Genomic DNA, 72,089 nt, shown 5'->3' with positions numbered 1-72,089 from the left:
AAAATTTCTTTGTTAGTTCCAGCGTCATAGGGTCTGGGACCATTTGGGCAGTATCACCTATTTTAGGCACTTGAGTCTATGACAAAGTCAATTTAGAACCGTTTGACTTGATTTTTGGGACACGATCAGATACGCATAGTGTCTAGCTATGTGCAACAATTCAAGTCAATCGGTTTGGAATAGACTGAGTTATAAAGCCTGTATCCGCAATAATCGGGACACAGAATTATGGCTGCAACTCTGCAATATATACATTAAAATTGCTCAAATTTTGCCTGATAATATCTCAAGATGTGTTTATTTCACCTGCAAAATTTCAATTGAATCGGTGAAGTACCTTTTGTTGTAGCAATGAAACAGTAGAACGCGAGCAATTGAATTTTGTACAGCCCCTGGTTGAGCTTGTCAGCGCTGTAACTTTTGAATTTGACAAAAGAATTGGCTGAAATTTTGAACACAAACCTCTCAATATACATCCCTTGCATAGGCAAAATTTCAAAAAAATCGATGCACTATCAACAATTTTGTAGCCGAAACATATATTGGGGCTAACCGTGATTTTAGCCTCTCAGACAACAATTAGTGAGCACCCCTCATTGTTTCGATTGTATTGTTGAAAGTACTACACCAACAATCACCAAATTTTGCAGGAATAATATAAACATAATCAACTACCTTCTGTGAAAATTTCATGAAAATTGGCAGAGAGATTCAAAAGTTATGAATGGGCAAACATCGCACACGAAAAACATGAAACATTTTCACTAACACTATCCCCTATCAACACCAGTGTCTTTCAATCGAATCGATAAAAGTTGATGAAATTTTGCAAGAAAGTGTCTCTATAAGTATCATAACTGCTCACGAAATTTCATAATTATCCTTACAGAACTTTGAATTGTAGCGGAAAAGAATCATCTAGTATGCGAATGAAAATTGGTGATGATTGTACAAAATCTTAAAAACCACGTCTGTTTGTTTGTCATCTACAGTTAAAAGTAATGCATCGATTTTAATGAAATTTTGCACAAATAATAAACATACATATAAGAGTTCTCAGTTGATTTTTGATCAATTTTTATTGATTCAGTACAGAGTTACTGCCATACTTCTGTGTCCCGTTTATTGCGGATACAGGCTTTAGCAGCAAGTGCCCAGAATAGGTGCTCCTGCCTAAATAGTCCTAGACCCTATTTGTTAATATAGTGTGAAATACTATCTATCCAGAAGCACTGAGTAACTCGCCTCATATATAATTTATTTAGTCCAAATAGTACAAATTTGTTTCAATGAAGAGGTCGTTGGAATTTGAATATACTTTCCGCATCATATTTAAATTTTTAAGAACATGGAACTGCTTGATATCCACCAGGTCAAGCACTCTGGAACGGTTACTTAGGTACACACCAAATCATTAAAAAGTATTCTCATGCATACGCGATATATGGATATTTAATTTTGGGCACGACTCGAAATTCGATCAAAACTAAATACTTCCTTGAGCTCCTTGAATTAAGTGGACGAACTGTATTTTGCCTGAATTGTGATCCTAATCCACCGCATTCAAAATCGCAGTTTATTGGTATTTGAACATGATTATGAAAGTAACATTTGATGTCAAATGTTACAATAAACTTTGTTCATTTTCATAAGCGACAAAAAAGTTTTTAAAAACTGCAATTAGAAAATTAAATTTATTTGGAAAAGTTTTTCCTTAAAACACTCATGCTGACCTCAATGCATTAATCTAGCTTTCTTCCTGTGGATCCTTTGTAATCAGATCCTAAAATTTCTCGTATAGCTTTCCAGAATCATACTTAGTTAAACCAGATGTTTGATATACAATTTTCATCTTCTTCAGCCAGAGACTGAAAAATACATTAACACTAGAAAAGGGACGTCACATCTAGTGACCTAGTGGAAAACTTGTAAAGAAACGTTTTCACCTACTGGAGCGGAAATCCATCTAATATTCCGAGGCGTTCGAAGTATCCGAAAGACTAACGCTACACGGCGTTCACGCATAGAAGTTTTTTAAATGGATATGAATATGGGCGTGCTTTAAAGGATTAGATTAAAAAAAACCTAAAAGATTTTCACTATTCAAGTCAGAGCTAAGCCTTCGCGGATATGTATCAATGAAACGGAATGTCGTAATTGGTAGAAATTTTGACTAGTTATTTATCAAAGTTGCTTCCCAGATCTGTGAAAATTTCAGTGGTGTACAAAACTGCATTCCAAAGATATTGTATTTCAAATGTGTTTATGATGATTTCTAAAGCTCTTGTCGAACCTTCAAAAATGAATAAAATTCAAACTCATCTCAAAAAGTTTCTAGGGGTGCTCCAACAGATTTGAAAATGACATTTTTCCACATTTTCCATGCGCTTTTATGCCCTACTAATGGGGTCTCTGATCACGGCAAAAGTTTTTTTTTGTCGGACAGTGTAATTATATACAGAACACTCTTAAAAACATCACAACTTACCCTTAAAACTACAATGATGAACGATAGCGAAACAACTAAGCTTCAAAACGACAGCTGGCGCGGCCCGACAGAAAGTTCCACAGCGGCTCGTTTCTTCACCATGGCACGACACAGATCGCACATTATTTTCATCAAGCTCGAGAGCCACATAATGCCTGATGCTTTTCACTGAAATCACAAATTTTTACTTTCGAGGCGAAAAATGTTAAAACTATTTAAACACAGCTCAATTGACTGGGCGTTCGAAATGGTTAAAAAGTGTTTGACAGCTGGTAATTTTGCAAAACAACAAAATTAGCTACACACAGCTATTGGACATTTTTTTTTAATATCGTACAAATTGGGCCGAAGGGTCTCAGATTTTCATGAAACTTTTTCCACAGGCAGGGCTCATGCATATATGAATAAAAAAATTGAGGAAAATTCAGGATCACCTATTTTCCCGGAAAACTCAGGTGGAAATTTTTTGTTTTCCCCTGACACTACTTACTTTGAAAAATCATAACTCAAGAACGAAGCATCGTAGAAACAAAGTTTTTTTAAATGAAAGCAAATTTTCTCAGAAATCCAAAAAAAATATGAACTGGAAAAAGTTCCACACAAAATTTTCCACAGTTGAGAAAATTCGTAAAGAAAAGCCGGAAAAACTATGCCCGAACTCGTGGAAAATTAACGAAACAATATTTTTAAGAAGGTTTTTTCATAAGCTTTAATCGCTGAAATTTTTGGAATGCATTTTTTTTTTCGTTTTTGAGTTATGGCCAATTTTATTAAAAAATGTCCAAATGTGCCATAAAAGCCTTTTCTTTGAAAAATCATAACTCAAGAACGAAGCATCGTAGAAACAAAGTTTCTTAATGAAAATGAAAGCAAGTTTTCTCAGGAATCCAAAAAAAATATGAAAAAAAACGATCAATTCTGACTATACAGGGGATGGCCAAAATGTTTGGGATAGGCAACTTTTTTTCTCCCACAAAAAATTCAACATGCTGTAACTTTTCATAGAGTGCATAAAAAAATCTCTAATTTTGACTGTTTGTCAACCTGTTATATGTGCATCATTGGTACAAATTTGGGCTCGATTGAATAATTTTTCGCGAAGAAAGAACTGTTTGGGTAAAACACTATTATTTAGACTACTAATTTTTGAACTGTCATATCTCGGAAACCAGTGAACCGAATTGAATGAATTTTTTAACGTTTATCAACAATATATTGATACTTAATATGACGGTATAAAATGTAATATTTTCTTACGGCGAATTAAGTTATACCGGGTTGAAATGTTTACCCAAATAGAGGAAAATAAGTCAAATTTACAATACTACACAAAAATTACTAAATGTGTTCTTTCTTCAATCTAAATAGGCACTAATATGTCTGATTAGAGATAACTTGAGAACAGAAATGGAAAATCTTTGGACATCAACACTAAAATTTATTGACATTAATGTAAAAAAATGACATTCTTTCGAGAAAAATCCAAAAAGTGTCAATCCATGATAACTTTTTTCAACGATTAAAAAGTACCTATGTTTTAATGGCTTGTGAAGCATATACATATTGTTAGTGAACGTTCAAAATTTCATTAAATTCGGTTCACTGGTTTCCGAGATATGACAGCTCAAAAATGAGTTGTCAAAAAAATAGTGTTTTACCCGAACGGTTCTAACTTTGCGAAACATTAATGAATCGAGCCCAAATTTGTACCAATGATGCACATATAATAGGTTGACAAACAGTCAAAGTTTGAGATTTTTTGATGTGCTCTATGAAAAGTTATAGCATGTTGAACTTTTTTGTGAGAGAAAAAAAAGTTGCCTATCCCAAACATTTTGGCCATCCCCTGTACATGTCAATGGTTGCTCCTCCGTAATTGATCTGAACTGGTACCAATTGCACTGAGATCCAACTGAATAAGGGGCTGGGACATTTCACTTATTCTCAAAGTGCAATTCTAGCAGCTCATGCATATTTGATCAATAACGGCGCCGGCCAAGTCCTTATAGTCAGCTGGGAAGGGAAAGGAATGTTAGAGTGTACTGGTTGTTGCTACTAGAGACCGAGAGCACTCTGCGTCCCCACAACCCGCACGGACTGGGGTATTTGTTGTTAGACGGAAAGGATGGGAGATCTGGGAGTCACCGTTGGGTCAGTGATGCGATCCATGGATAGGGGTTATTTATAGTGTTCGTGATAGATTGTGTGGTGAATGAGGTGAATAAGGTCAAGCGGCACAGCACGCTTTGGTTGCATAGCTTATAGGCGTTATATATACACTGTGCTGTGAGTGGAAGTTGGAAGGGAGGGAAACGACTTTTTTCCAATTCGTTTCTGGTTCTAGCGATGGCTATGAACATATGAATATACATGAGTTGTATATGTAGAGAAGAGAGAGCGAGAGAAAGTGGATAGAAAGATACAAAGTAGGATGAAAAGGACGAGCCAGGGATTGAACCCATGACCTTCTGCATACGAATCAGAAGCGGTAGCCACTAGACCACCAAGCCCGTCGTTATCAGGAATCAAAAAAAATATGAAGTGGAAAAGTTTTCCACAAAATTTTCCACCGTTCAGAAAATTCATTAAGAAAAGCCGGAAAAACTATGTCCGAACTCGTGGAAAATTTAAAAAAAAATATTTTTGGGAATGTAATTTTATAAGCTTTGATCGCTGAAATTTTTGTAATGTACTTTTTTCTCGTTACTGAGTTATTGTCAATTATGTGAAAATGACTATGTAAGCCCATATTATATGATAATTTTTTACAAAATCTGCCATAACTCAGGAACGAAAAATAAGTGCATTCCAAAAATTTCAGCGGTCAAAGCTTATGAAATTACCTTCTCAAAAATATTTTTTTTTAAATTTTCCACGAGTTCGGACATAGTTTTCCGGTTTTTCTTTGTGAACTTTCTCAACGGTGAAAAATTTTGTGGAAAACTTTTTCCATTTCATATTTTTTTGGATTCCTGAAAAAATTTGCTTTCATTTTCATTAAAAAAAATTTTTGTTTCTACGGTGCTTCGTTCTTGAGTTATGATTTTTCAAAGATAAGGCTTTTATGGCACATTTGGACATTTTTCAACAAAATTGGCCATAACTACAGTATGCAGCAGGAAAAAATGCGAAAGTGTTTTTCAACTTCAAACCTCATTTTCGTCCATTTGACATTAACCAATCTATGTTTCAACGTTCCATGATCTAGGCTAGTTTTCTGAAAAGTTAATTAAAAAATTTCTCATTTTGGTCACTAACCTTTACAGGGCGGCGCCTGAAGATGAAGACAACCAGAATTTTCAAACCTCAAAAAATCGCACAGGTCGCTAAATTTCGCATCTGATAAAACAATTTTTTTGATTTTCTCTACAATATCATCAAATATATGTACTTATCAGTGAAGAGAATTGTCAGACAAAAGAGGCACAAAACAAGCAACAAAGAAGGTGCGACGATTACTCTTTATCCCTACTGGTGACAGATAATGACATGATCTCGAATTTTTTTGTTGCAGACAAAACGGAAGCTGAATTTGTTGCGTACTTTTCAACTCGTGAATAATAAATTATTACTAAATCAAAGTCGAAACTGTTTGATGATGGAGCTTCTCCAGTGTTGCAGTGTTTAATGACTCGAAGTTACCGTTCGAAAATCGCAATGCAAGGCTTAAAAATCTCTAAACTCGTGGTGTACGATGTTAATCCCATTATTTTCAAGTTGGGACAAACTTATGTCGCATGGGTTGTTTTGTCGCAACAAATACAGGTTGCGACATTGTCATTATTGTTGCGCGATGGTTGAATTTTGATTCACTGGTACTTATTTCATCTGGTATGTGAAACTACATGGATCTGGATCAGTGTGGTCTGGTTGTTCATCGGATTTGAGCTCATTTTGTTACTGTTACAGTCATTTTGTTTAATGACCATTGGGCGCGCAGTTTATTGATATCCGCTTATTAGGCCTACATTATCACATGTTAAACATCAAATATGTTCATTTTTATTTTTCAGTGCTAGAATATAGACATTGACTGATACACTGTCATGAAAAAATACACATACACTCCCGTTCAAAAGTTTGGGGTCACCCCCTCAAAAACATGTCATTTTTTAGGCCCATATCTCCGCCAATTTGCGTCCGATTTCAAAACCCTAGGTTTCATTCAAAAGATAATAAGTCAAAGAAACTTTGAACATGATTTAAAATAAACTTTTTCAAAAAAATTTGTATGTAAACTAAACCCAAAGTTGCCAAATTTTCTAAAAAATGAATATAAACTTACGGCAGTGTCGCTGGAAGTTGGGTCGACCATATTTTAAGATGAGAGCGGTAATATGACCCATTTTCTATTAGCTTTCAACTGCTTTTTACAGAGCTTAGCTAAAAAATCTGGAAAAAAAAAGTTATTAAGTAAATTAATCCTTGATGTCATGGACCAAAAGTTTGGGGTCACCCCTCATTATGATGTATCGGCCAAAAGTTTGGGGTCACCTTCGTAAAACATGGAAAAGTGATTTGGTAATATCTTCGTCATCTATAGTTCAATTTTAATTATTTTTGGCTCATTTCCAATGTTCGAGCGTGGAGCTCAAGTTGCCGGCCACCGGAGGTTTTACTTTCCGCTATGAGCAATAGCGGCGCACCAAATCACGGGATAGTGGAATTCACCACCAAGATCGCTCTCCGATCCTTCTAGCACACACTGTATGCGCTAATCACGCTTTCAGTCACACTTCACGACACCTGATTCCCCACCTTCACTGTTTATTCACGCACGCACGCACGTGCGATCGACAATTGGTTATTTATTGCCACCGTTGGCCACCACCGCAGAGACGGATTCGGATAGAGATAACGATTCGATCTTCTATGATGTGCACTTGAACTTGGGTTTATTGCGCGGGGAATAGATGAACAAAGAACAAAGAATACGATGGATAGATACGCAAGCGAGCGATAAGAGAAATTGAACAGAAATTGAAATTAACAGAGGGCCATTGTTGAGCAACACAATCACAACGACGATCTTCTTGCCATGCGTTCTCGAGTTGAACGGCTAGGTAATAGTAGTTAGATGAATACTACTATCCCTAGACTGGCAAAAAATCGTGGTTGTGATATGTTAAATGTTGCTCGGCGGTATTTTCGGTTCTATCGATCGGTGGTACTTGTTCAGAGATTCATGACGAGCGAACGTTACTTATTGAATTTTTTTCGCGTTTTCATCTCGCATGCTCCTATTGTACCCTAATGATCTTTATTGCGAACCGAAGTTTTATTAGTTTTTGCCAATTGGATTCTATATTTACTAGGTTTAATCACCGCATGACTTTATCATAATTAACTTTAATTGGCTTTTTTCGGTGATATGAATACTACTCAAATGTAAGGTTGACGAAAGTGTTGCCAGATATTTTAATTTTATTGTAAAAATTTACATAAGAACTTTTGTATCAAATCAAATTATCAAGCAAGAATCATAAATTTCTTTTTTTACAATTTTATTACTATTGGCAACACTGTATCTTGATAGTTTTCGTTTGGTGTGCAACTTTTTATTCTTCGAACAAACCTTTAACCGTTATGTGTCTGACAAACTTTTTGGTTTTTTTTTACTCCGTGTATTTTAAATGAGTGCTGGGTACCCGGGTACCCTGTTGGCCACATAAGGGTTAATAAGGACAGCGGTAAATTCAAATGTTCACTGTAATTTATTCATGGTTCAGAGTTACGCTAATTGATTCCGACTGTTCTTGGTATATTTTTAGGATTTTTTAGCTTTTCAGTCCGATTGTGAGATCAAAAACAACCTTATGTTCTCATACTCCGACGCTTATATCTTTCTCAAGATCCGATACGGACCGAAACGTCGGAGTAAGAGAACATGGGTTTGTTTTTGATCTCACAATCGGGCAGAAAAGCCAAAAAATCCTTAAAATAAGTTCAGAATCACGAAAAACCATTCTGGATGACATGTTATGCCATAGCGTACAAGTTGCTATTCATTTTTTTTTTCTGTTTATCTAGTGTATTGAACTTGTACGGGGAAAGAAAAATTCCCAAAAGTGATGAAAAGAATGAGTAAGTGACATAGTATTGATAGTTGAGTAATTTGAACTGGCGGTTGGGTAAAAAGAACTTCTACTCTAAGTACTCTGTCTGTATGCGAGTTAATGGAGTTAACTGAACTCACTTTTGGGAAGTTTCCTTTCCCCTTACAAGTTCAAAACAATGGATAAACAGAAAAAAAATTGAATAGCAGCTTGTACGTTAAGGCATAACTTGTCATCCAGAAAGGTTTTTCGTAATTCTGAACTTTTTTTTAGTTTTTTTTGCATTTCTGTCCGATTGTGAGATCAAAAACAACCTTATGTTCTCTTACTCCAACGTTTCGATCCGTATCGGATCTTTCTCAAGCGTCGGAGTATGAGAACATAAGGTTGTTTTTGATCTCACAATCGGACTGAAAAGCTAAAAAATCCTAAAAATACACCATGAACAGCCTTTCCTCCATCAATTTTCCTCAAAAAAGCGGAAGGTCACAAATGTGTATATGTTATAGTTTCAAAGCTATAAATTAAGAAAAGGAAGGGAAAACTTGGATTTTTCTTGTATTGGCAAAGACGAGGGGCACTGCCACGGGCCGAGGGGTGATCCGATCGGCACCAAAATTTGGATTTTTTCTTCCTCCATTTAAACAAACATTCCAACAAAATTTGGTCAAAATCCGTGATGGTCGATAACACTTTTCCACTTTTTCTCGATCACTTCATATGGAATGACCCTTAGTTTGAAGTTATTGGTAAATATTGGAAAAATGCTGACGTATGCTAGCTAAATTTAAACATTTAAATATACCTAACGATTAGCAAACTTGGGGATTACCGATATGTCGTTGAAAATAACTTAACGGGGTTCTTGATGATATCTGGCTTTGCAACAAAAAAACAAATAGATGACAGTTTTTCATTGACAATCCTAAATTGGAGTGTATTTTAAATCCCTTTTTACTTTTTTATCTTTCTCGGGTGAGAATGTCCCTGAAACCGATTTCCGCAACGCTTCGTAGTTTTGAGCCTAGCCAGCCGGATTGGAATTGTAATCGTCCACAAGAGCCCCCGGAAGAAGTGTCAATGAATTTCATGACTAATTCACCTACTACTAGTTACTAATACTACTGGTAGGGCCAGCCAATTCCGAAAGTTCGAGCCACGGCGAACGATTTTATGAGTTTGCATAAGAGGGCGTGAGATGCTGGTGGTGGGGAGGGGAAACAGGCTAATGGATTAGCTGGACATCATTCTCTTAGCGCACAGGAGGCAGTGGAGAGACACTGACTGGAATTAAGGGAGCCAATTTGGGCATTTATGGGGATATTTGACAAATCGATTCCTGCCTTTGTGTCGCCATCGATCGACATCGGGATGCTGGTGCTGGTGTTATTCGGCCCAACCAACCGTGGGTCATCTGGTTGCTATGGCGGGCGTGAGATAGATGTGAGTACCTATCTACAGAAGCTGTTGCCCAAATGCTAAGGATTTCGTTGGCGCTCTTTAGTGATTATAATTCTTGGTGGCTGTCGTTGCCGCGCGCATTCGATGTTGAGTTGTGGGCCACTGTTTGTCGTTCTTCGAGCAACTGGCGGACGAAAGCAATTAATGTTACTGCTGATAGGGACAGGGGTGAATTCAGTTCATAGGTCCATCGATTCATATATCTTGGAAATCGTATTCAGGAAAGTCTTGATATATTGTTCATCAATATCTTTAGCAATGAAATGATGATGGATAGTATGCAAAACTGCGTAAACGGATATACTGTCCCGTTCATTAGAACCGGGGACTACTGCAAGGTGACGAACTGTTGTGTCTGCTTTCAAACATCCACTGGAACGTGTAATGTGGTGATGAGTAGGTATGATAATTCGGTAATTTTCTCTGCTCGGAGGGTTTCAAATGAGCTGTACGTGTACAGTATATCCGTTCAGTCAGTTTTATATCAACTTGAATCATCAAACAAAGAAGGTCGAACTGGGTATGATTATGATATACAGGGTGTTAGGTTCATGAGTGCAAACTTTTTAAAGGGTGATAGAGGACCATAAATGGTGAAAAAAATTGTTCTACGCATATGGTCAAATCTCAACCGTTACGTAGTTATTGAACTCCCCATGTTTTTGACTCTTATTGCCTTAACAGGCTATAACTTTAAAATGGTCAAACTTATCGCAGTTTTTTTACCCTTATTCGAATGATTATTGAATTTTCTATCAAATGGCATCTTTGAACCGATTGGTTTAGTTAAATAACTATGTTTTCTAAAGCAAAACAGCTAAAAATAGCGTGTTTTAATTTGTTTTTGTCAATTATCTTTGAAACATGCGTAATAAACTAAAATTCTCTCTTTGGCAAAGTTGTGGTCCCTGTTTAACTCTACAATTCCTTCTTTGACTCCAAACTTCTAACTCTTATCGTTTTCTTGTAATTTGGATTTAAATGTGCGGCACAGTGCGCAAAAAAGTGCTTACCATGACGATTGCAAATTTATGATCTGAAATGCAACGTTTAAATCGAAATTGCAAGAAAACGGAAAGAGATAAAAGTTTGATGTTAAAGAACGAATTGTTGAGTGGAACAGGGGCCATAATTTTTCCAAAGAGAGAATTTTAATTTATTACGCATGTTTCAAAGATAATTGACAAAAACAAATTAAAACACGCTATTTTTAGCTGTTTTGCTCTAGAAAATTAGCTATTCAACTAAACCAATCGGTTCAAAGATGCCATTTGATAGAAAATTCAATAAAAAAACTGCGATAAGTTTGACCATTTTAAAGTTATAGCCTGTTAAGGCAATAAGAGTCAAAAACATAGGGAGTTCAATAACTACGTAACGGTTGAGATTTGACCATATGCGTAGAACAATTGTTTTCGCCATTTATGGTCCTCTATCACCCTTTAAAAAGTTTGCACTCAGGAACCTAACACCCTGTATACAAGGTGGTAAAGAAATTGTCCTTGCTACACAGATAAAAATAATGAGGTTTACACGTCATGTAAACTTTCATTTTAGTCATGTAAACTTTCAGTTATGATGGTTTACATGATATATCATGTAAATTTGTGTTATATGTCATGTAAAAACTCTGAGTCATGCTGAATTACATGACATATAATGGAAGTTTACATGATTTTTCATGAGATTTACATGACATGTCATGTAAACTTCTGTGAAATCCCACGCTCCAATCATGTGCATTAAATGTCACAGAAATTTACACTATCTTTTCGATCTGTGTAGTCATCTTAAAATCTCTCAGTGTTATCTTTGTGAGATGTTACCCCAAATAAGTAGGAAGTTAAAACCTCACGGGTACAACCCAGCCCATCACAAAAAAAAAGTCCAATCGTGTCCCTTACGACCGACCATTTCCGAACAGTGTCCTTTTTGTCGAACACAAACGAACAGAACACGCGCACTCAGCGAAGAAATTAATTAAATATTGATTTTTGCTTCTTTTCCCTGTGTTAGAATCAATCAGTCCCTCTCCCACACCACCGCCCCATCACCCTCTCGGACTTCTGTCAGAATTGGACATCCATTGTTCCGCTAGCAAGCATCACTTCCCTTGTTATGGTGGTGGTCATCGCCGCGCACGCCGTCCCGAGTGAATTGATGGTGTAAATTAAGGGCTGACAGCATTTTTTGGTCTCATTTGGTGGCATTCCATTCATTCATCCAAAGTTCCTGCTCGGATTCGGAATAAAAATTACTGTGCTGATGTTGCCACCACGTTCCATCATCTATACCGCCGACAACGATGTGACTAATTCGTTTTCTTCCTGCTTCCGGGTCCGGTACGGGAAACATTCCTAACACCCCCTTTCTGAAAATCCTAAACCGGTGGAGTAACAATGAGTGGAGAGGCAAGAAAAGCCACGAAGATGAGTTATTTTATTAAGCCCGTAATTGGATTTCCCTTTCACTCCCGCATCCGGTCTTCAGTCAGTCGTTGGTGTTGAAATTAGCACACGTTCGGGCCGGTTTCCTGACTTATCAAGCTATCGGCCATAGTGATTCTTAATATAAGTAAAATATGACAGGCTGCTCACAGCTCACCATACAAAAATTCAGCTCATTGCTACAAATCTAGTACTTCGCCGATCTGTCCTATTAACCTATTGGTTAAGGCTATAGATCGCCAATCCGGAGACGGCGGGTTCGATTCCCGTCCCGGTCGAGAAAATTTTCTCGACTCCCTGGGCATAGTGTATCATTGTAGTTGCCTCACAATTTACTAATTCATGCAATAAAGCAAATAAAGCCCTCCAATCAATAACTGTGGAAGTGATAAATGAATACTAAGTTGAAGCGAAGCAGGCCAAGTCCCAGTGGGGACGTAGAGCCATACAGAAGATGAAGAGTGACAGGTTGAATAACGGTTTTTGTAAGTATGTGTTGGAAGCATATTTGGCGGTATTATAAATTGTCGCTGGATGAAAACAGTTTATGCTTTCCATTAATCGAGCTGCAAAACTGTCAGTTGAACAGGAGAGCGTCCAACATAGCTCTGGCCCTCACAAGTTCCTACCTCTTGCTTCCACGGGTCAAGCGATAACAAAGACCGCCAGCTAAGAGTTGTGTGCTTAGCTGGTAGTGCAGCCTGGGCAATGTTGTCCTTCTGACTTCAGCTAGATTGAGGAGGTACGTCTCGAGCGTCTATTCATCAAGGAGGTGCGGCTCAAATCAAGGCTCAAACAGCGACTGTTCTGGCATCCAGCGGCTGAGTAAGAAATGCTCATCCACCGGAAGCCTATACCTATGGTGGCAGCCCCACCATGGTGGATAGGGAACCTTAGACCAACAATCTACTGTTTCCGAAACCCAAAAACCGTTACAGAAACCGACAATGAAAGAATACGAACTGATTCAACGGCAACGACTTTCAGCGCAAAACAAAGGACAAGAATTGGAACTTGGAATGCCCTAGCCCAGCAGGGTAAACTGGCACAACTAGCCAATGAGGCATGCCGTATGAAGCTTGAGCGAAGTCCGTTGGCCGAATTTTGGAGAACACAGATTGGAGTCGGGTCAAATTCTGCTATACTCTGGCCTGCGAGGTGAACACGCTTCTCACCATCGTGGAGATGGTTTCCTGCTCAGCGCTGACGCCCACGCTGCGCTCATGAAGTATAGGATATATGTAGCCAGATTCGGAACACGGGTTCGAAACCTTACCATGATCCAAGGTTACGCGCCAGCCGATGCTGCCAAACTGCAAGACAAAGTGAACTTTTACAGTCAATTCAATGCTGTCGTGGACAAGACTCCGAAAGGTGATATCAAGATCCTCATGGGCAACTTCAACGCGGTTGATAACTCGGACTATGAGCACGTCATGGGACGTCATGGTCTCGGAGAAATGAGCGAAAACGGAGAGCTGTTTGCAGAGTTTTGTGGCAATAATGACATGGTCGTTGGGGGATCGCTCTTTCCTCATCAACCAGTGCAGTGACATGGGCATCCCGTGATGGCGTCACAGAAAATCAAATCAACCACATCTGCATCAGCCGAAAATTGAGACGGAGCCTTCTTGATGTGCGGAACAAACGTAGCGCCGACATTGCGTCCGAACATCGTCTCCTAATCGAGAAGATCCGACTGCGCAGGAGGACAGGAGGAGAAAATCGGGCGCTGGTTCAACACACGCCGACTGGAAGACGCTGCGGTGAAAAGGTCCTCCTTCGTCGGGGAGCTAGAGAACCGTACTGCGGATATTCCAGCAGGTGGAAGCGTAGAAGATCAATGGAGCGCCATCAACAACACCTTCATCGCCACCGGCGAGAATAATTTGGGTGAGCTACGTACCCGGAGAAAGCAGTGGATCACAGATGATTACTGGAGGAAGATAGAGGAGCGAAGGAACGCCAAAGCCGCCATAGAGCGAGCGAAAACATGAGGAGCCAAAGCTGTAGCCCGTCAGCGCTATTCGGCTCTCGAGGAAGAAGTGAAACGCTCATGTAGACGGGACAAAAGAGTTTGCCACGTCGCCATAGTGGGACCAAGATGAATGCTACGATGCCCAGACAGTTACTGATGGACCCGGCTGACTAGTTGAAACGCTGGTTCGAGCACTTTGGAAACCATTTTCAAGTGTCAGCCACGCCATCATCACCCTCGCATGATCCGCCAAGGGTTCGACGCATTATCCGTGTCAACACCGAAGCTCCATCAGTGCAGGAAATAGAAACAGCCATCCGAGGCATGAAATCGAACAGGGCCCCAGGGGTCGATCGCATATCAGCTGAGATGCTCAAAGCAGACCCCGTAGTATCCGCACAACTACTGCAACAATTATTTTGCAACATATGGGAAACCGAGACATTTCAGGCCGACAGGATGCAAGGTGTCTAAGTAAAGGTACTCAATAAGGGTGACCTGACTGTGTGCGATAATTGGCAGGGCATCAGGTTAATGTGCATCATTCTCAAAGTCCTCTGCAAAGTTATCCTTTGCCGGATACAGGAGAACCAAGAGAACTCTCCGAAGGCAGCAAGCAGAAATCCGTGCCGGACGATCCTGTGTGGACCATATTGTTACGCTGCGTATCATCTGGAGCAAATTAGTGAATTCCCAGAGTCACTCTACCTGGTGTTCATTGACTACGAAAAAGCTTTCGACCGTCTTAATCACAAAAACATGTGGGAAGCCCTTAGGCGCAAGGAGGTCCCTGAGAAAATCGTCGGCCTCATTGAAGCACAGTACAGGGCATTTTCGTGCAGAGTACTGCACAACGGTGTTTTGTCCGATCCCATCCGGGTCGGTACTGGAGTGAGGCAAGGATGTATACTATCACCGCTACTGTTCCTCATCGTAATCGACGAGATCCTGGTAGGTGCGATTGAGCGTGAACCAAATCGTGGATTGCTGTAGCAGCGCATTACCATGGAGCACCTAAATGACTTCGAATTGGCTGATGACGTTGCTCTCCTAGCTTCATGGAGCTCTGATAGGCAGAGCAAGCTCGATGATCTTCCTCAACGGCAGGTCTTACCATCACCGTCAACAAGACCAAATCGTTGGATGTAAACACGGACAACCCTTCCAGCTTTACGATAGCTGGGCAAGCAGTGGAGAATGTTGAAAGCTTCCAATATCTTGATAGCCAAATGGCGGCACCAAGATCGACATAGGTGCATGGGTTAAGAAGGCGAGAGCAGCTATTTCGAGTTTCAGAAATGTATGGAAGTACAACCAGATTAGTCGACGTATCAAAATACGAATTTTCAACTCAAACATGAAATCGGTGCTGCTGTACGCCATTGAAACTTAGTGTGTATCAGTGGAGAACACTCAACGGCTACAGGTCTTCATCAATAGATGCCAGCGGAATATAATTCGTGCATGGTGGCCTCACAATAGGATCTCCAACGTGGAGCTCCATCGTCGATGTCATCAAAAGTCGATAGCGGCAGAAATTCGGGAGCGAAAGTGGAGGTGGGTCAGCCACACTCTACGCAGGGGCCTAAACGAAATTTGCAAGCAAGCGATAGATTGGAACCCAGCAGGACATCGCAGCAGAGGCTGACCCTGAGAAATTCAGTGTTGTGGATGGCCCCAAGGGGGAGCCTTACCGTCACTCTTGTGGAATCTCGAAGCAGATACACTACCTAACGACTACCTAACATTGTTAGTCGGCATGTGGATCAGCACTGATGCAAAGCGCCCTTCAGGTAGTTGAAGGGTGGAGAATCTGGAAAGATAGCCTCATACTGAATAAGAGGGAGCTCTGCTATTGGCTTGGTGATGGTGTAAAGCTTTGTAGCCATCAAGGTAAGATAGGTTGGTAGGAGTTAATAAAAAGCTTCACATACTTTTGTAGACCAATATTGTTTTCTGACAAACTGGTTTGCAAATATTACTACCGCTGTTATTGAAAAAAAAAATACAAAAATTACTAGTATATTCATATATAAATTGTATCCTTTATTACCGCCTACATTTCTAAAACACCTCACATTATTTCCAAAAATAAATATGGTATATAAATTGTGTTTGCTCTCAAATTAAACCTATCTTATCAAACCCATAATCATTTTCCTCATCAATCACCGAAGTGCATCACCGTCACTGGCGCTGTCCTCACACGGAAAAACAAATAAGAACTCTCCCTAAGCTTTGAATCTGTCGTCCTCGGGAAAGTGTACGCCAATCTGCTTTCTTATCTCGTCTTGGATGTGCGCTATCAGTAGACTCTCGCTATGTGGCACCGATTCCGATTGCAACCGGCCGGCGCCGATGCAGCGGCGTACTTCCTCCACTTCGTAGCGCAGTCCACAACTGTTCTGGAAGATGAAGGTGCGTGGCGCTTTCGGGAGTGGATACTGCTTGACCGAACCGTCGATGTCCGTCAGGGAAACCGGACACCAGAAGTCGTGCAACTGTATTGAGAAAAGAGAAGATTTATGAACATGAAGTTAATTATGGTCTTCTCCTTTTACTTCTATGTGGTTGTTCGTTTCCACGGGAACTTGGCCTGCCTCTGTTCACCTTAGTGTTCTTTGAGCACTTCCACAGTTATTAATTGAAGGGCTTAATTTACCTGCCATTGCATGAATTTGTATATTGTCAGGTAAGTACAATGTGTATCATTGTCCCTGAAGTAGACACTAATCCCGTGTCGAAACGTTGGGCAGTTAATAAACATCGTTTCACTGTTAAAAGACTGCGTGATCGTTTCTAAGAGAAAGTTGAAACCATACAGTCGAGCCCCCAATAGCACTGTCCAGGTAGTTGAGGAAATTTTGCCTACCTCTACGAGAGTCAAACCTGCAGACTCCGAATTGGCGATCCATAGTCTGAACCTAGTCTATCTGGAGACCCATGCTAAACGCTTCCTGACTTAATTTGTTATCGAATTACTTATGCATAAATTACCTTTCAAATCAGGTAATTATTTGTTGTAAAACCACAATATTTTCCTTGAAATAAAAAATAATAATCTTTTGATTTCTATTTCCGTCTATTCAATGTCTATTTCGGTCACAATATCAATTCAATTTCCGTCATGCGTTCTAAGTGAATGCGTGAGACTTCGGTACATGAGGCAACGATCTTCTTTCCTAACGTCCTCTGATCATAGGAATCAACTTAGGGGTGGGGGGTATGCATGCCATACAATACATACACCAATTCGACCCCAAATATTAAGCAGTCATAATAAGATAAAGTATGAAGTGGTGTATGTATAGTCTTAAATGTATGTATTATGTTAATTTATTTGTCACTTTGTGAGTTCGCTCGCACGCTTATGCGAATAAGTTCTGTTCGTCACATTTAAACATTAGTTTATCGTTTATTTTGGACTGCAAACAATTTACAAATATATAGATAACTTGGCAGAGCGTATGAAGAGTTTTCTGTAGGAAGAAGTGTTTATTATTCCAGAGATATTTGTGTAGAGCAACCTAGAAATTTATTGGTAAAAAGATTCCTTTGGGGATTCTTTCAAGAGTTTGCTCTGAGGATTCCTTCAAGAGTTTGATCTGAGAATTTCTCCCGTAGTTTTTTTTAAGGGTTTTGTTCAGGAGCTCCCTCACGGGTTTTCTCCAGGATTTTTTTATGAGATTACTCCAAATGCTCCCTCTAGGGTTTCCTCCAGGAGTTCCATCTATCAGGAATTTTCATTTCTTCAAGTGTTCCTTGTAAGGATTCCTTCAGGAGCTCCCTCTGTGGATTTCCCGAAGACTTCTTTCAGGGGATTGCTCCTGAAGTTCCCTCTGGGGATTTCTCCAAGAATTCCCTCTGTAGATTTCTCCATGAGTTCTCTAGGGGGATTACTCCAGGAGTCCCTCTGGTGATTCCTTCAGGCGTTTGATCTGGAGAATGCTTCAGAAATTCCCTCTAGAGAATCATCCAGGAATTCCTTTTGGAGATTTATCCAGGAATTCCCTCTAGGAGTTCCTCCAAGGTTTTTCCTTAGCATTCCTTTAGCAGATTTGTCTAGGGATTGCTTCAGGAGTTCCCTCTGGAGATTTCTCCAGAAGTTCCCTGTGTGAATTCCACCAGGAGTTCTATCTAGGGATTACCACAGGTATTCCCTTTGGGCAATCCATTCAGTTCAACAGAGGGATTCCTCCATGTGGTTGCTTCTGGGAATACCTCAGAGTTCCCTCCGGGGCTTCCTCCACAAGTTTCCTCAAGAGATTTCTTCAAGAGTTCGCTCTGGGGATTCCTCCAGGAGTTTGTTCTGGGGATTCCTCCAGGAGTTCAATCGTGGGATTCCTCCAGGAGTGTCCTCTGGGGATTCCTTCAAAAGCTCCCTCTGGGATTCTTTCAGGAGTTCTCCCTGGAGATTTTTCCAGGAATTTCCTCGGAGAATTCCTGCCGGAGTACCTTTGGGAGATTCCTTCAGGAGTTCCCTCGGAGGATTACTCCAGAAGTTTCCTCTGGAGATTTCTCCTGCAGCTGTCTCTGGAAATTCTTCCAAGAATTCACTCTAGGGATTTCTACAGGAATTTTCTTACAGGATTACTTCGGAAGTTTCTTTCGGGGGATTCCTCTGGAGCTCGCTCTCGGGATTCCTCCAGAAATTCCTCTTGGGGATTGCGCTAGGAGTTTTTTTTTTCTGGGGATTACGCTATTAGTTCCATCTGGGAATTTCTCTGTGGATTTCCAAGAAGTTTGTTCAGACGGTTTCTCCAAGAGTTTTATCTAATTCATCTTCCAGAAGATATCTATTATAGTTCCAGATTTTTTTTTCAGAAATTTCTTATGACATTTCAATAGGATGGTCGCTTTTGAATTCTATCTGGTGTTTCTTCTGGAGATATTTTCAGGAGTATCATTTGAGAAATTCTCCAGGTGTTTTTTTTCTTGAGATTTCTTCAACAGTTCTCTGTAAGGACAGTTCCCTTCAGGAGTTCTCTCTGGGGATTCTTCCAGGAGTTCTCTCGTGAGATTCATATAGCGGTCCCCTCAGGAGCTTCCTTTAAAGGTTTGCTCTGGAGTTTTTAACAAGAGTTAGATATGGAAATTCTCCAGAAGTTCCCTTTGCCGATTTCTCCCACAGTTCCCTCTTAGGATTTCTCCAAGAATTCCGTCTAGGAATTCTCTCAACGTTCCTTCTAAGGATTCCTCCGGGAGGTCCCTTCGATGATTCTCCCAGATGTTCCCTCTGGAGATTCTTTCAAGAGTTCACTCTGGGGATTCCTCCTGGAGATTCATCTGGGGATTCCCCCCGGAATTCACTCTTGAGATTTCTCCAAGAGTTTTCTCGTGGAATTCCAACAGGTATTTCTTCTGGAAATTTCTCCAAGAATTCCGTCTTGGGTTTTCTCCTAGAGTTCCTTCGAGGGATTCTCCCTCGTTTGATTTCTCCAGGAGTTCCCACTGGGGCTTTCTCTAGGATTTTCTCTGGGAATCCCTTTGAGGAAGAACCGATTCTGGGGGTTTCTTGGGTTTTCTACTAGAGTTCCTTCGAGGGATTTTTCCTCGTTTGATTTCTCCAGGGGTTCCCACTGGGGATTCCTCTAGGAGTTTTTCTCTGGGAATCCCTATGAGGAAGAACCGATTCTGCCAGCATTTATTTTTGTGAAATCCTCTGGGAAATCCCCAACGGAGATTTCACAGAAGTTTGTTCAGAGGGTTTCTCCAGTTGTTCTATCTAATGAATTTCTTCAGAATTATCTGTTAAGGATTTCCCACAATGGTCACCTGCGGATTCCTTCTGAAGTTTCTTTTAGAGTTTTTTTTTTTTCAGGAGCGCCACTTGGAGATTCCTACAGATGCTTTTTTGAGATTTGTATAACAGGTCTCGATCCTCCCCTCGGTGGATTCTTTCAGGAGTTCTCTCGTGGAATTTTTTCAGAAGTTCTCTCTGGGCATTCCCCTAGAAGTTTTTCACTGGGAATTCGATCAGCAGTTCTATCTGAGAATTTCTCCAGAAATTCCCGAAGGAATCCTCCGCGAGAACTCCTGGAAAAATTGCACTGAGAACTCCTGTAGAAATCCCCAGAGGGTACTCCTGGATGAATCTCCAGAGCTAACACTTGAAGATATCTTCTGAGAGAACTTCTGGAAGAATCCCTGGATGGAACTTCCAGATGAATACCCAGAGGCAACTCCCGGTTGAATCCCCAGAAGGAACCATTGAGCAATTCCTAGATGAAACTCCAGGAGGAATCTCTAGAGGGAACTCCTGAAGGAACGCCCAAAGGGAACATCTGGGGTAATCCCCAAAGGGAACTCCTGCAGGAATCCCTAGAGGGAATACCTGGAAGAATCCCCAGAGGAAATTTCGAGAGAAATCCCAGAGTGATCACCTTGAGGAATCTCCAGAGGTAACTGCTGGAGGAATCCCCAGAATGAACTCCTGGAGGAATCCCCATGGCGAACTCTTGAAGAAATCTCTTGAGGAAACTTGTGGAGGAAGCCCCGGAGGGAACTCCTGTAGAAATCCTCAGAAAGAATTCTTCGAGGAATTTACAAGAAGGAACTTCTGAAGAAATTCCCAGAGGGAACTTTTGGAGCAATCCCAAGAAGGGACTCCTGGAGGAAATCCCTGAGTGAACTCTTGAAGGAATCCTCCGAGGGAACTGTTGGTGAGATTGCAAGAGAAAGTTGCTGGACAAATTCTCATACCAACTTTTGGAGTATTCTCAAGAAGGAAGTCCTTTTTTGGTTTTGGAACTTCGCTAATCGGATGAAGAAATGCCAAACTGTTGAAATGACCATTCCCACAGTTTGGGAGGCGTGACAGTGGGAGTGCGTAATGAGGCGTATTGAGCGATAAAGCTTGCTGTAACCAAAGCTTTTTTAAAAATTGGTTAAATGAACTGCAAATTGAGCCTAACCTTCCAGCTAGGCTAAGCTGTGCATTAACCAGCTCAGAAATTTGGGCCCAGTACCCAACACATGGCGAAAATTAATAAACGGCATTCGGAGGAATAGCAAATCAAGCTCTTGCCGTGGTGCTCAACTCTTTTCAGTTATCAGTTTAAGCCAGTGGTGCTCATCCTGCGGCCCGCGGGCCACATGCGGCCCTCGAAGCCTTGAGATGCGGCCCGCGGAGTACTTTACGACGTACAGAAATTTTTGAACGATTTTTTTGAAATAACTTGTTCAGTTTCTTAAGAAATCGAACAAAAAAGTATAGCTGATCAATTTTTACAGTGTTGAACACAAATAAAATGTTAAAAATACAAAAAGAACAATCCGTTCCGGTAAGATTCGAACTCACGACTCCGAAATATACTGGCGTCATATAGCTAAGCCACAAAACCAGTCACGAAAAAAATAGTTCTGGTGCCACGGTGCCACTGTAGCTGAAATATCTCAAACAACTTTAGAAGAAATTCCTGGAGCAACAAAATATATTCTGAAAACTACAAACAAGATTTCAGGTTCAATTGCAGCAACGCCTAAGGAAAATCTGAAAATTAATCTTGAAGCAACTTCAAAAGATATTTTTTAAGAAACTGTCAGAAATAATTGTAAAGAATCTCAAGCAGAAAAAATCCGGAGCATCTTTAGGATAAATATCGATAGCAGCATAGGAGCAATCCTGGAGGCACTTTAAGAAATATTTATGAAACATTCTGGTTTATGTTGAAGTTCATAGAAAACTTCAAGATATTTTTAAAAGATGTTAATAAAAATCTTTAGCAGCAACTCTAGAAGAGAATTATGGAAGTACTTCACTAAAATCTTCGTGAAACTCCAGGAAAATGTCTAGAGAAGCTTCAGGAAAAATCCGGAAGCTATTCTAGAACAAATAGTTGGAAAATATTTATGAAAAATTCGTGAAGTAACTTCAGAGCAATTCCAAAAGTAAATCCAAAAAAAGGTCTTGGAGGCGTTCCAAGGGAATTCTAGAAAAACTAAAAAAAAAACTCCAGAAAATTTTCTGAATATGCAATTCCAAGATAAGCTGTCAAAGAAATTGCTTGAAAATCTTCTGGACCAACTCCAGAATAAAGTTCAAAGGAAGATCCAGCTTTTTTGGAGCGATTCAGAAGAAATTCATATAAAGGTTGCATGAGAAATTTCTGAAGTGGCTTCAAGGCAATCTAGGGGCGACTCCTAAATTGTTTGTTTAAATTTCAATTTAAAACTCAAACATTTTTCTAAAGCAAATCTATGAATCTAAATTGTGTTTTGTTTTCCTTAAAATACAAAAACAAACTTAAAGTTTTGCTAAATGTATTGTAGAACCACAGTTAAGTTCTGAACGGTTTAGATTTTCAATAAATGTGTTGTAAAATGGTTCTTTTTATTGTTTTTGTTCATCGATATTCTATGCGGCCCGCCGGTCGATCCCGAATTGTAAATTTGGCCCGCGGTATCCTTCAGCCTGAGCACCATTGGTTTTAGCTGTTAACACTAGTTGACAGCATTTTTGAACTCGGTAAGCTGATGATCATTTTTGGTGTAGAATCATGACCTGAGTTCGAAAACGCGAAGGAAAAAAATTACAGTAGAGCGTAAGTTTTTTCGACTTTCCATACAAGGTTGACGATAAGAAATCGATTTTTGTTCTATTTTTAAGCAAAGTCGCTCTCTTCACACATCTCATTCTTCGTAATCAACGCTTCGATTGAGCTGATTTTTTTTGCTGTAACTCGTCTACGTATGACATGTCAAATAAATGTTGAGGAAGATTTTTTTAATTGAGTTATTCTTATTTAAAAAAATACATTTCTTTCTATATTTTTGGAAATTTTGCTAAATTTTAAGGAGATCGTCCCCAAAATTCGCCAATATCTTGAATTTCATCAATCTGACGCAAAACCTGCATTCAGATGGTCGAATGGTATTGTATTCAGCTTTTTATTTATGGAAAAAGATTTAAAATTGGTTGAACAAAACGCAAGATATTTGAATTTAAGTAAATTCCATATTTTAAAAAGATTGTTGAGCTAAAATTCAAAAACTGTTCTACTTAAAAAATTTTGAAACACGGTTCCGAAATCAGCGCTAAATTATGCTTCAAAAATGTTGGTCGTTGACAGAAGTTCACGACTGTCGTTTTATTTTGTAAACTAGTGTTTCTTGAACGCCAAAACGTAAAATAGGTAATGAAGTTTTAAGTTTTGTTAAAATGCGCCAATAATAAGTATCGAAATTATCTTGTGAAGTTTTCAGTTTTAGCTGACTGCCAAGGAAAAAATCTAAGAGGTTCCAAATTTACTCTAGGGTGTGCCAGACACCCTTGGAACCCCCCTAGCTCTACGCCAAGGCCAATCGATTTGTGGTGTTCGAGGGAAAGATTCATGAATGAATATTCCACAAGGAGCGTTAATCGATTTGAATTAAGGGGGGAAGATGGGCGACCTTTGTGATTTTTTTCTGTAACTGTACATTTCCCATAATAAATCATACGCAAACTTTGATTCGCTTGCGCTGAAATTTTGAACAGTTCATATGGGACCTAAATGAAACCCAAAAAGTCGACTGAAGCAAGGATTTTTTTCTTCATTCAAGCGTGTCCCATGCTAGTGTACAACGAGCGAGCTTTTTGCAACGTTTTGTACAAAATACAACAGCGCGACTACTAGAGGGTTAATTGATTACTTACTTATTCAATACTTACCGTAATGCTTCCCTTCGTTCCCTTTATAACCGCATCATTGTCCAACTTCCGCAAGGCACTAGTTTTTATCTTCCCAATTCCACCGTTCGGAAAGTGCAACTCTGCCTCAACCTCCATATCGACGCCTTCCTCGTTCAGTTGACCTTTGGCGACGATCTTGTTCGGAGCATCGCGGAAGGCCCACAAGCACACCTGAATAGTATAAACTCCCAAATCGAGCACCGTTCCACCACCAAGCTGTTTCATTCGCAGCCGGTCCACATCGGAAAGGTAGAACCCGAACGACACGTTGACCTCTTTGATCTCTCCCAGCTCGCCACCGTCAACCTGTTTTCTCAGATGAACGTACGAAGGGAAGAACCTCGACCAAATTGCTTCCATTAGAAACCGTTTCTTCTTTTCGGCGTGGGCCAGCAGTTGCTTCGATTGGCCTTCATTAATGCATAGGGGCTTCTCGCATAGAACGTGTTTTCCGTGGTTCAGCATCATCATTCCGATGTCGTAATGCGTCGTATTCACGGCACCGATGTAGATCACATCTTCAATCAAATCAAACGCAATATCAGTCTCTAAATTTATTCACCCTACCGTTACGAGTTATACAACGATCGTACTCACCGATTTCCGGATCTTTCGCCATCTCCATGTAGCCCTCGTAGAACTTGGGAATGTCGTGCACTTTGGCAAACTTTTTCGCATCCTGCAGGTTCCTCGCGCCAACGGCCACCACCTTGTGGTCTTCCTTGGGCCAAGTGGACACCGCAGTGGTGAAATCGTGCGAAATTTTACCGGCACTTACAATTCCCCATCGGAGCGGTGCCATCTCTCTCAAGTGCAACGACTGACTAAGCTAATCTAAACAAACAAACGATGCACTGCGTCGCGTCCGGGTTTGGCCGTGAAATGCTAGTGCTTAGATGATGATGATGATGATGGCGATCGCGCTTTGGGATGCGAGAGAGAGAAATTTCGTTTAAGGTTTACTGCGCTTGCGCGGAGTTGTTAAAAAACCGGTTGTCGTTGTAAACGCTAAACGGTTACTGAGAAAGCGATGTGGGTTGCAGCACGAATGAATATTAGAGCACTTGCCGGTTGTTGATGCACCTCAGAGATCTAGACCGGCGAGTATTTATTGGTTTAGAAGTTTTTGATAAGGAAGCTTGATTAGTCAATATGGTGATGATAACTGGGCCACTAACCGGAATATACAGGAGTTTAAACAAATTGTCATTGTATGATGTAGGTTCATACTTGAGTATGGCGTGTCGTCGAACAGATAAGGAACACGCGACTTGAACGCAAGTTGTATGCAACGATGTGCTTATAATAGCAGTTGTAAGACGACTTGGAAACTGAAGGCGTTTACAGCTCCATTTTGTAAAACGACATGCTTTGCATGAATCGTTTAAGATTTATTTAGATTTTAATTTACCAATTTACCCTTTGATTGCTTAAAAATGTCTATGCTTAATGGTTTGCCATCAAAAAAGCCCAAAATCGCCCGGATTCGGATTCTGCGGCCCAAAAACTGTCAGAGACACAAAGGTTGGTTCTTAAGACAGACCAATATTATCTTGTACCGACTTTTCGAACCCTCTAAGCAGAATACCCTCTTCATATGAGTGTGATTAGTTTTGTACAGGCGTACCTCGATAGTATGTACCGTGATTTCGGGTGAAATTGATCACTTTTCACAGTTTTTGGCTTCTAATTTTTAAATAGTTATCGATATGGTCAAACTTAATGCTTTAAAACAAGTACGGCCACGGATTTCATCAGTCAACGAGGTTGAAATTTTTACTGCAAATCATTTTATTGCAATAAATATCATTTAAAATAAAAAATCAGAAATTTTAGCTTCGGGGTGAAATTGATCAGTCAGTGAAATATCTTTGTAAGTGCTGAAAATAAATTTTCCAGCTGAATTACCTACCCCAGAATGCGAAATGCTCTTTAAAACTTGTACAAGTTTAGTAAATTCTTAATTATTTAAGTTTAAAGTTTAATAAATCTAAAGAAAACGCCTAAAAGTATGCAATTTTCATACTAAACAAGTTTTACTTTAGCAAAAGTATAATTTTATGTATAAATATCAATATTTATAGAACTTTTGATGACGAAATAGGGTTTTGCGAACACGTGGCAGCTATAAACATTCATTCGAATATTTATTCCATGTACGATACAGCTACGGTAACAAAAGTTTGAAAGGGTCTTTAAAATTTGCCGAACACGCAATTTCGGAAAATATTAAATTTAATACAGAAATATGTGACTAATTAGCTGTAAAACATGTAAGCTCATCATTCAATAACCCATGAGCTAGGTGATGGTCATTTTCTACTAAGTGTTTTAAGTTTAAAGCTTTATTTTTGACAAATAAAAATTGCCCTCACGTCGATCAATTTCACCCCACTGATCAATTTCACCCGAAATCACGGTACCCTCGTTAGTGCGTACCCTCGATAGTACGTACATTTTGCCTCGATAGTACGTACATACACCAAAATTTTGTTAATTTTTAATCTACAAAAATGAGCTCGAATTATTAGTAGACGTATAGCAGAGACTCCGGTACTATGAATTTGTATTATGCAGACTCCTATAAGGTACACCGGCGCAAGTTGAAACGGGTGGGGCAAGATGAAACAGCGGGTTAACATGATGTTTTCTAATGATGATAAACAGTTAGATCGCCATAACACATAGTTTTTGATTCAAACAATCTTTTAGAGAAGGAAAAAATTCCAAATTGTATTAAAATCTATTTCAAAACTTCGTGTTTCATCTTGCCCCACCCGTTTCAACTTGCCCCGGTGTACCTTAACACGGATTTTCAGTCATGGTTTCCCAAATTGTGGGTCACGAGCACGACCCCCCAGGGGGTCGCCGGCCTTCATCCAGGGGGTCGCGAGGGTCATTTGAATAATTTACTGTAACAAACAACAAATGAGGGAATTTCTATGGTGGGTCGCCGAAAGCACGTCATCTGGCAAAAGGGGGTCACGCATCTAAAAAGTTTGGGAACCTATAAGCAGTTTTTAAATGTAGCGAAATGAAAGACATGAACGAATATATTTGATGTAATGATTGCAGTATTCTTCGCTTTACAGAGATATTTTCTGTCAGTCATAATATCTGGCATCATCATTCTGGAGTTACATCCCAACTGGGGAGGACTGCTTCTCAGCTTAGTGGTCTATAAGCACTTGCACAGTTATTAACTAAACGCTTTCTTTACCAATAGAACGTTGTAATAAAATAAAAAGGCGCATGATGATTCTATTTCTAAATTTCTCGGTGAAGATTGCTCTCCAATACATGAATCAAACCCATCAAGTTACTTATCCAAACCATTGATTTCAGTTCACTCACTTGTTTTTTTTTTGTTTTCCAACAATTAACGTTTTTATTTGCGATACATATAAAATATTTGACAGTTTTCCATGAGTTCGGAAATTTAAAAAAACTTTGAGTGCCATAGGGCACTGCAAGCCGCGGTTGCTAAGGAAAATGTTCTTAGTTTTTGACGTTTCGTGGCTTTGTTGTTTACGATTCGAACCTAAAAAAATCGTCAGCTCTCACATTAAAAAAAAAACAATGCCAGCTTATCATGAGTGGTTGGATTTAATTCAAAATGGGGGTATGCGTGCGTGTGCTGTTTTATAACTTGATGGTGGCTTGGTGGCTCACCTCATGGAGTTCCTTCTGGGATTCCACAAGAATTCCATCCGGGACTCCCCTCGTGGTTTGTCCACAAATTTGTTCCAGAGCGTTCTTCTGGGATTCCGTAAGCTCTTGATGAAATTCTTCCGGAAGTTTATTTAGGATTCCTCCAGAGGCTCTCTCTGGGGTTTTCCCAGCAGTTTTTTTTCTGAGATTCCTTAAGTGGTTCCACCAGTGGTCAGAAGCTTCTGCCAGAATTGTTACAGGAAGTTCCCCGCGATTCTTCCAGAGATTCCTGGATTTCTGTAGGTATTCCAGGTATTCTTCTGTGGTTTCACCACAAACTTATTCTAGAATTCCTCTAGGAGGAAGCTTAAGCTAAGTTGCTTTTTACTGTGTTTATTCAAGAAAATCTTACAGAAACTACATGAGGAATTTCAAAAACAAAATACTCCAAATAATTCAAAATTAATTCCATTACAAACATCTGAAAGAATTCCAGAAGCGTTTGCAAGAATTCCTGACGGAGCTCTTGATAGAAGCTAAAAAAGAGTCCCTAGATGATTCCTAGAAAAAGTTCTCGAAGAAATTCCGGAATCAGTTTCTGAAAGAATTCTCGGAAGAAGTTCCTGAAAAGTAATTCCTGACAGTCATCCAGAAGAAATTCCCGGAAGAATCCCGAAAGGAATTTCCGAAAGAATCCTGGAAAAATCCCAGAAAGTTTACCTGGTGAAATTATTGTAGGAATCGCAGAAGGAATACTTAAATCAGAAGTAGCTCCCGAAAAAAAAAATCGGAAGAAGGAGGGTTCTCGGAGAAGCTTTTAGAGGAATACTGAATGAAGTTCTTGTCAGGGATCTTGTAGGATTTCTGGAAGAGTTTTAGAAGGAATTCCTGAAGAATTCCCAGAAGATACTCCGGGAAGAATCTCGTATGAAATTCCAGGTATAAATCCTTACGGATTGTTGCATGGAGTTTTTGAAGGAATCTCGGTAAGAGTTTCTGATACAATTTTCGAAAGAACTCCTAGAGAAATTGTGGGTGAAGTTGCTAGAATTTACAGGAATACCATCTGGAAGCCCAAAAAAATAAATTCAGAGACATCTCAAAAGAAACTATTCGGAGAATCTCGGATGAAATTCCTGGAGGATTCCGTGGACTTCTTGAGAAATTTTGAAAGAAATCTCTTGAAGTCCGAACGTAAAGAAAAAGGTCACAAAACATCAAAAACTTCTTCAAAACATCAAAAAAATTCTTTAGCAACCGCGGCTTGCATTGTCCTATAGGCTGTACCAATTCAATTATTTCTGGTTGAACCCGAATTGTGGGACTCGGGGAAAGACATTTCGCTTTCTCGCCTGTTTTAGGGATTTCTTCAAGCTTCAAGTTTCTTTCAGTACCGAAATTCCTCTAAGTATTGGTTCCGAGATTTCTCCAGAAATTCTTTCTGGGATTCTTTAGGGATTGTTTCAGGAGTTTCTTCTGCTATTCCTAATGAGATTCCAGGGTCTCTTTCAGAGATTCCTTCCGAAACTTTACCGAGAATTTCGTCTTTAATACTTTCGGACTTCCAGGATTTCTTCAGGAATTTCTTCCTGAATACCTCCAGGAATTTCGTTCCGGGATTTCTCCATGAATTCATTCCAAGATTCCTCCAGAAATTCATTCCGAGATTCCTACAGGAATTCTTTCTAAGATTTATCAAATATTTTTTCCTTGAATTCCTCCAAGAATTCTGGGATTCCTCCAAGAGCTCCGGGATACCTCTAGGAATCCCTTCTCGTGAAAAATTTAAACTCTTGGTGGTGTCCTAGAAGGAGCAATGTTCAGAAGATTTTGAAAATATGACGGAAATAAATATTGCAGGAGAAAATAATTCTTGAATGTTTCTATAACAAGATATAACTGATCTAGATCGATTTAATTATATCTAGATCAGTTTGGATGGTTCTAAAAGATAATTCAAATTAAATCAATATAAATTCCCAGAGACGAGATGCCTCTACGAAGCATTCCCAGAGCACAAGGAGATTTTTTTCAGTAGAAATAGGATCCTAAACAAGCAAAACTACGTAATTAATAAACGGACCCTTAGGCCACATGTAATTTTTTGGCAATCCTGACGTTCTAGAAATAACATTCTTTGATTTGAAAATATAATTGGGAAGAAAAAATTGTGATTCAATAGTACGTACGTTTCGATAGTACGTACACTAAACGAAGCGGGGGTGTACGTACTATCGAGGTATGCCTGTACCTTTAAATGCCGCCCTTGTTGCTTATCCTTTGACAGATACGCGTATTTCGACTTATCCACTCAGTGGATAACTGACACTGAGGAAGATTACAAGTGGTAGTCGAAATACGCGTATTTGTCAAAGGATAAGCGATTAGGGCGGAATTAAAAGGTACAAAACTGATTACACTCATTCGAACAGACCAATAGTTAATTTTTGTTTCAGGGAGTTTTAGAGAACCAAGAAATCTCAGGGGCGTTTCAAGGCCTGGATTCTCAAGAGCGATTCAAGCGATCTCAGAGGAGTTCCAGATGATCTCAAGGGTGTTTTAGAGGGTTTAATAAGGGTATCAGGAGATCTCATGATTGTTTCAGAGGGTTACATGGGGTTTCAGGAGGTTCCACGAGATCTCGGGATCATCTTAGTGAGTTTCAGGGGGTTTTCAGAGGCCTCCAAGTGGTCTGACGAGGTTTCAGGGGCGTTTTTGCAGGTCTCAACGTCCTCAGGGACACTTTAAGCGGTCTCAAGGGATTCTAGGGGGCCTCAGAAACGCTTCAAAGGATCTCAGGGATGTTTATGGGAGTCTCATGGGCGTTTATTGTGGTTTCAGAGGGGTACCAACACATCTCAGGTGCGCTACAGAGGGTCCCAGAGATTTTTAAGGTTTCAAATAAGAACTCAGGGTTGATAATTAACCTGGGCTTGTTAGGGGAATATCTGTACACTCAAACCTCCATTTAGGTAGGATCCATTTAGGTAAAATCTATTTAGGTCCCTCCATTTAGGTAACGTTACCTAAATAGAATTTGGTTGTGTTCAGAACAGTTGGAGTACTTCCCAAGCAACACACATGTTATAATGTAGTTACGACAGCGCAAGTTTTGGTTGTATAGAAGTTTATTTTACGTAATTCTAACATTGTGTTGAAATAACGTAAAATAAACTTCTATACAACCAAAACTTGCGCTGTCGTAACTTTTATATAACATGTGTGTTACTTGGGTTAAGATTGATGACGTCATACCCGACATTAACCTATCATTCACCTGTTTTTATTTTGGCCACCAAACCCAACATAGACCCAACAGTTGTTCGATGTTGGTCCAACAGTGGCCCAACATACGATAAAAATTGACCCGACTTTGACCCGACATTCAACAATTTTTCAGTCTGGCGGAATTTTGCAGGTTTTTTTGTGTTCCGTGCCCAGCTAGTCATTTGCATGACAATTTTCACCTGAGACCCTTCAAAACCCCCGAAAACGCCCCTGAAACCCCTCCCTCCGGAAACTCCCTTGAAAGTTCTCTGAAACTCCGCATGACCATCTTTAAATCTCCTGATGATGATTAACCTGGGCTTGAATTCCACTAAGAATTTGCATCCTTTGACAGATACGTATTTCGACCTCAACTGTAAGGTCGTCTTCAGTGTCTTGTACTTGACTCGACTCTCTCGACTTTTTTAAATCTCCTATTCGAGTCACTCTCCCTAGTTAAACTTCTTTGCAACCTTGTACTCCATTTAGGTAATAAACTGAATCCATTTGGGTAATGAATCCATTTAGGTAAAAATTCTATTTAGGCAGTCCCGAGTCATTACCTAAATGGAGGTTTTAGTGTAAATAAAAAGAAAATCGCGTTAAGTACTGTTCCTTTGAATTCCACTAAGAATTTGCATCCTTTGACAGATACGAATTTCGACCTCAACTGTAAGGTCGTCTTCAGTCAAGTACAAGACACTGAAGACGACCTTACAGTTGAGGTCGAAATACGTATCTATCAAAGGATGCAAATTCTTAGTGAAATTCAAAGGAACAGTACTTAACGCGATTTTCTTTTTATTTAAATCAGGGTTGTTGAAGGGAGTATCAGGTGATTTTAGGGGGTTCCTGGGAGTCTCAGAGGTGCTTCAAGGGATTCCAAGTGACCTGAGGGACGCTTCAATGGGTCTCAGGGGGTTCCTTGTAAGTTCCAGTGCATCTCAGAGGCGTTTCAGGGGATACTAGAAGATGTCAAGGATGTTTCAAGGCGCCCCAGGGGATTGGGGTACCATGTAGTCTCAGGGCCTTATGGAGATGTCTCTGGGTCGTCTCATAGAGTTTAAGAGGGTTCTAGGAAGCTCCAGGGGTTCTACTTCTTCAGGGGATCTCCTGCTTCAGGAGTTCTCAGGGAGCCTTATGGGGTCTCAGGAAGTTTCTAGATGAACTCAGGAACACTTCAAAGAGGAGGTTTATTGAAAGTTTCAGAGGTTGTTGAGGTTGCAGGGGGCCTCTCTGGCATTTCAGGAAGTTTCATGGAGCTTTGCGGGAAATATCAGGGGCGTATCAAGGAGTTCCGCAGGAGTTTCGAGAGGTTCAAGGGGTGCTTAAGGGGTTCTAAGGGGCATTTCATGAGGTCTCAGAGGGGTTCCAGGAGATCTTTCGAAGGCTTCAAAAGTTTTCAAGGAGTTTTAGGATTGCTCCAGAGTCTCAGAGCTTCATGAGGTCTTAGAGGAATTCCAGAGGCCTCAGGGACGCTTCAAAAGGCCTCAGGGAGTGTTGCATTCCTGGGAGTCTCAGAGGTGCTTCAAGGAATTCCAAGTGACCTGAGGGACGCTTCAATGGGTCTCAGGGGGTTCCTTGTAAGTTCCAGTGCATCTCAGGGGCGTTTCAGGGGATACTAGAAGATGTCAAGGATGTTTCAAGGCGCCCCAGGGGATTGCAGGGGTACCATGTAGTCTCAGGGGTTTTGCGGGTCTCAGGGGCTATCAGGTGATCTCAGGAAAGTTTCAAGGGGGTGTCAGGGGGTTTCAGAAGGTATCATAAAGTTTCAGGGGTTCTCAGGGTTGTCTAAGGAGGTTCAAGTCTCATGAAGGTTTCAGGGGGCGTTAGGGATGCTTCAAGAAATCACTGCTTCCCTGAAACCCTCTGACCCTATATATACCCCTGAAACCCCATGTTATCCTCTGGAAACGCCCCTGAATTCTAGTTTGTTTTTGTTTTTATCTGTATTAACGAGATTTTTAGTCCTAGGCTAGTTCATCTCGGGACCCACGCTTTACTTCCCTTCCGAAGGAAGAACTTACATTTTTCGAGTTTGTCGGGAGTGGGATCTACAGGTATCTATTGAAACTCCCTGAAATGTCCCTGAAATCCCATCAGACTCCATTGAAGGTCTCTGAAAACCCTTCGAAATGCCCCTGTGACCAACAGGTACACCTCTAAAACCCGCTTGGACCGCCTGAAACGCCTCGGAGATCTCCTGCGATTTCCTAGAAACGCTCGGTAGCTTTCGCAACGCCCTGAGACTTTCTAGAATAGGATTGGAAAATTTTCAATCAATTGAATGAAATTGTGCTTAACTGAATTTTTAGCTCCACTGTGAGACACTTTAAAAGAGAAGGTAGAAAAAATCAACTACTTTGTGGAGATATTTACTGCACCATCGTCAACACAGGCTCTGCGCTGATGAGCAAACCTGTGACCTCCAGGAACCTCTCTGAATCTCACTCGAACCACTTGAAACGCCCCTGAGATCTACTGGTATTCCCGCTGAAACCTCTGGAAGCTCTCCAAAACGCCCATGAGATCTCCGGTACCCTCTCTGGAGCCTCCATGGAACTCTTTATGACTCTTTGAAACGCACCTGAAGCCACGCAAAACGCCCCTGAAACCCATCGGACTCTCTTGAAGGCCTCTGAAACCCCCCTGAAATGCCTATGAGACATGTACTAGGCTATTTATCAACGTCTTTGATTACATTGTTTTAGAAAAATGTTTGAACTTATGATCCTGAAAAAAAGTACAATTATCCATATTTATTATCATACAAATTTTAATCGTTATGCGGAATACGGGTCGCAACCAAACCCTCCCAAATTTTGCACAGTTGTTTTGGACACTAAACGGAATTGAAAAATCTGAGTTCCAAAAAACCCAGTCTAGTATTTACTCAGTTTGATTCATATGGCCCAATGGAGTAAATGTGACATGTACGCATGGGTATTGTCACAATAGATCTAAATTTTGATCCCACTAGTCCACAAGAACATAAAAAAAACTCATTGAAACGAAGCTTTTTAACTCCCTCCAAATTTCGAAACATCGGAAGCTCTATTCATCATGTTATGTGAGCCCTAAATGAATGCCGTGATGCGTAAAATTTCATATCCATCTTCTTGTTTCCAGCGGAAAAAAAAGGCTCATCAATGGCCGCTAACCAATATGCAAGAACTTAGGAGAATCAAATATGTAAAAAACCGGGCTCATACCTACATTGAGCTCGTTTTTCTTTTCAAACTCATCTACTGAATGCTATCACTGCCTGTCACTGTTTCTTTTGATGAATGATGCATTGAAAAATTGAACTGTGGAGTTTGTGCGACCACATTGATGCACATTTGGCGACAGATCTGATGTATGCCTTTTTTTGGCAAGACCAACCTGATTGAATTATGTTGGTAATCTAAAGCAAGGTAAAGAATCTTCTTCGCCTGTTTTTTGTTGGAATAAATTGTACCTATGAAATCAATCTACTGATGGCCGTTAATGTACCGTCAAGGCACCATCCACCGTGGATCTAAGAGGATTCGGGGTAAATAAGGGCTGTCATTTGACACCAGTCTTATAAACATTGTTGGTGCCGCTTTTAATTGCATTCATTATAGGTTAAAATTAAAGCAATATCCACAGAAGTAGAAAATTTTTCACAAAATTTGGTGATATAGAACAATTAGTAAAGGGTAGTAAGGTCGCCTAATTCCGTGGTAGGTCACCATTCACCGTGGTAGTAGGGACCCATTCACCGCACGGTGTCAAAATTTCGATTATTATCGAACTTTCATGTACCTCGGATTTTTCTTCATAGGATGTTAGAATTTCGGCTGTAATGTATAAATGCAAAATTTTAAAATATTCTATCGGGGAAAATTTGAGTTAGATGAGTTTTAGGGTATTTTCCATACTAAAAATCAATAATTATTATTTTAGCCCATAAAACTTCCCATACAAATGTATGGAAAAGTTTTCGCCGATGAAATATTTTCTAGTGTTCCGATTATGAATATATAGCCAAAATACTATTCATCTTCGAAGAAAAATTCGACGTACATGAATGTTCGATAATAATCGAAATTTTGACACCGTGTAACAATACATTAGTGTTGTATTGGTGAAATTGAAGGGAAATTGTCATATCATTCAATCATAATATGGAAATAATGAAAAAATATTCGAAGGCACACGGTGAATGGCGCCTTGACGGTAGCTATGCATAAGAAGCTTGATAAAAAATGAACTCAGGCATGGATGTTCAGCTAATATCATCCTGTATCTAAGCTACTGCTTGTAATTTTATATGCCCACGATGATATACTCTAGAGTGTCGTAACATGTCAATAATACTCACATTGTAATGTCATTTGGGAGCTATTTTGTCACAGATATCAAACCAGATAACCTGGAACAAAAAAGTTTATGTTTTTTACAGGATTTTTTTGTTATTGTTTTATCTAAGCAAAACCAAAAACTAGTATATTAAATCAAAAATCAACACACTCTTGTATAAAAAACACCTTAAAATATTACCATATCCTATATTTTCAAGAAGCTACCATACTTGTTTACCGTGAAGCTAATGCAATCAGTTTTTTTTTTCACCAGCAACAAGTTTGTGCTACCTTAGTTTACTTTTGATTCAACCAGCCAGCGGCGTTGAAATATCTCGTTGGTATCGCGAGTTTGCCAAAGAAGGCGTGCTATCTAATAATGCATGAAAAAAAAACACATCTCATCTAGATAGAAACGTGATGGCTCGCTGCCATCGACGAGGAGCAACTGAATGACACGCAAAGGCATTCGTAAACAAACTTTTGAAGCAACGACGACGACGAGAAGTGATGAAGCAACTTGGGTTGGGCGTAAATCATTATTCTAACGTCTCAGGTCAAGCAAAGAGCGATACTACTATAACGAAAAGGGTCATTATTATTCGGTTTGCTGTGTATCGCGCTTCGCTCGGGTTCCTTTCAGAACAGAACTCTTTGCGAAACGCATCATTGGTTGTATCTTTAGAATTGTCAGTACCGTAGGAAACCCTGATTTTGGTAACCCAAGAAACAACATCATTAAAGTATAAATAGTTGATGAATTCTGAAATTTAATCATTGCATGGCAATATAGAAATAATGATTGAGAAACTTTACATGAAATACAAGAACCTTCAGGAATGCCTTTTCTTGATTTTTTACGGAATTACAGCACTGTACAGTAACATATTCAAGTTGATGTATCACTGTCTCGGCAGCAGTTGGATGAACGAATGAATGCTTGCAATAAGACCAGATAACGAACCCATAACAACGGGACCATATAAGGGAATTCGGTTCATATCGCCTCCGCCTCGACAACTGTTGACTGTTAAGAGATAATTTATTCACACCAGTATACAATTGAAATTTATCACGTTTGTCCGCGATGACCTGCAGATATGACTCGATTGCATTACAAAACACTCCGTGCTCTGGATGCGATAACAAAGCACGAAGCCGGCTGTAGCACCAAAACCGTTAAGATCTAGACTTTAGAGGGCAGCTTGATGGACACGGTCTTCGTTTCCAGATACTCTTCGATGCCTTCTTTGCCCATCTCGCGTCCCACGCCAGATTGTTTGTAACCACCGAACGGGGCCTGATTAGATACAGCCAAATAGGTGTTTACCCAAACGGAACCGGCTTCGACGGCGTTGCTGAAGGTGAGGGCGTTATTCAGGTTCTTGGTTACAATGCCTGCCGCCAGACCGAAGCTGGTAGCGTTTGCACGTTCGATCGCTTCCTCTAGCGTCTTGAACTTGATGATGCTCTGAACCGGTCCGAATATTTCCTCCTTGGCGATGGTCATCTCGTCGGTAACGTTGGAGAAAACGGTCGGCTCAATGAAATAACCTTCATCGCCAACCTGAACACCACCGGTCTCCAGCTTGGCTCCTTCCTTCTTGCCCGTTTCGATGTAGCCGAGAATCTTCTTGAACTGCGTGTCATCGATCTGAGGGCCATGTTGGATGCCCTGGCTGAATGGATTGCCCACTTTGCGTCCCTTAGCCAGTTCGGTTGCCTTCTGCACGAATGCATCATAGATGCCCTCCTGCACGAAGGTACGAGTCGCCGCGATGCAGCACTGGCCCATGTTCTCGAAGACGCCGGTGTAGGCAATTTGGGCGGCCTCGTTCACTGAAATGAGATGAATAAATTTGTAAAAAAGTTGTAAAACAAGATTCTGGGAAGACTCTGACCGACGTTAATTATTTAGCATTTTTTTAATACATGAACGACAGGCAGCTGACTTTGTATCTGCATTCTTGTCAAGACACAACTCCTAAGCTTAATGTAACATAATCATATTAGCAACAAGAGTTCAGATCTTATAATTCGTTACCACGATATTGTCAAGAAGGGATCAGAGAGCGTCGATCATTCAGGAACAAACTTGGCTTCGTTCAAAAAAAAAAAAACGCTTCGCCATTTCAAGCACTGTTTCTAGAAGAAACTGATTGAGATAAAATCCGTGTTGTGTTAGTTTTTGCATACATTTCCTCAAATTTTAGTGAAATTTCTAACAAAAATCTGAAGTTAGCTCTGTTTGGTACCTAGCAGACTATAGAGAACATATATCATACATCAAACTTTGTAAAAATAAACTATGAAGTTCTGAACTGATTCCCGAGAATAACTCAAACTGAATTATTGCAGATATTTTTGAACGAAGTTTATGCTTAGCTCTCTGGCAAAGTTTGTGATGGTACACAGATAAAAATAATGAGATTTACACGTCATGTAAACTTCATTTTAGTCATGTAAACTTAATGTTATGATGGTTTACATGATATATCATGTAAATTTGTGTTATATGTCATGTAAACACTCAGAGTCATGTTGAATTACATGACATTTAATGTAAGTTTACATGATAACTTCTGTGATATCCCACGCTCCAATCATGTGCATCATATGTCACACAACTTATCAACGTCATCATATGTCACACAATTTTACATTCTTTTTTTGATCTGTGTATATTTGAAAAACTTATCAACGGAAATTATGCAATAAAAGCCCCATGTCAATTGATTAGGGTAAACGCTCCCTTAGTGGAGGTAGTATCAATAGTAATGGTAGTGGAAATTTAGCACTGTTTCGAAAAAAAGCACGTGATTGGTATATACTGGAATAACTTGTAATTAGAAGGCACGAAATGTTGCTAATTGACAAATTGAGAGATGAAATTTGTGAAAAAAATCGCGTTCTGGTGGGATGCGAACCCACAACTCCGTATTTGCTAGACCAGCGCTTTAACAAACTAAGCCACAGAACAAGAAATGATTCTGCGGAAAAGAAAGCCAAACTGACTCCGAAGCCGCACCGTGAACACACTCATATTTCACAAACTCATCTCTCTTTCGGCTTAGATGCCAATCCACAACACACCCCAAGTAACACAGAAAACTTCTTTGAAAATAATTTAAAAAACCCTAGTTAATCCACCTAGCGGTGTTGACGCCTTTCTCGTGCCTTCGGAAACCCATTTCAACAAAACTCAAGTGACATGTTGATGAATACAGTTACTTACCGATTTTGGCAACACGAGGTAAACTTTATGTTGCCAAAATCGGTAAAATAGTGATTTTACAACTTTAATGCGTTATTTTAACTTATATTATCAATATGGACTATTCATAAGTTATAAAACGCCCCCCTTAGGTGACGTTCATAAATTACGTCATGATTTAAAGAATTGTCGTTTTTGAAAACTTAATAAATTTATATATTTTTTAAAGAGGTAAAGCTAAAAACATGTATTCAAGATGATTTTTCGATAAAAAAAATTATGCCAAAAACGGGTGTTGCCAAAATCGGTAAGAAATTGTTGCCAAAATCGGTAAGAAACTGTACAGGTCGGACTCGATTATCCGGGTGTTCAATTATCCGGGGGCTCGATTATCCGGGGCTCGATTATCCGGCAAAAATGGCTCGATTATCCGGGGAAAAGATTGTTTATGCTTTGTTTACAAGATTTAAGATTATAATATGTCAAAAAATGTGATAAACATCAAAGACAACACCTGAAAATTGGATTTAACCTATTTGAAAATTGTTTTTATTTTTTTCACATTTTTCAGCTAAAATTTCATTTTCAAAAAACATGGTTATAATAACACCTGACGTTAAGTTTAGGCACTACAACGTCATGTATGTTAGCTTCTATGTTTAACGAACAGTTTTTGATTGAAGAACATCGAAAATAAAAGAAAAGAAGCATGGCTCGATTATCCGGGTGATTCGATTATCCGGGGTGAAATAATTTTGGAGTCACCCGGATAATCGAGTCCGACCTGTATAGCACTTTCATATGTTTAACAAAAATCCATTTTAAGGCACCAGAAATCATATCGTTTCAATGTCTTTTGATGTTTGAGCCTCAAAATCTTAAGAAAAAGCCGCTATCTTGAATTTTGAGCCGAAATCTTGGATTTTAGACCGCCATCTTGGATATTCCGGTCGCCATTTTTGGACATTCCGGACATCTTTCCCATACCAAATATATCCATATTGCATGGTTTTAGGGCCGAAAACTCCATTGAACAGCCGTCATCTTGAATTTTGAGCTGCCATCTTGGATATACTGGTCGTATGTTTCGGGGTCCAGACATCTTTCCCATCTCAACTATACCAATATTTCTTGGTTTTGGAGCCGAAAACTCCATAAAATAGGCGTAATCATAAATTTGGAGCCGTCATTTTGGATTTTAGACCGCCATCTTGAAGATTTTGGTCGTCAGGTTTGAACTCCGGATGTCCTCTCCATACCAAATATACCCTACACATATTGCATGATTTTGGGGCCTTAAACTCCATCAAACAACCGCCATTTTGAATTTTGAACCGCCATCTTGGATATTCTGGTCGCCATGTTTGGACTCCAAACATCTTCCCCATTCCAAATATACCCATGTTGCATGGGTTTAGGGCCTTAAACTCCATTAAACAACCGCCATCTTGAATGTTGAGCCGCCATTTTGGATTTTAGACTGCCATTTTGGATATTCTGACCGCTATTTATGAACTCCGCACATCTTTCTCATACCAAATATACCCATATTGCACGGTTTTAGGGCATAAAACTCCATTAAATAGCCGCCATTTTGGATATTAGACCGCCATCTTGGACATTCTGACTGCCATTTTTGGACTCCGGACATCTACTCCATACCAAATATACCCATATTGCATAATTTTAGGGTCATAAACTACTTTAAATAGCCGCCATCTTGAATTTGGAGCCGCCATCTTGGACATTCTGGTCTTCATTTTCACCCATATTTAATTGATTTAAGACCTAAAACTCCATTTAATAGCAGCCATCCTGAATATTCAGCCGCCAACTTGGATATTCTGGTCTCCATTTTTAAACTCCCGACATCTTTCTCATACCAAATATACCCATATTGCATGGTTTTAGGGCCTAAAGCTACATTAAATGGTCGCCATCTTGGATTCTAGATCGCCATCTTGGATATTCTGGTCGCCATCTTGAATATTGGGCCGATATTGGGGATTTTCTGGTCTCCAGTATTGATTTCCGCTTAAAATTCGTCAACTATGCTAAAGGTTACAAAAATCGGCACAGTTTGATTTGTCGCATGATGGGGCTTGGTTCAGTTTTATACAGGGGATGGCCAGAATGTTTGGGATAGGCAACTTTTTTTCTCCCACAAAAAAATTCAACATGCTGTAACTTTTCATAGAGGGCATCAAAAAATCTCAAATTTTGACTGTTTGTCAACCTACTATATGTGCATCATTGGTACAAATTTGGGCTCGATTGATTAATATTTCGCAAAGTTAGAACCGTTCGGGTAAAACACTGTTATTTAGACAACTAATTTTTGAACTGTTATATCTCGGAAACCAGTGAACCGAATTGATTAAATTTTATAACGTTCATCAACAATATATTGATACTTAATACGCGAATTAAGTTATACCGGGTTGAATTTTTTACCCATATAGAGGAAAATAAGTCAAATTAACAATATCACACAAAAATTACTAAATGTGTTCTTCCTTCAATCTAAATCGGCTCTAATATATCTGATTAGAGATAACTTGAGAACAGAAGTGGAAAATCTTTGGATATCAGCACTAAAATTTATTGACATTGATGTAATATAATTACATTTTTTCGAAAAAAATCCAAAAAGTGTCAATCCATGATAACTTTTTTCAACGTTTAAAAAGTACCTATGTTTTAATAGTTTGTGAAGCTTTAACATATTGTTAGTGACGTTCAAAATTTCATTCAATTCGGTTCACTGGTTTCCGAGATATTGCAGCTCAAAAATGAGGTGTCTAAATAATAGTGTTTTACCCGAACGGTTCTAACTTTGCGAAATATTATTCAATCGAGCCCAAATTTGTACCAATGATGCACATATAGTAGGTTGACAAACAGTCAAAATTTGAGATTTTTTGATGCACTCTATGAAGAGTTATAACATGTTGAACTTTTTTGTGAGAGAAAAAAAGTTGCCTATCCCAAACATTTTGGCCATCCCCTGTATATGACCAGTTCCACCGGTGCTGGTCCAGATCACTAAAATGGCCATAATTCCGGAACGCCTTGACCGATCCGGACCATTTTCAATGGCCAACAATGCGGTAAAATTCCGGTTCGATTCGTGCTATAATCCGTAAAATCGGTCAATGGGAAGTGCCTTAAAAGTGAGTGACCTTTTTTGTACACAGACATACATACACACATACACACATACGCACATACACACATACAGACATCATCGCAATTCATCGTGACTAGACCCTCCGAGCCTTCTATCGAAAATACGATTTTTGAGTGAACATATAGCCTTTCAATACACTTTGGTGTACGAGAGAGGCAAAAAGATGTTTTAATACAGTACTTTAATCGTAGCTGTACCCATCTTATGTTAAAATCAGGTTTAAACTATGTTTGGCATTAACAAGCCACTGAAAAATCTTACATACCAGCAAATCTTGTAAAGTTCCAGGCAATATGTGTCATTGGGCTCGTAAATGGTATTTTTAATTGATCCATCATACTTAATTACCCTTCCGTAACTCGCGCGGTTGGCTACCATCTCCAGCGCGACGCCAAAGCTGAATATAAAAAGCAAGATTTGTGCAAAATACAACAGCGTGATCGCTCGAGGGTTAATGACAATAATTCAGTTTTGTGTTCAGGATTTATCAAAAAAAATGTTTTTCCTCCTTTGCACCTAAATTATTATTATCTTTATTAACGAGATTTTCAGCCCAGGGCTGGTTCATCTCGGTGCACCTAAATGAAGTGGTGAGTCCCATAGGAGGGTTATGAGGCAAACATTTTTTACATTTTTCGAAAAACGATTTTTATTACATTTGTAGGGACCTTGGTACGTCAAGAAACGCAGTGAACAAGACAAAGGTTGCTGGAAACAGTTAATAAAATATACTTTAGGAAGTGTTTTTTTAAGCAAATTTTCGCCAAAACGGGAATTAAAATTCATTTCGTTACTCAAATTGATGGAGTGACAACCCTTCCATTTTTGTTCATTGTAAGCTTATTTGAACTGTTGCAACTCGAAAGTTTCTTCAAAATCTCCCCAAAATTAAATATTTTTGAAAAGAGGAATGGTCTAAATTACTATTTTTTAAAACTCTGGCATCTTTCGAAAGCTGAGAATTAAACTACAATACTTATAATAAAAGTTGTTCAAGTCTTCCGAACTAAAAAGTTATCTCCAGATTTGTACTTTTAATATTTGAAAATGGAACCTCTATCTTTTCTTTTTACAACAATTGACAAAAATTGAGCGGTTTGTAGAAACGTAACTCAAACTAACACAATCAATCAAACAGTTAGTTTGAGCAACTAAATCTGTTTTCGTTACTAGAAGCACCTCCAAATCATTATTTTAAGGCAATTTATATTTTTACAATATTAACAATATTGAGGGCTTTTAAATTTTGAACACCTTGATAAATCGGAAAATTCTAGTAGCACTGAAACGACATTTTTCTAATTCCTAAACACATCACTGACAATATTCATAACAGGGATACCATATGTACAGATTGTTGAGCTTCCATACAGATTACGTTTTATACGAAATACAGATTTTTGAGCAAGAGGGGCCATTTTATTTTTGCATGGAATACAAATTTTTAAAAAGAGTGATAAAAATTGATTATTTTTTTCAATCAATCATCTGGCATCCCTGATTTATTACAATATCACGAGGGCCATAAATAAGAAAATAGAAAACACATTCCTGACGTTTCGGCCTAGGGATTTTGCGTTTTTCAAGGGTCGTAGTGTCTACAGTCTATCGATCCTTGAAAAAGGCCAAATCCCTCGGTCGAAACGTCGGGAATTTTGATAAAAATCGTTCTTGATTCGAAGACTGCGAAAGCCATCCCCCTTCCCATCAAGTTTCCAGTCGTTAAACCCTATAAGACAATAAAGTATCGTAAAAGATAATATCTACAAAAGTCAATACTTTTTTGAAATAATCCAGCGGAATTTATAAAAGAAAAAAGAAACTATTCGAAATTGCTGTCAATGAAATTAAGGATTTTTTTGTATGGATTTTTTCAGTTATTTATTGTCAGAAGACCTGAAGAAATTGGTGGTAGTTTTTTAACTTTCTGGTTAATGTTCGGTAAAGTTTCTAGAAAAAATGGCAGAATTGTTATCTTTGGTAAACATAGAATAGGTTCTTATGTTTAGGTAATACTCGTGAAATTCCTAGAAGTTATTTTGATAGATCTTCTAAAGGAATAGTTATAAGGAGAAAACTCTTCGTGAAATTCCAGGAAAAAACGTGGCACAATAGAATAATTTATTTTTGTTGAACCATGAAACTAAAAAAGTGAAGTTACATTTTGTACTAGCTCTAGTAGAGTTTCTAGTAAAATTCCTGGAAAGTCTAAAAAAATCAAACACAAACCCAAGAGAAAGTTAAAGAATATATAAATGTGGTGGCATAGCAGACTTATTTGAACATTAGGTTATCTACGATTTTCTTACTCCGACGTTTCAGTCCTAGTTTGGGACCTTCCTCCGGGGATCTATAGTTTTATTAATAATTTATATATGGACAATTAATTGTTTTACAATAGACAAATAAAGTTTAACAAAACAATTTTACTTAAATTTTGGTGGAGCAAATTAACATTTATTTACAAGGAATTGTTCGCTATTGTCCTAAAACTACCAGACAGGCTAAAATGTCGTGTTTTCCCCTTTCAAACATTTGCAGAATCCTTTTTTGTTACATGTTATTATATTTCAAATTGTCGGAGTCGTAAAATTGTCTACTCACTTGTCTTGTCTAGCGAATAAGGGTTGTGAGTTCAAATCTCACCTGAGCTGTGGATTTTTTCCCAGTTTAACCAATACAGGGGATAGACAAAATGATCGGGACATGCGAAATTTTCACTTTTAAAAAAAATGTCCATCTAGCTGTAACTTTTCGAAAAGTGCATCAAATATTCCCAAATTTATCAACTAGTTGTGTATCAGTGGTCCAAATTTGGGAAAGATCGGGCCATTTTCCACGAAGTTATAAAGATTCTTGGAAAAGGTAAAATTATCCGACAGCCAACTTTGAGCTGTTATATCTCCGAATTCAATGAACCGAATACAATGAAATTTTGACCATTTATGACTTATATAATGAGCTATAAAAAACCGTTGACATAACTTAAAATTCTTAACACGGAATAAAATTATAACAATTAGATTATTTTTCTAATAAAACACCAAATTATCCAAAACTACAACACACGGTGTCAAAATTTTGATTATTATTGAACTTTCATGTACCTCGGATTTTTCTTCATAGAATGTTAGAATTTTGGCTATAATGTATAAATGCAAAATTTGAAAATATTCTATCGGGGAAAATTTGAGTTAGGTGAGTTTTTGGCTATTTTCCATACTAAAAATCAATAACTACTATTTTAGTCCAAAAAACGTCCCATACAAAATGTATGGAAAAATTTTCGCCGATGAAATATTTTCTAGTAGTCCGATTATGACTATATAGCCCAAAACCTAATCATTTTCGAAGAAAAATCCGAGGTACATGAATGTTCGATAATAATCGAAATTTTGACACCGTGCAACATCGTATCAAAATTCAAGAAGCAAATAATAGTTCATTTAATTCCCCTCTAATTGACTTATATATAAATGTGTTTGGAAGGAAAGTAACAACATATCTGCCAACAAATTGAAAAAGTAATGGAATACATATTAAAAATAGACCAATTTGCTAAAAAATCATGAAAATAATGAAATCGCCATAACTTCTTCTCTTGTAAAAAAAATCCAATTTAAGTCAAATGTTTTTAAGAGTTCATTATATAAGTCCTAATTGATCAAAATTTCATTGCAATCGATCCATTAAATCCGGAGATATAATAGCTCAAAGTTGGCTATCGGATAATTTTACCTTTTTCAAGAATCTTTATAACTTCGTGGAAAATGGCCCGATCTTTCCCAAATTTGGACCACTGATACACAACTAGGGTGCCTGTACCAATTATGACACTACCTAAGGAAAACTATTTGTACAAAAAATAACGAGAAGACCAACGAATGTGATCAATATGTTAAAAGATAGCTTAGTTTCCACACTTTACAGGAAAAATATTGAAACGGAGCCAAAACTACTTTTAGTATTTTTTGCAGCGTGTGCCAATGATAGGAACCCTGTACCAGTTATGGCTACATTTTCTAACTTCGGTTCCTTTTCGCACTATTTGCATGCATTTCTTATGGGATTAGCCATAATTGGTACATTATGGCGAAAAAGGGTGCAAGTAAGCCGAAATTTTAAGGAAAATAATTTATTTCTACCATAATTTGAGCAAAATGTTTAAACTTCACATCAATGTAACCATCTTTTGTGATCGTGATCCGTTGTTCACAAAATTTTTCTTTTTTATTTACATCGTTAAATAATGAAAATCAGCTATGGAAAAAAATTGGTACTAAAGCCATAATTGGTACACTTACCCTAGTTGATGAACTTACAGTAAAAATTTGAGAATATTCGATGCACTTTTTGAAAAGTTGCAGCTAGTTGAACATTTTTTGAAAAGTGAAAATTTTGCCTGTCCCGATCATTTAGTCTATCTCCTGTAGTTTACTCATCTGTACATATGTGCGTTGAGTTATTTGAAAATCATAATTGACAACACAGATTGGTATTACCGAAAAATTTTACTTTGAGTGAGTCGGCTACTCACTGTTTTAGGGGGTACTGAACGGTTAATGGTATCTTGTGTTGTCTAATACCCCGGACAGACATGTGATACGAATGTGATTCCTGTGCAACGATACGCAGTGTCAAGAAAATTCTAACAAGGCATGCTTAAACGGAGAGAATTATCGTTGTGGCACTTATTTCAAGCGAAATTATACAGTGATTCCTGTATCACATGTGTGTCATAAGTACAAGTAGTGGGAGTATTTGGTTTTTCTTTAGCACTGTTTCACTGTTTGGTGTGGACGAGTCTAATATTTTCCTATTTCTAAGCTGGTTCTTGGTTTTGATTTTGTTTCTGTCTTTGTTTCGTGTTTAGAAAACTATTGATGTTCGTTCATAAATCAAACATCTGCAAAATACTTTGCATTAATTCAAACATTGAAAATCACATACACACTTAGAAAAAAACACCGTCTTCGGTAATGTTTTACCGAAATCTCAACCTTTAAGTTTGTTTTATAGGAAAAAATCGGTAAAGGTAGCAACGTTAACCGAACTTCGTTAGAGTTTGACAGATAAACGATAACATTTTACCGAAAATTGATATTTTTACGAAATTTCGTTAAAAATTCGTAACAAAACGTTCAGTAGTTGAGATGTCGGTAAAATACCGATCGCGACTAGCTGTGTTTTGGTTTTATCGCTGTTCCTATTTCATCATCATTCAGGAGCAAACTACCGAGTTTTGAATTATATTCGCATTATTTAGCATGAATTAGCCATGTTAATCGAATATTTATTCACACATGCATTGTCATTGCCAAACGTTTCCCAATATGCTTGTTCAGCAAACCAGACATCCACACTCTTATCATCCACAGGTTTTATTACTACCAATCGACAAAACAATAAACAAAACTCACCATCCACGTCGTCGCAAATCACCAGCGGGCTCTTACCACCCAACTCCAGCGAAACCTTCTTCAGATTACTCGCCGCTCCGGCCATCACAGTTTTGCCCACCTCCACCGAACCGGTAAAAGCAACCTTCCGAATGTCCGGATGCATTGTAACGGCACTGCCAGCCGTTGGTCCATATCCAGGCACCACATTGACTACACCGGGAGGAAAACCAGCTTCCTTCACCAGTGAGCACATGTACAAAGCAGTGAGCGGGGTCTGTTCAGCCGGTTTCATAACGATTGTGCAACCAGCGGCCAGAGCGGGACCCCACTTCCAGGCGAGCATCAGCAGCGGATAGTTCCATGGGATGATCTGGCCAACCACTCCGAATGGTTCCTTGCGGGTGTAGGTCAGATGTGGTCCATCCGAAGGCACGGTCTCGCCACAAACCTTGTCCGTCCACCCGGCGTAGTACCGCAGACAGTTCATCGAACCGTACACGTCATACACGGCACTCATGTACGGTTTGCCATTGTCCAACGACTCCAAACTGGCAATCTGGTGCAGATCACGCTCCATCAATTCGGCTAGCTTGTAGATCAGCTTTCCGCGGGCCGAGGCATCCATCTGGCGCCACTTGGAGCTGCGCTGGAAGGCGGCCTTGGCAGCCTGGACGGCCAGGTCCACATCGGCCTTGTCGCCCTCGGCAACGTCCACAATCTTCTTGCCCGTCGACGGGTTCACCGTGGGAAATACTTTACCACTCACTGCGTCCACAAACTCATTATTGATGAAGAGCTGCGTGTACTTAATGTCTGGGTTTGAATTAGCCATTGTGAGTTGATTTGGTTTTTCTTCCGAACGAGAACACAGCACCGAAATAAACGTCTAACTGCTTTGGAGTGATTCCCAAAACTGTCTGCTAAAGCCACGCACACGCCGCGGTACCAGTTGTTGACCGGCTGGCTGCCACTAGATTAAATACCTTCGCGTGTTGTTGCTTTGGAGCGCGCGCCTTTATTGGTGTGCAGTGCCTATATTTATATGGGCTTTGCCGTGTTGTGTGCTTCTGTTTCTGACTGTTTATCAATGATCGCGCTCTTCGTTCTCGATGGCGTGGCTCGGCGTTAGCTGTTTACGCGGCTCGCGGCGTGATACCCAACTTCGTATACAGTGGAGAAGCGCAGATTTCGAGACGAAACATTCGGGTGTGTTGGACGAGACACATGTCGTCTGATTTTTTTTTCTTTTTTCGGATGTACTTTTTGTTTGGAACGAATGGATTATTTCTGAAATAGCTACTGCGCTCCGTTCGTTTGCTTGGTGTTCGTTTAGCTTAAGTGATAAGAATAAAAATGAATATTGAGATAATGAGGAGTTTTTAACATTGTGCAATTATCCAGTGACATGCATTTTTCAACTTTTTTGTCATAAAGAAGATATTACTTCAGACAGCAGCTAGAGTGGTGGTTGTGGAGAAGTTGCAAATTTTGGACTATTTCCACTGAAAAGTCAGTTGAATTCATTTTTGAAAGATATAATATGCTTCAATAATGAATATTATTGTTATTATTTATCTTTATCCTTATTTATCCTGTTGTAGTTATTTTCTTCCCAAGCAGTACCTGCAACATCATCTTAAATAGTTTAATTAAGATCTTAAATGTTAATTTAAAACTCTCTGCCAGTATAGGCACCAACCACGTTGCAACGCACAGTGTGGTTCAACATCCAGATTTACTAGATGTATTACTTACTTTCAGTCCTAAGCACCCACGGTGGTGCAGCGGGCCGAATCGAAAGATCTCCATCCCGGGCGATTGCCCGCCATCGCTTTGACCTATGGCCAGGTCAAATATCTGTCGACTTGCTGGATTTCGTTGTTGAGGCTGCGCCATGAGTCACTGGGTCTGGCTCTGCTGCGATTTCCTAATGGGGTTCAATCTAACGCTTGCTTGCAGATTTCGTTTCCGTCCCTGCGTAGAACGTGGCCGATCCACCTCCACTTTCGCTCCCGAATTTCTGTCGCTATCGGCTTTTGATGACGTCGAGGATGGAGCTCCACGTTGGAGATCCAATTGCCACGCCACCATGCACGAATTATGTACCGCAGACATCTATTGATGAAGACCCGCAGCCGTTGAGTGTTTTCCGTTGATACTCATCAAGTTTCACTGGCGTACAGCAGTACAGATTTCACGTTGGAGTTGAAAATTTGGATTTTGGCGCGTCGACTAATATGATTGTGTTTTGAACTCGCAAAAGCAGCCCTCGCCTTCTTGATCCGCGGGTCTAAGTCGATCTAGGTGCCACCACCAGCCGCCATTTGGCTACCAAGACATTGGAAGCTTTGAACATTCTCCACTGATTGCTCAGCTACCGTAGAGCTGGAAGGGTTGACCGTGTGGGTTGAGAGCGTCGTTGATCTAAGAGAGCAACGTCATCATCTAGTTCGAAGTCATTTAGATGCTCAATGCCCAAGTAAAGTCAAATAGACTGAAAGAAGGTCTTGGAACCATCATAAAACAAAAATAATAGATATGGCTTTATTACGGTTCACAAGACCAGGGATGGAAAATGTCGCAAAATTTCATGAAAAAAATTTCATGACATTTTTTTATTTACACCACTTTTGGTGTAAATTTCTGGTCGTACGCATCACCAGTCCATAACGCTGATTAGATATGAATAATCGATGATGTCGCCGATTAAAATTTTCGACTAAGTGCAGAGAAATGAGCAAATAACGAAAAGACATTTGTGCGGTGCACAATGTGGGCAGATCCGGTCGGGGAACGGAACCAAAGAAGGGCAGCCGAAATTTGCCACTGGCCAACACCAACAGGCCAGGAAAGTTCAGTTGAACCCGTGTGCAAGTCGGTTCGGTATCCACAACAGGTAACCGGAAAGCTCTGATCGTGGAGCGGACGATGGGGCACTGAAAATTCCTTGTTGGTGCTCCAGCAACGACTGTTCGGTTGGCACCTTCTGGAGTATTAGTCTGTCCGTGTGCAGTCAAACCGGTATCCACAATCGATTACCACTGGTGGGGTCGAGTTGTGGAGCGGTCCGAAGGAACAGCGTTAATGCTCGGAATTTGATCGGTTGAGCGGTGGACTGTATCTCGAGGTAGCAGCAGCGATCAGCCGCTTCGCTTCGGCAGCGGAGGCAGGAATGATGGCTTGTTGGTGGGAATGAAAAACTCCGGGTGACTTCGTTTCTCGATGACGTTTAGTCGATGACGTGTAAAATAAAACTGATGCGCTCTGCGCTATATGACTTATTGCGAATCTTTTCTGAAATCCGCATACTGGCCAATAACTTGTGCGCAGACAGCCCATGCGCCGAGTTGTGCGTCATACAAAATGTAAATAAACAAGTGTCAAAATGGTTCGCGCCAAGAGTTCTTTCTCTCTTAGGGTTCAGATCCATTTTTTGTCTAAAACATTGAAATTCTTTATGTCTGGAAGTAATGTACAACAAAGATATGTATTATTGACGGTAACAACGCTTTTACTTCATTCAACCACTGATTAATAGTGATTTGGCTAGTGAAAAACTTGGCGCATAGGCAGTCGGCGCGCAAATTGCGCGCTGGTGTGTGCATTTGAGTTAATCGTCGCAAAGTGCCCAACACACATTAGGGGCATCTGGGGTAATACGCACTGTCGAGGCAAAACGCACCCCCTTTGTTTTTCAGGGATTATCGGTTTTAGAGCTTTGAAACCTTATCAGTCTAATAGAACGTCTTAATAAATGAGCATCTGGAAAATTTTACATATCTGCGTTACGTAGTTAGTAAGAAAAATGAATGAAATTGAAAAGCACGATTCTGATGTAATTTTCCCGATCGTTTGTCGAATGATTTGATGGTGAAAACCGACCAAACATCTAATGCTGTTGTGTTTATTCAGTTCATTGAGGGCAATGCTAAGCAGAGGAAAAATAACTTAAACAGTAATCTACGTAAATTATATGTTTTAAACTATTTTATTTTTTGCTATTGATTGGGGCAATATGCACTCCATTGGTTGGGGCAAAACGCACCTATAGAAAACAAGCTGTAATAATATCTATGAGTGCTCTGTAAGTAATCGCAAACAAAATTGAGCTATTGTTTGTCTTAAACCTTATAAAACATGCATTTTGTCTAAGAAGTAAAAAGATTTCTAAACTCGACGGTGCATCTTGCCTCAATGTTGTGGTGCGTCTTGCCCCTTTGTTTGAGTGCATCCTGCCCCATTGTTGTAGTGCATTTTACCCCGAGCAAGGGTGCATACTGCCCCGCATAAACATACGAAGCCGTAATGTTAGTCTTTACAAAAAACGTTATTTTCAAGAGCTGAACTGTATTAAGGCTGAAATTTTGTTTGGTTTCTCTTAGAATGAAAGTATATGCAATGAAGGCATGCATTAAACCAATAAATTATTGCCTTTTTATATGCATTTGGACGCATCTTCCTTAAGTGGTGCGTATTACCCCAGAATCCCCTACACCCTGGCGCGCAACCTAGAGGTCGAAGAGAAACTTGTCTAAATGCTAAAAATTCTCGAGAAGCTCAATACTTATATATTACAAAATACAGTGATGTGTGACAGTAACTACTACAAAACAGGCTCCTCCCCTTTCAGTGGGAATGACAAGATAAAACAAAAACACCATAAAATGACTGGTCTGGAGAACCAAAGAAGCTTCTAGAAGGGTTTTTACTTTTCTTAAGACTAAGTAGGGAAAGGTATTGGCAAACTAATCATTTAAAAGACAAATTACAATGAATGGGGGAACATGGGTCAAATGGGAAGGGGAATGATGGTTCCTTGGGCATTAACATATAGAGTGGGTCATACAAAACAAAAAATTAGTCAAAAAACAAACAATACAAAAAAAAAACGTTCGGAACCGAACAACATTTTTATGACATTTCCCATCCCTGCACAAGACTAATTGGTTATCTTCTTCATGAAACGACCCGGGATATCTTGAAACGTCCTGGATCGCTCATGAAGCTCCATTATAACCTCTGAAACACCCCTGTAACTCTCTATTTGTAACGCAAGAAAACAAATACCGTCGTGCGAAGTGTCATTGTGCCAAAGTGTGGTGATATTGGGCCACTATTCCGCATGTTTAGAGTACGACGTGAATGCATATTGTGTGCTAAAATACTAGAAAACATAATTCTAAGATACTTTGCATCTACCATCGGAGTCTGTGACTTATATTGAATCCGTGGGATCGATGGACCAAGGTCACCCCAAACGACGGTAGTTGAAAAGTCAATATCAGCCGGGGCCCGTGGCATAGTGGTCTCACGTTCTCTTCATAAGCTGATGGTCATGGGTTCGATCCCAGCCCTGGCACTTGCAATTTTTCGTCAGTTGCTCTCATTCCCGAGCGCGGCTGACACCTGACCCTCTTCAGAGCAAATGCTTTAACGGCCCCGGAAACTTTGATTTCGGCTAACGACAACTCATAAATGGAGCCCCAGTCGGACTGGAAAAGGAACAAGAGTCACACATCAACATCCTAGTGCTCATCATTCTACCATGTACAGGGTAGAAAAGTGACAGCAGCGCAAAGGCAACCAGTTCGATATAGTAAAATAAGAATAAAGGGCGAACATGATGAAATTGCCACACAGAAAATATTGTATAACTTTTGATTGCGTTCGTCAAAATAGCTAATTTTTTGATCATGAATAGTATATTATGTGTAGCTAATACTATAAAATTTTCATTAAAATCGATTAAGTATTGGCGCATATATTGTCGATATCATAAAATGAGATTTTAGAAAATTTGTGCACCCATTTAAAAAAATTACTTAGGCTATAACTTTTTTGTTACCTTTGAAACGTTTGAAAATTTCACTCGATATTCTTAACATAGTATCAATTAAGTGGTAAAAATTTGATCGAAATCGGTTCAGTACTTTTTCTAGTAAATATCCAAAGCTCAAATCGCTTCAAGGTAAATTTTAGGTACTTTTTGACCATTTTTAGTTCCGCGTGCACTATTTGGACTGTAGAACTGGTAACACTGTCCCTATTTTTATAAAACTTTGACAGTGTAAAATTGTTGTGTTAAACTGTTTACAGTGAAAATTTCAGCCATTTTTGTTGAGTACATTCAAAGTAAGAGCAGTTTGCATTTCACTATACCAAAAACCACATCTGCTTATTGTGACATAGTGCGACATATATGGCTATAACTTTTTAACGGTATGATCAAATTGAATGAAATTTTGACAAACTACTTCTGCATACATACTTTACGTACATAAAAATTTTCATTGAAATCGGTTCAGTATTTTTGGCGCCAGCGTTGAAACGGCAAAAAAGTGATATTTTCCAAAATGTTTGTTTGCACAAGATTCTCGAGTGGCAATTTCCTTGTTTCAACGATATCTCCGCCAATACTCAACCGATTTTAATGAAAATTTTATGGTATTAGCTACACATAATATACTATTCATGGTGAAAAAAATTGCTATTTTGGTGAACGCAATCAAAAATAATACAATATTTTCTGTTTGGCAATTTCATCGTGTTCGCCCTTTAGAAGACATTTGGGCGATGTACAAATTGTAACTGTAACTGCCAATTGGAATCACTCTCGCAGTGCTGTAAATTACGTTAAGCGGTTGAAGAATATAAGAAAAATGAAGAAATAAACGAAGAAATCCACGGACCCCTTGAAAAATATGGGAATTATGTTAGAAAAAATCGCAAAAGGAGTCTCGCAGAGTGTCCTGTATGTATATTTGAAAGAATCCTGGGTGAGATCTCTGAAAGCATGCTGAATCGCAAGAAAAAAAAAATGTGAAATTCTCGGGAACAACGGATCCCGGAAATATTCCCTAAAGAAATCTTGGGAGGAATGCCAGGGAGAATCTCGGACAGAATCCCAAGTAGATAAACCCATGAAGTAATTCCGAAAGGAGTCTCTGTAAAATTATATATCTCTAGAGAAATCTCTAAAGATCTTGCGGGAGCAATCCCTGAAACAATCCCTGAAATAATAGTTAAGGCAGGCATCCCGAAGGACCCAAGTAACAATTCCATTGCTGATTAGTTTTGTTTGATGTTTATAAGGGGTTTATTTCTGAAATATTTAAAACTTACGGTTTTATGACTACTTTTATGAAACAATTGATGAAATGTTCTATGGTATACTTGAAGATATCCATAAAGCCAGATTTGAAGAGTACACAAAACTCTCCGATATGTGAACCTACTGGCATTCATTATTACTACAATAAAACTGTTCAAAATCTCAACAGATGGCGATCTGTTCGATTAGTAACGACATTTGTTGGTGGAAAAGCAGAAACTATGACACTGCTAGGTTTACTGCGGTCATCATAAAAGTAAACTTGCTTTCGTTTTATTTTCGCTAATTATGGTCGTCGCCATATTGAAGAATCAGATACGTGAATGGAAAATAGTTTATTTTGCTCAAACTAGCAACGAGTTGAAAGTTTGCCGTCATTTCCATAGCATGCTCACACAAATAAACTCTCTCATCAGAATTTTCTTGTAATTCGAGATAGTTTGACTAAATTACCAAATTGGTTTATTTCAATCGAAGACGATAATATTCACTATTTCCGAAGCGCATTAATTTTATGTTTCTACAACTCCAAAATTCACGGTAAAATTGAATGGGCATCAGCAGAGAAGAGAAAGCCGTCTGCGGAGTCAGAAATTGATAAATATTTCATGCTGTTGGTCGCGACACCTAGCGGTTGAAATCACACTTTTTACACGGAAAATTTCAGCCGTTTTGACACGAAAGAGCAAAGTATTTCGGAGGCAGGTAGACCAGCTCAAAAACTGATTCGCAAAAAGATTGTGTTTAACTAGAATGTATTTTGGGGACACTTTTCGTGTGGTCGGTTTGTTCTGAGATGCCATTCTCTTCTCTGGCATCAGCCTAGCAACACAATAACTACAAAAATATTACTTTAAAATGATCGGTTTTTACTTGCGAATAATATCTCTTCCTGAACTTTACGTTCCATTGATGAAGCTTCTCTGTTTCTTGAGCTGTCATAATTTTTGTTGAAAAAAAACAGCAACAATCATCATTACCTCTTTTCGACTATGGAGAAATTTTCAACTAGGTTTTAAAACAGTTTTATTACTACTCTTTATACGGTTTGCAAAACCTCTCCGAGAGTGGTCTACTTAGCCGGATGATGCTCTTAATGAGGTTTTGATGTATGAATCAGTTCTGCAAGTTTTATTAAATTGATCATGGAAACCTCTTATAGAGTCGCACAAAACTTAAAATGTTACTTGGGGAGTACTGGAACAATTTATTTTAAGAAACTAGGGAAACATTAATGGAGAAGTTGCCGAATAAATTAGTGAAGAAATTCGTGAAAGAATTCAGGAGAAATCCACATAGGAATCCAAAAATAACTTTTGGGAGGAATTTTTGAAAAAATGCCAAAAAATCCCGAGAGAAATCAGATTCATGTGAAAATTAAAATAGCATCAAACGTGGAGCGGACCTGGTGTGGTGGTTAGAACACTTGACTATCACGCCGAGGACCTGAGATCGAATCCCATTCCCGACATACTCACAAAATGTAGGTTCTTCTTTCGGAAGGGAAGTAAAACGTGGGTCCCGAGATGAACTAGCCTAGGGTTAAAAATCTCGTTAATACAGACAAAAAAATAGCATCAAACGTATTATTTCCCGATTTTCCTTATCAATTTATGTTTATACATATTTGGAAATTAAAACAATACGAATCGATCCTGTTTGATTCGATTCGATGAGAACACTTATGCCGTTTTTCTTTATTATCCAGTTCCAACCTGGGTTGTAACTGGATCAGATCACAGTTTCCGACTTCGGTTTCGCTTGTACTAAAGTTTGTTTGACATTGTTTGTTTACACATTTTCCGCCAATCCACTTCCAACCCAGGTTAAAAAAGAAAAACGGCATTACAAACATTATGATTGCAAGAAAGTCGCCATTCTTGTTCTCTTTCTTTGCTCAGTAGCCTAAAAAATACAACATTTAATTGGTACCAAAGTCACGTCTAAGACAGCATAATATGACCACCTTTGGCTTTGGCAATCACAAGACCCGAACCCGAAAAAATACAAACCAAACAGAAAGGATGCAGCAGGATTTGTCTGCTAATTTTCGACCCCTCTCCACGTGGACCACCAGGTCGCGTTTGGCGCATAGCCGTATAATGAGTCACGCTGCGGAGGCAAGATTGGATTTCTGTTTGATCCCGCTCCGTCTGTTCCAAGTTCCAAGTGGTGAAGGTGAGTCTGTTGCGACAAGAATTTCAATTAGATACGAGTTGATTCCGAGGCTTTGATGTTGGTCTCCCGTTGTTGTTGTGGAGTGAAACGAGCGACCTCTAGGATCAGCTCATGAATTTGTTGCAAAACATGGCATCAAAAGTGGAAAACTTTCAACAAATCGTCCCCATCACCATAAATCATAACGGTAATTGAAACCATGTCGACAGGCTTGAATCAACACGTCCGGCCAATAAATCTGCACTCGGAGCGGCCGGAGAGCAATCGCGGAAAATGTTTTGCCAGCCTGACCACACGTCAGCTCCGCGGTGCTATCGAAAGCTGCTGGTGTGTAATGGTGAAAATTGACCTATTATGAAAATTCATAACACTTCCAGCGTGCAGCAGTGCAATCAGGTCTGACTTGGGCAGCCCAGTAAGGGCTGGAATAGCATTCCAGCGATCTACGCCGTCATAATTCACTGCAGCTATGGGGACGTCAAGGAGTGGACAAAAAGGAAGGACTCTGACCAGCAGCTCGGTAATGGCGTAGTCAGCGCAGTAAGCCAGTCTAAAACCACTGCCGCCGATTGGCGGCCACCCGGCAGCACACAGTCAGCGGTAGATGGCTACAGATTTATGACTTACATTTGCTACCAAAAACCGTTCGTTACTTTTGATTTATAGGTGGTTGATGGCCGATGACAGGCAGTTAGTGGTGGAAATGGTGAATCGATCTCAGCTGCCGGAAGTTGAATTTGTGGTTTTAAAATATTGTATATTATTCAATTTAAGCATCAATCAATCATACTGTCCAGTTAGTCCTGTGGCCATGAAACAGTTGATCCGATGACGGTAGGTTGAACTATAAAATCGTTCAATCGTGAAAATAGATAAAGAGCCATTCAAAAATGATGTCCATTACTTAGTTGTGAGATGAGCAGGGATTTGAGTGTAAGAAAGTGTGTTATCTATTTTAATAATGTGTTCCGCACAAGTTCATATAACTCTTATATGATTAAATATAGTACAGAGTTACATAAGCGTATGTGAAATAAACCTACATACCTACCTTATCTTGCTGGCTACAAACTTTATTCCAACGCCGAGCGTATAGTAGATCACCATCTTCGTACGTCTTGGCGATGTTTCTCCATTTTTCCCGAACGCATAGGGATTGCAGATCTTCTTCAACCGCGTGCAACCAGCGCGTTCGTGGCCGCTCACGAAGTTGTCGACCTCTACCTGGTTCCCCGATGAATATTGTTTTCGCTACTTTTTCTTCCAACATTCGCACTACAAGTCAAGCCCAATGAAGTCTGCCGTTTTTATTCGTTTCACAATTTTCGCATCTTTGTACACTTGGTACAACATGTGATTCATGCATCTGCACCATACTCCATTTTCTTGTTTCCCACCGAGAATTGTCCGCAGCACTTTTCGCTCAGTTAGCCTAGTGGTTAAGACTATAGATCGCCAATCCGGAGACGGCGGGTTCGATTCCCGTTCCGGTCGGGAAATTTTTCTCGACTCCCTGGGCATAGTGTATCATTGTACTTGCCTTACAATATACAAATTCATGCAAAGGCAGGCAAAGAAAACCCTTCAATTAATAACTTTGAAAGTGCTCAAAAAACAGTAAGTTGAAGCGAGGCAGGCCAACTCCAAGTGGGGACGTCGAGCCACAAAGAAGAAGAATAATTTTTTGCTCAAAAACTCGGAAAGACTTTCGGTCTACCTCCTTCAATGACCACGCCTCGTAACCATAGCGGGCAAGAGGAAGAATCAGCGTCTTATAGAAAGCAAATTTCATTTGCGCTTGCAAGTTACGGGACATAAGCTGGTTACGCAATCGGTTAGAGGGCCTATTCGCAGCTGCAATACGCCTTTTCACTTCACGGGAAACGTCTTTGTTACATGTCACAAGTGTTCCAAGACAAACAGATTTTTCAACAACTTCGAAGACATCCTCATCAATCATTACCTCAGCGCTAACATCACTAGGTCTTCCTCTGTCGCTACCCGCAATCATGTACATCGTCTTGGTAGAGTTAATCGTCAAGCCTCTCCTCGCTGTCTCTCTCTTCGGAGGAGCCTAAGCTTTCTCCACTGCCCTACGATCGATGCCGATGAGATCAATATCGTCCGCAAAGCCGAGGACCATGTGCGACCATGTGATGATAGTGCCATTTCTCTGCACTGTCCATATTCGCATAGCTGCCGTAAGCGCCACTGTTGTTTTCAACACACTTTTAAAATCTCAATAATGAATGATGCAAAATTTAAGATTTGTTTTCGCGTTGACATCCAACTAGTGATTAGATCTTGTGCTCTATTGAATAAAACCTGCCACAATTACCCAAGTATCATACAAGTCACAAATCAGTTGTGGAACTTAGATTGTTACGGGCAAACGGGTGCTCCCGGAAGCTTTGCCATGCCTATTAGGATTGCATGATGCATGACTGGTGCATGCGAATGCCACTGAAGCCGAGCGAAACGATAACGTAGATTGACTATCACACATTAACCCTCTTCTCAGGAATGGAAATAATATAGAGTAAAAAAATATAATTTGGACATGTATATAATTTGGACATGCACGGCGATGTATGCCTTGTTCCGGAGAGCTATTAAAAGTAGATATACTTCTCAATATCGATTAGGCTGATACAAATTATATTTTGACTTTTTGTCTCCCCCCACCCTTCAAAAATTTTTGGCTGGATTTTGCATTTTGAGGGGGCAGATAAAAAAATATTTATCAAAATTTCGGGTCTTGCTCAAAATTCCTTAACAAATCCGATGAGTTTTAAATTTTTTTCAAATTAAATGCTTTATTATTTTTACCCTCCCCCCCCCTCCCCCCTCGATCAGTCAAAGAGTGGTACGACAAAAAGTGAAATAAATATTTGTAACGGCCTTATTGGATAAAATAGACCCTATTCTGATGAATTACGTTGAAAATACGCTTAATTAAGAATTTACTTCAAAATTATCGAAAATGTAAATTATTTCACTAAAACCCCTCAAATGCACAGGTATGCAAGACGACATACACTTCATAGTCACTCACCTCAAAATGGTTAAGAGTGTTGGTTACTTTGCAAAATAATCAATTGCTTTCTAAGAAAACTAGGGGACGATTTTTCCAACGTTGTCCTCAGCCTATCCAAAATACATGAATTACCATATATGTTTTTATGATATATAATATGTTTGGAAGATCCAGAGGAAGCTTTAGAAAAATGACTTATAATTTAACGTATGATGTTGCATTATTATTATTTCAGATAAGCATTATGAATGAACAATGCATCGTACATCCAATCTCTTCCCAGGAATCAGAAAAAATAAAATAAAATATCAAAATAGTTTTGGCCAAAAGACAAATTAATGTCGAGCCTATATATTTGGCTGAAATTATTGCTACCATGGTTGGAATGTGTCAACAACGACAAAAATACAAATTTGTTATGAATACCATTTTTGCTTTTTCTCCATCATACAAATATGTAAACAAAACCATTTACGATTTCCGCGATTGAGATTCGACTATTAAAAGTGCAGTAACAATCATATGCGACTGTAAAAATGAATATACGATTTCTACGATTTCATTCACCTCGTATACGACGCAAGTGTGACGCAAACGATCAATATACAACATTGTTAAAGTTGTATACGATTTCACCGATTTTTATCATACCTTTAGGTAGCAAGCTCGATTTAGCAGATTCATATACGATGTGAAGCGACGATTTCCACGATTCAAAGAAATCATATATACAATGCTAGCGAACTTGCCGCTTGACACTAAGAATGTATGTTTTTTCACGATTCTATCCGATTCTGTGCGATCCTACCGATAGTATCTCGCACCTTATATGATCGGAGACGACTATATGAAACAAAATCGCAATTGAAATTTAATTTGGCATGAAATGCGATTTTGCGCAATCACTGTCAACAAATATACATATTGTATACTGATTCAATATATGAAAATATACGATTTTTCCCAGACAATGATTTACGATATGTGGTTGGCTGGGACTCCGATATACACAAGCTGCGGCAAGCAAACCTGGATTAGTGGGTTGGTGTCAAGCCCTGCGAGCCAGCCGTAAAAGACTAGCACCGGAAAATCAACAAGAGAGAATGCGAACCGATACCAATGGCGACGACCACAGCGACGAAAAGGGACATGCGATTGGAAGCTCGGTATGTGGAACTGCAGATCTCTCAACTTCATCTGGAGCACCCGCATACTCGCCGATATACTGATGGACCGCGGGTTCGGAATCGTAGCGCTGCAGGAGGTGTGTTGGACAGGATCTATGGTGCAAACGTTTAGAGGTAATCATACCATCTACCAGAGTTGCGGCAGCATACGCGAGCTAGGAACAGCTTTTATCGTGTGATGGGTGATATGCAGAGGCGCGTGATCGGTTGGTGGCCGATCGACGAAAGAATGTGCAGGTTAAGGATCAAGGGCCGATTCTTCAACTTCAGCATAATAAACGTGCACAGCCCACACTCCAGAAGTACTGATAATGATAAAGACGTATTTTGCGCGCAGCTCGAAAGCGAGTATGATCGCTGCTCAAGCCACGACGTCAAGATCATCATAGGAGATTTAAACGCTCAGGTAGGCCAGGAGGAATTCAGACCGACGAAGTTCAGCGCCCACCAGCAGACGAACGAATACGGCCTACACCTCATTGATTTCGGCGTCTCAAAAATATGGCCATACGTAGCACCTTTTCCCAACACAGCCTCCCTTATCGTTACACCTGGAGATCACCACAGCAGAAGGAAACTCAAATCGACCACGTTCTGACTTCTGGCGGCACTTCTCCAACATTATCGACGCCACTATCTGGTGATGGTCAAACTGCGGCCAAAACTCTCCGTCATCAACAATGTACGGTACCGGCGACCGCCACGGTACAACCTAGACCGACTGAAGCAATCGGATATCGCCTCAGCATACGCGCAGAATCTCGAGGCCACGTTGCCAGACGAGGGCGAGCTGGATGAGGCCCCTCTAGAGGACTGCTGGAGTACAGTGAAAGCAGCCATCAACGACGCAGCCGAGAACACCATCGGGTACGTGGAACGAAATCGACGGAACGAATGGTTCGACAAAGAGTGCAGAACGGTTCTGGAGGAGAAGAACGCAGCGAGGGCGGTAATGCTGCAGCAAGGGACTCGACAGAACGTGGAACGTTATAAAAAGAAGCGGAAACAGCAGACCCGCCTTTTTCGGGAGAAAAAGCGCTGCCTGGAAGAAGCGGAGTGTGAAGATATGGAACTGCTGTGCCGTTTCCAAGAAACACGGATGTTCTATCAGAAGCTCAACGCGTCCCGCAACGGCTTCGTGCCGCGAGCCGAAATATGCAAGGATAAAGACGGAAGCCTCTTGACGCACGGACGTGAGGTGATCGAAAGGTGGTAGCAGCGCTTCGATCAGCACCTGAACGGCGTGGAGAACGTTGGCACGGGAGCACACGGCAACGAAAGAAACTACGACGCCAGAGCAGTGGAGGACGGAAACTATCCAAGTCCCACGCTGAGGGAAGTTAAGGATGCCATTCACCAGCTCAAAACCAACAAAGCAGCTGGTAAGGATGGTACCGCAGCTGAACTCATCAAGATGGGCCCAGAAAAGTTGGCCACCTGTCTGCATCGGCTGATAGTCAGGGTCTGGGAATCCGAACAGCTACCGGAGGAGTGGAAGGAAGGGGTAATCTGCCACATTTACAAGAAAGGCGACCATTTGGAATGTGAGAACTTCAGGGCGATCACTATTTTGAATGCTGCCTACAAAGTGCTATCCCAGATCATCTTCCGTCGTCTGTCACCTAAAACGAATGAGTTCGTGGGAAGCTATCAAGCCGGCTTCATCGACGGCCGATCAACAACGGACCAGATCTTTACCGTACGGAAAATCCTCCAGAAATGCCGTGAATACCAGGTCCCAACGCATCACCTGTTCATCGACTTCAAAGTGGCATACGACAGTATCGACCGCGCAGAGCTATGGAGAATCATGGACGAAAACAGCTTTCCTGGGAAGCTGACTAGACTGATTAAAGCAACGATGGACGGTGTGAAAAACTGCGTATGGGTCTCGGGTGAACTATCCAGTTCATTCGAGTCTCGCCGGGGACCGCAACTAGGTGGTGGACTCTCATGCCTACTATTTAACATTGCTCTGGAAAGTGTGATGCGGCGAGCCAGGCTCAACAGCCAGGGAACGATTTTCACAAAATTCGGTTAATTTGTGTGCTTTGCGGACGACATGGATATTATTGCTGGAACATTTGGAACGGTGGCAGAGCTGTACACCCGCCTAAAACGAATGCCTCAAAAACAAAGTACATGCTGGTAGGCGGAACCAAACACGACCGGATCCGTCTGGGTAGCAATGTTACGATAGACGGGGCTATTTTCGAGGTGGTGGAGGAATTCGTCTACCTTGGATCCTTACTGACGGCTGACAACAACATGATGCGTGAAATTCGGAGGCGCATCATCAGCTGAAGTCGGGCCTACTACGGGCTCCAGAAGATACTGAGGTCGAAAAAGATTCACCCACGCACCAAATGCACCATGTACAAAACGCTAATAAGATCGGTGGTCCTTTCAGTCACGAAACATGGACCATGATCGAGGAGGACCTGCAAACACTCGGAGTTTTTGAGCGAGGCGTGCTAACCCAAGTAACAATCTTAATTCTATTTGGTTTTATTTGTTTTTATGATAGTTTTATCGGAACATTGCATATTCTAGTTGATCTTATCGGAGTCTCAGCTGAGCACAACTATTCTTTGTCAATATGCGGTTTTAAACACACCTCCAAGAATACTTGAGGTTCAGTTCATAAAACCATAAACACAACAAGAACTGTTGAACTTATTTTCAGTTTTATAAGGTTCTTGTAGTTATCTTCAATCATCCGTTCTTGATCAAGAGTAACTGTTCTCGCATAAGAACAGTTTGGTACATGAAAAATACAAGAAAAAACTCAAGCATCAGATTTTGATTCTCATCGTTTCATTATTGCTGCCAATCAAGAACATCTACCCGGAAACCCAACCGCAACGCGGTGCAGTGCCAAGTTCCTCCGGTTGCAGCATTCGAAATGAGGTGGGTATGGTCATCTAAGACATCGTTACCGGTGCAATCGGGATTCCAATCATCGATCTTCAAAATCAACAACTACTTACCTGTTGGAAGTGCTGACCGGAGGAATGAGGCACTGCACCGCATCAAGGCCGGTTATCGAAAAAGGTCTGCCTGGTTGGCAACGGTACCGGGCTGATCAATAAATTCATCGGACGAGATTCACAAAATCCACCGCAGTGCGATAATTTATTGTTTGTTTACAATTTAGCGTACATGTTTTATGACGTTCTTGGCGGAGTTTGCATAAACCTATATCAAGAACGTTATAAACCTGAGTACTCTTGAGTAATACTTCTTACCCTTGCATAAGATGAAATAAATTTAAGGCGTTCTGGATGGAGGCCAACCAGGCTGCATTGAGAACGTTATAAATCCTAGTATTCTTGAGTTATGCTTTTAGCTCTGGCATGAGTTGAAAGAAATTTAAGACGATCTTATGGTAATGTTGATTAAAACCATCGATGATGGACCGTCCACCGGCCTAGATTTCAATGGAAGCCATGTTGAGAAAACTCATGAGCAATGTTCGCATGACCAGGAATAATATTTTTAAATATTTTATTAGTGCGTTATAATAGAAGCGCGTTGCAATTTTTGGAAGTATCTTGCAACATATATACGATGAATTTCGCTTGGCATTTGGCATCCTTGTTACACCACGGAAATATTTCCAATTTGTGTAATAAATTAATTCCGATTACAATAATGTGTCATTTTCATTGTGTTTTTAATTTCAATTTAATTCACCAAACTTTTCTGTCGACATAAAAGCTGCATCAGCAACAACACTGACAAATTTATTATCGTTTTATCGTGCACTTGAAGAATTCTACAAGGAGAGAGCAATTCGCCTTGAGGACAACTTGGGAAGTACAACAAGTTTTAAGAGAAATTTAAAAACAACTCTCCAAGAGCATCTTAGGATGGGCCTCTTTGGTCTTATGGCGGGTTTATGGTTGAGTTGATGTCGTGTTGCAGAGCAATTTGGTTTATGCATGGTTTTAAAGAACAGGTGTTGAAGAATACTTCAAAAGCATTATAAAATTAGTTTTGTTACTTGGGAAGGACGACCTTCGGCGGCGTGCAGGAGAACGGTGTGTGGCGGAGAAGGATGAACCACGAGCTCGCTGCACTTTACGGCGAACCCAGCATCCAGAAGGTGGCCAAAGCCGGAAGGATACGGTGGGCAGGGCATGTTGCAAGAATGCCGGTCAACAACCCTGCAAAGCTGGTGTTTGCAACGGATCCGGTTGGCACAAGAAGGCGTGGAGCGCAGAGAGCACGATGGGCGGATCAGGTGGAGCGTGACCATACAAGCATTGGGCGCGACCGAGGATGGAGAGCGGCAGCCACAAACCGAGTGTTGTGGCGTACTATTGTTGATTATTATATGCTTAGTTAGATTGGCTATTTTCGGTGAAATGATCTACAAACAGCATTACTTGCGTAACGCGTTTCGGTCTACTACTCTTCGACCATCATCAGACGCCTAAAAAACATTTATTTGTTACAAACGTTATTCACATACAAACAGACCATTAAACAAACAACATTCAGCTGATTTACTTCACAATTACGTCAGACGATTAATTTTTCTTTTGGTCAATTTTCTCTATATATATCCCACTACCCCCCTAGTCTACGTTACAAGTTCCTCTCTTTCTTCGTCGTCTCCTCTCATGGTTGACGTCATTTCTCATTGTTGCTTTCTCAGTTGCGCCAATAGACCGTTGTAGGTTGAATTGAAATTCCCACACTCACGCTGTAGGTTCACTGTGTGTGCTTCTCCTCGTTTCTTTATGTGGAATACCTCTGTAATACAATGTAAGTGTTGTTTGTTGAATGGTCTGTTTGTATGTGAATAATGTTTGTAACAAATAAATGTTTTTTAGGCGTCTGATGATGGTCAAAGAGTAGTAGACCGAAATGCGTTACGCAAATATAGGGTGTCCCAGAAAGTATGGGCACAACTTTGCAGCTCTGCCATTTATGAATGGATGCATAAACAAACTTTATTTTCACACATATCCTGCCTTAATGTAGTAACATCAAATGCCAATCATTTAAATTTGAATTTGACACTTCGTTTGAATGCGGTAGAACATTCCCTAAAAGACCTTTTAAAGCTTCTGCACAATTTGCTATATTTTTTAATAACATCGCTCAACAAATTGTTTTCTACGCACGAAATTAAGCTCGATAAAAATTTCAAAAAATATATCCGTGTATTTCTATATGCGTATCTATTATACAACCCTTAGTTTGAATTGAAAAAACTTATACTTTTGAACCTGAAAAATTAATTTAAACACCAAAATCGATATTTTTTAAAACCCGTTTTTCTAATAGTTCAAAACATGCTTCTGAATATATATCACAACATGCAGAAAATTACATTTTAATTTCACTATAGGTAAAATAAATGCTCCAGCTTTATAAAGTGTAAATTGAATTATTTTTATTCTCGTTAAAACATGTTTAAAAACGCGAATGTCTGTGGGCATGTTTTATCCAGAAAGGGAACGTCCATAAATTACGTCACGCCAAATTTGCTGATTTTCAACCCCCCCTCCCCCCTATGTCACACTTTTTGTATGAGGACTCGAAAAATTTTCTATGAGTCGTCACACTTTGCTGAACCCCCCCTCCCCCCTCAGAGCGTGACGTAATTTATGGACGCTCCCAAATGGAAAAGGCGAATTTTCCAGTTTTCTCAAAATTCTGACATATCCGTACGCACAGGCATAATATATTTTTATAAAAATATTCAATCAATCATCTGTAGAAACATGTTTTCGATTATATCATGTGAAAAATATTCGGAAAAAATGTTTCGAATTTGAGTATTTGGCAAAACCATAAAATAATAGTTTGTGCAGAAGTTTTGAAAGATGTTTTTTTCATTTTAAACATTCTGCATGCAAAACCCTTTTTAATGTCTTAACTCTTTACAGGTATCAATCAAAATACCTTGAATAAAAATACAAAAATATAAAAATTGTTGTTTGTTAAGAAAATGATTGTATTTCAGCTATACAAAGTTGTGCCCATACTTTCTGGGACACCCTATAATGCTGTTTGTAGATCATTTCACCGAAAATAGCCAATCTAACTAAGCATATAAAGTATCGCGGTGATCAAACCAAGTCAGATATTGTTGATTATGTATTGTCTTAATGATGTTGAACAAATAAATGAATGTATGTAAGACTTAGGACTGGACTGGACATGACAGATTACAAAACGTAACTTTGTATAATTAAAGAAGTTACCGTTGCACCCGTAGACTTTAGGATTTAAACTCAAGAACAGTTTAGATGACCTATTACTACTACTACTACTACTACTACTACTACTACTACTACTACTACTACTACTACTACTACTACTACTACTACTACTACTACTACTACTACTACTACTACTACTACTACTACTACTACTACTACTACTACTACTACTACTACTACTACTATACTAAGTGTACGGTCACCCATCTCATGCTCATATGTGGGTCCAGACCTCCGTTGAAAATCCTGCTTTAAATGTGGGAAATGTAGAAAAAACTAAATCGTCTAGAACAGCATGTTCAACCCATTCAAATCGCAAATTTTCACCCATGTCGGAAAATCATGCCATCATAAACATAAAACTGCATCTGAACGACCACTCTCCAATGTTATGCTAGCCTTTCAACGTATATTTTATGATCCCCGACGCAAACGATGCAATGGAATCCCTAAATCCCCCACACAACATTCATTAGTTCACGCGAAGCCGAAAATCCGATTTTTATTGCTTGCAAACAAGTTTTTAAAAACTAGATTCATTTTCCACGCCACCATCATCCGGATTGGAGGTTTCGGTAGTTCCTTCCTCCGCTGTGAAAATTCGCCCAACCCCCAACCGCCCAGCCGAGGAGAGAGGATCATTGCAATTTATAGTTTAAAATAAAAACAAATTACATTCAGCCAAAAATTTATGGCTTCAGAATTTGCTTTCCCGCTCGCTCGGAATGCGAGAATTTATGCACAGCTAAGCAAAAAAAGGCGAAAAACGCAGCATTTCGGAAACGGGTGAGGACAAAAATGAATACACACCGAAACTCGGATTCGGATGATAGCCGACAAAGATGGACACCGAAAAATTGCATACCGTATAAAATCACTCGGCCGGAAACTCGTAAACTTTGGAAACGCGCTGGAATTCTTATTTTTCGATGAACGAACTGACTGGACAGCTTCTGCCTGAGAGGCACCTACTGACGACGACGACGACGACGACGACGACAACGCGCTGGCCAATGGTCTCCAGGGTACACTTTTCATAATCGTTCCAACCAACGACCACCGACGATGACGATGAGGAAGACGCCGACGACCGAGCTTTGGAAAATCCACCTCCTCTGCCGTCCAACAATGGCTGACGACGGCAATGTCCCTATACCCCGCAACTAAGCGTGTGCTTTGCGAACTAGGACTAGGACGAGCTGGCTTCGGGGAGGATCATTGGGTGAAATCTGCTCCGTCCGGGGCCAACAACCAACACAACGACGGTGGGCGCAATCCGGGAGCCAAGTAATTGGATTATAATCTGTGAAATACGATTTCCCATTTTGCGAAAGTTGCTCCACGCGACAACGTCCACAGCAAATCCTAGTCGAGGTGGTCGGTGCGGTGCGATGGTGGTGTCGTAGTTGTCGAGAGCAAACATTGGGGACCCAAAAGTTTTCCTTAACACAAAAGCTCATTTTCCCATGCTCCCCGAAAACACTCCGCGTGATACAATGCAGCGAAGATATTGTCCGTTGTTGCGCGTGTTTATGCAAGGGTCACAGCGTTTCGGGTTAGGGTTACTAGAGATTTTTGTGAGGACCATGCGATGATTTTTTTTTTAATTTGTTAGCATCAAGGACAGTTCATTAGTGCCTATATCGTATGACCAGCTCAACCAGAACAACACCAGAAAAGTCTTTAGGAATTCCTACAGGAGTTCCTTCAAAGATTTTCCTAAAACTTCAATCAGGGATTTCTCAGAAGTTTCTTTGGAGATCTCATCAGGAACCCCTTCAGAGGTATCTCTAGTAGTTGCTTCAGAGGTTGTTTCAAGAGGATTCAGGGATATTACCAGGAGATTTACCAGGGATTCATCCAAAAGTTTCTTCAGAGATTCTTATACGAGGTCCTTCAACAATTAGTCTAGGAATTCCTACAGGAGTTCTTTCAGAGATTGCTCCAGGTTTCCTTCAGGAATATCTCTAGAATTCCAATAAGAAATTTCTACTGGCGTTCGTTCAGTGATCTCTCTAGGAGTTCCTTCAGATATGGCTCCTGTAGTTTCTTCACGGATCTCTCCAGAAGTTCCTTGCTTAAATTCTTTTTTTTTCAGAGATTCTTCCACGAGAATCCAGGGATGCCTCTTCAAGGGTATCCACAAGAGTTTGTTCAGTAATTTCTGCAAGGACCCTTCAAGTATGCAGGATTTCTTTCAAAATTTTCACCTGAGGTTCCCTCTGGGATTCCTTTTTAAATTTCTTCGAAATTCCTCATGGATATTTGTCACCACCGATTTTCCAGGAGCTGTTTCTGGGATTTGTCCAGGAGTATTTTCAAGTATTCATCCAGAGGTTCCGCCAGGAATTAATGCAGCAATTCCTTCGAAGACTCCTGTCGTATAGTAGTTCTTTTAACCCTCTAATACCCAAATTTTTGATTTTGATCTAAATATCATTTTTCGTCATCTAAAATCGATTTAAACAAGTTGTGGAAGATGATTTTCTTTAATTCTCCTTTTATATTTTTCCTGGAAGCCAATTTGGGGAACGGATCTTTTGAGATAAAAACATTTTGAGATTTAATGATGTTTGTTGAAATATTATTATTTTAAATTTTTTTCACAGAAAATTTTATTTTCCGTGTAATTTAAAGAAAAATAATTTTAGAGTGTATTCGATTCCCTTAAACTATTAAACAAGGATAGAATGATTTGGGAAAAATTTAAAATATGTTAATTTTAGCGATTCAATACAAAATAAACAATGACTTCTAAAAGGTGACTAAAACATCAATTTTTCAATGATTTTTAAAAAATGTAAATACGCTTTAAAATACACCAACAACCATTTTGAGATATACAGAACAGTCCTTTATATCAGCCAAAAATATAAAAAAAATGATTTTCCACGAAACAAAAATTACAAAAATGCTCAAAATATACCCCGTCTAAAGGCGGGATTGGGTATTAGAGGGTTAAGGATTGCTCCAAACGTTCCTCCAAAGATCTCCCTAGTATGTAGTTCACTAGTATTTAGAAGTTTCATTAGATATACCAAAAGGATTTCGATCAGTGATTCTTTCTGGAGGGTTTGGGGATGCCTTCAGGAGATCCACCAGAGATGTATTCATCTCCGTCTGGAATTCTCACAGCAGGTCCTGTAGAGATTAACCTTAGAGTTCCTCCAGGGATTCCTTCCGAAGTTTCTTCATGATTTCCTGCCGGAGTTCCCTCTGGTATTAGTCCAGGTGTTCCTTATGAGATTTCTCCAGGAGTTTCAGGAATTCTTCCAGAAGTTGCTTCAGAGATCTCTTCAAGAGATTTTTCTGGGATCTCTCAATTTTTTATCAGAGATAGCAGGATCCAAGGATACCTCCATGAGAATTCAAGGATTCCATCAGAAGTTTCTTCAGGGTTGCTTATAGAAGATCCTTCAGGAATTAATACTGAAGTTCCTTTAGGGATTCCTGCAGGAGTTTTTCTTCGATGATTTTCTTCAAGAGGATTCAGATATGCTATCCGGAGTAACATCAAGAATTTCTTCTTTACGGCTTTTCGGGCCCGTATGAAGTTGATCATCAATATTAACTTCTTTTCTCGATCAGCCTAGTAAGCTGTGTAGTGTCGGTAGCGATTGTCTCAATTTGCTAAGAATAACACTACGAACCGCCTGTTCCGGTGTAAGAGTCCTCCAATAGGTAACCCCTAATTCATGGTGTGATGCGGCTTCATGCTTACCGTGCCTAGGAATGAATGGCTTATTTAGGCTTTATTAGGGGATCTAATAAAAGCTAATCGCAAACGGAGCCTGTGGAGTACCAGGGCGCCCTCCACAGTATGTTGCCCTTACTGCGCTTACCGGAGTAATGGTGCAGTGGACCTTGTGTTTCTCCGAGATAATCAGCTGCCCTTCTTTAGTCTTGCTTAAGGCTGAATAAGGGCGAGATTATGAAGATGTTGTTGATTAGTTTAAATTTTCACCTATATGGTTTCGCATTATGCGATTTTCACAGTGTATTCTGTGTATCCTCGCCTTTGGCGTTTTCCAATCGATACCGATTTGGTTTTGTTGAAGCTGTTCTTTGTTGTCCTGTTGTTGCGAAGAGTTTAATCTTGCCTAGTTTGGGTAGTGGCTACGGTTAGGATAGCTCAGATCAATCTTCAGCATAAAAGAACAGCAACGATCAATCTTTGCAGACTTATGCAAAATGGTTCAGCCCAAATGATCTTGGTCCAAGAACCTTACTGCCGTAAGGGAAATTTCTATCTAGGAAACCTTGTGAACCCGGTGTTTGCTATTTTCAGTAAACATGAAATGGCAAACTCGCGTGTCATGCCTCGAGCCTGTGCGCTTGTCAACAACGCAATAGTTGCTACACTCATCTCTAAACTAACCACTAGAGATATATGTGCTATCACAATTGATGTATCTGTTGGAAACCTCAACAGGAAATACGTCTATTGTTCGGTTTATTTACCGCATGATGAACCATCCCCTACGGATGCTTTCAAGCAAGTCATCGCATATTGCACTTCAAAAGGCCTTCCGCTAATTATTGGCAGTGATGCTAATGCTCACCATATCATGTGGAGCAGCTCAGACATTAACTTGAGAGGCTACAGTTTGATGGAGTACTTAAGTAGTACAGATCTTGCATTACTTAACATAGGCAACCGCCCAACTATCATGGTATCTGCTAGAGAGCAAGTGTTAGACATAACGCTTTGCTCTAATAGAATCAGTCACAAGATTGCACAGCTTGTGGCATGTGACAGATGAAGAATCTTTGCCTGACCATCGCTATATCTTTTTTTGAACATTTAAATGTGACTTCGCAAACATTGCGTTTCAGGAATGCCCGGTCAACAAACTGGGATTTTTTCGCCGATTTGGTTGCGGCCAAATTTCATGGATACTCACCACCCATTGACACTCCAAGTGATTTAGATGATGCCGTTGATACTACAACGGCCTTCATCATGGAAGCTTTTGAAGAAGCCTGCCATCTGCGGTCTGTGAAGACCACGAGAGGAACCCCTTGGTGGAACTCCGATCTGGCGAAGCTCGGGAAACAATGTAGAAAGAGTTGGAACAGACGACGTTCGGTTGGATCGGAGGCTTTCAGGTCGGCTCGCAAGGCCTACAGGAAAGCTCTCCGGTCTGCTGAACGATCCGGCTGGAAAAACCTTTGTACAAAT

The 72,089-nt window shown here is 39.8% G+C and overlaps 2 protein-coding genes across 2 annotated transcripts; both read right to left on the bottom strand.

Moving 5' to 3' along the window:
* Positions 1 to 16,455: 16,455 nt before the first annotated feature.
* Positions 16,456 to 25,198, bottom strand: LOC109419782 (trans-1,2-dihydrobenzene-1,2-diol dehydrogenase-like). Its single transcript, XM_029859771.2, has 3 exons — positions 24,701 to 25,198; positions 24,083 to 24,621; positions 16,456 to 16,931 (listed from the first exon to the last, which is right to left on the bottom strand). Exons 1-3 carry the CDS (start codon positions 24,903 to 24,905, stop codon positions 16,662 to 16,664), a joined length of 1,014 nt encoding a protein of 337 aa, XP_029715631.2. The 5' UTR covers positions 24,906 to 25,198; the 3' UTR covers positions 16,456 to 16,661.
* An 11,174-nt stretch (positions 25,199 to 36,372) lies between these two features.
* LOC115255015 (aldehyde dehydrogenase 1A1) lies at positions 36,373 to 48,160 on the bottom strand. The gene is made up of 2 exons (XM_029852720.2): positions 47,174 to 48,160; positions 36,373 to 37,188 (listed from the first exon to the last, which is right to left on the bottom strand). Exons 1-2 carry the CDS (start codon positions 47,985 to 47,987, stop codon positions 36,536 to 36,538), a joined length of 1,467 nt encoding a protein of 488 aa, XP_029708580.2. The 5' UTR covers positions 47,988 to 48,160; the 3' UTR covers positions 36,373 to 36,535.
* Positions 48,161 to 72,089: the final 23,929 nt, after the last annotated feature.

This window comes from Aedes albopictus, chromosome 2 (assembly GCF_035046485.1).
Source record: "Aedes albopictus strain Foshan chromosome 2, AalbF5, whole genome shotgun sequence".
Lineage (NCBI taxonomy): Eukaryota > Metazoa > Arthropoda > Insecta > Diptera > Culicidae > Aedes > Aedes albopictus.
This window is presented reverse-complemented; position numbering and strand designations above follow the sequence as displayed.

Excerpts from the sequence above, each read along its gene's own strand:
- LOC109419782 (XM_029859771.2), bottom strand. The coding sequence starts at position 24,905 with ATGGCACCGCTCCGATGGGGAATTGTAAGTGCCGGTAAAATTTCGCAC. Across the intron at positions 24,622-24,700 it reads GGCGAAAGATCCGGAAATCG|ATGTGATCTACATCGGTGCC; the intron begins GTGAGTACGATC and ends ATTTGATTGAAG. Across the intron at positions 16,932-24,082 it reads GAACGAAGGGAAGCATTACG|TTGCACGACTTCTGGTGTCC; the intron begins GTAAGTATTGAA and ends TTCTCAATACAG.
- LOC115255015 (XM_029852720.2), bottom strand. The coding sequence starts at position 47,987 with ATGGCTAATTCAAACCCAGACATTAAGTACACGCAGCTCTTCATCAAT. Across the intron at positions 37,189-47,173 it reads GATTTGCGACGACGTGGATG|TGAACGAGGCCGCCCAAATT; the intron begins GTGAGTTTTGTT and ends ATCTCATTTCAG.